The 72,089-nt window shown below is 37.2% G+C and overlaps 2 protein-coding genes across 4 annotated transcripts; both read right to left on the bottom strand.

Moving 5' to 3' along the window:
* Positions 1-35,587: 35,587 nt before the first annotated feature.
* Positions 35,588-41,651, bottom strand: HCF107 (high chlorophyll fluorescent 107). Of its 2 annotated transcripts, none has more exons than XM_086589350.1 (8): positions 41,156-41,651; positions 40,923-41,066; positions 40,281-40,586; positions 40,103-40,162; positions 39,747-39,992; positions 39,073-39,183; positions 38,492-38,668; positions 35,588-36,328 (listed from the first exon to the last, which is right to left on the bottom strand). In XM_086589350.1, exons 1-8 carry the CDS (start codon positions 41,603-41,605, stop codon positions 35,930-35,932), a joined length of 1,893 nt encoding a protein of 630 aa, XP_086445476.1. In that variant the 5' UTR covers positions 41,606-41,651; the 3' UTR covers positions 35,588-35,929. The 2 variants fall into 2 exon arrangements, with proteins under 2 accessions (XP_086445476.1, XP_086445477.1); XM_086589351.1 differs by having other exon boundaries at positions 35,588-36,291; positions 41,156-41,644.
* A 10,995-nt stretch (positions 41,652-52,646) lies between these two features.
* LOC147516886 (uncharacterized) lies at positions 52,647-67,637 on the bottom strand. Of its 2 annotated transcripts, XM_086589349.1 has the most exons (10): positions 67,083-67,637; positions 66,700-66,911; positions 66,373-66,499; positions 66,021-66,065; positions 65,775-65,906; positions 65,557-65,658; positions 65,272-65,474; positions 60,303-62,106; positions 59,829-59,869; positions 52,647-53,323 (listed from the first exon to the last, which is right to left on the bottom strand). In XM_086589349.1, exons 1-10 carry the CDS (start codon positions 67,440-67,442, stop codon positions 53,290-53,292), a joined length of 3,060 nt encoding a protein of 1,019 aa, XP_086445475.1. In that variant the 5' UTR covers positions 67,443-67,637; the 3' UTR covers positions 52,647-53,289. The 2 variants fall into 2 exon arrangements, with proteins under 2 accessions (XP_086445475.1, XP_086445474.1); XM_086589348.1 differs by lacking the exon at positions 59,829-59,869.
* Positions 67,638-72,089: the final 4,452 nt, after the last annotated feature.

Raw genomic sequence — 72,089 nt, 5'->3', positions numbered from 1 at the left:
AGGCATTTGAGAAAGATAACATCAATATCCCTTTCTCAAAGCAATCAAGCAGTTGCCATCATATGCCAAATTCTTGAAGGATGCATGCATGCAACATAAGAGAAGTACTCATGTTCCAAAGCGAGCATTTCTAGTTGGACAAACAACATTTATTATCCATCGACCAAGCTCCAATCAAGCTTAAAGATCCGGGGAAGTCCTACAATATCATGCAAGATAGGAGAAAAATTCACGGGTAATGCTCTCTTTAGACCTTGGTGCTAGTGTTAATCTCTTGCCATATCATGTGCACCAAAGCGTTGGGCTGGAAAACCTAAAGCCTACACAAGTCAAATTGAAGTTAGTGACCGCTCTACCAAGATTCCCGAGGGCATAGTTGAGGATGTTCTTGTTCAAGTAGCTGATTTCTACTATCCAGTGGATTTCATTGTAATAGACACCAAGGAGGCCTTTGATAAAATTCCAATTATTCTAGGTCGACCTTTCCTCGCTACCGCAAAAGCTTTGATAAATTGTCACAACGGTGAAATGAAGATCAACTTTGGTAAGATGTCCATGGACATAAATATCTTTCACCTGTTGCATAAGGATTGTGATAACACCGAAGACAGAGAGGTGTACTTCCTTGATAACATGATACAAGAATCCTTCCCATTGGAAGATACAATTGAGAGTGCTCAATCTACAGAAAACTGTGATGAACCTGAGAACCCCACCACAGAGGCGTTGCTAGCCATGTTCTTAGAATCTCTGCAAAAAATTCAGGATTTAAGTAAGCATAATGGAAAATTGACAGAGAGAGTATCATATCTTGAGAAGATGAACTCTACATTTCAGGATGAACAATAGACTTCTGCCCAGAAAAATCAATTACTAGAGAATCAGCTTAAAGACATTTTGGAAAAACAACAGAATCTAGAAACTGAAATGAGTCTTCTAAAGCAGAAAGTGAACCATATTAATAAGGAGAATTGCACTTGTTGAAGCTTCTTCTACACCATCATTGTCGAACAAGAGAAGTATGTAAACCAGTTCCACCTTGGTTGCTTGGTCGATGAAACATCCATTATCATTACTGTGGTGGTAAAGGACACATCAGATATTATTATCCTGTTAGAAAGAAAGATTTTCATCAATCTTCTACACATAGGAACCACAAGGCCTATCACACAATCGTCAGACCTAAAATAATTCAAGGTAGAGAAGCAACTTCACCAACAATCTTTCCAGCATATCAAGGAGTATTTTTGATGATCCACAAGGTGAGACCTCCTCGTCCTCCAAACATTCGTCAGATTTGGGTGAGAAAATCTGATCTCTTCACTCCAAATTGATAATGCATGATATAAAGTCTTGAGAATCTGACTTTAAAAGACTCACATTACGTCTTGGGGATCTGACGTAAAAAGACCTAAAAATTTGTTTCTTGAACTAATTCTGATATTCGGCATCAATGGTAATATCCTACCTTTTTCTTATCCATTTCATTTACTTCTTTATACATTGAGGTCAATGCATGCATAAGTAGGGGGAGGGTGTACTTGAGAAGTACTTGAGAAATGAATTTCGAAAATTAGTTTTCAAAAACAAAAATATTTTTGTTTCTATATCAGTTGCATGAGAAAAATGAATTTTAATGATGAGTCTGGGATATATATTCTATACTACTTAGTGTTGAGTTTGATAGATAGTTTATATTATTGATTTCATTACCGCTTAGACTATTTATTATGCTCGGACATAGTTCTTGTTGATAGAATTCTTTATTAAGGCACCACCATAAGACTTGATCAGTTTTGTATACTTTTACTAGAAGAGAGATTTAAACCCCTAGTAAACTGGAAGTAGAATATTTAGACTTAGCCCGTGAGACTTGAGCTTTATACCCATTCTTTGGAGAGTTCTTACGAAAAATCCGAGTCTTAGTGACTCAACATCTTTCAGTTCTTTATGTCGTTGTAATATAGTCTCATTATTTTGTTGATTTGGTTAATCACGAAGTGACATCAACTGGGGAGATAGCCATTAGGTCTTGTAGTCTATTCGAAACAGAGTATCATACTGATAAGCCAAGTAGTGAACCCATTCAGCCTTTATCCCACCTAGTAGGACCATCATGTTAAACCCTTTTGCGCCTTTCAATAAGCCATTTTCTTTCATAAAACCCCCTACCCTTTACCCAACTCGGACAAAGGAGTATAGCCAAAATCTTTATCATCCATACCCATATGTTTTAGAATCTGAGGGGCACAAGGAGGAAGAAAGACCACAAAAGGAAGATTACAAGGAAATATCGAGAGATACAATGAAGACCATCATTACGTTTCAAAGTGAAAGAAGCTAGTGTAAAACAAGCATATCCAAGACTAATCAAGGATATACCACTGAGTCTTAAAAAAAAAAAAAAAAAAAAAAAAAAATGAACAAGAATGGATGGAAAAGCTAAGACAAAGGAAGAATTTTCCTCTGCAATATAAAATTTGAAGAAACCTTCCAAAGAAAGAAGCAAAACCCTTAGTTTTTTTCGAAACAACCTTAGAATCCTTTTTACCTTTCCTTCATAAACCAATACCCAAGCCAAGTTACAACCCATGACTTATCACTACAGTACGGTACGAAGTCTAGAATAGGTGAGAGGATGCTAAAGTGAAGGACCCAACACTTCATATGTGATTGACATTCTTTCCATGAGACTACTTTTATTTAGAAGTCTGTTTTTCAAGGTAGTGTGTGGGATGTTCGTATGCATTATTCTTTTCCCCACATACATGAGGTAAAATAGTAGACCATCTTCTGAGAGATTCTTTTCTAAGAGTATGACGGGTGAGAATTGAAAGTCGAGATTATCTACCTATGGTAAATTAGGGATTCTGTTTCTTGGATAGGAGAGTATAGGAGATTGACTAAGTACACACATAAGCCTTGATTGAGAATTTTTGTCAATTTTTACTATCTCTCATCATAATCTATGAGTCTTTGCAGCAATGTAGTTAGCAATGGAGATTATCTATTGGAGTAAGCACTAAGTGGGTAAGAATTTCTCTCTCTCTGAAAATACTATCATTCTTGAACATGCTATTGATTGATTTTGTGGGTATATCACCTGAAAACCCTCACGAGACTATAACTTCGTCCTTTTGGGGAACTTAAAGGTTTAAAGCCTTGTTGCATATGGTAAATGCAATCGCGATGCCTCTTGAAAATGAGTTAGGATTTTATTTTTGTTATTAGGATGTGATTTTGATCACTTATCTATTTTTTATCTTATTTGCTAAGAGAGACTAGCAAAAGGCTAGTTGGGAGTTGTGATAAGTGCTCAAAAAGTGCTATTTAACCCTCGATTATGCCTCTTGTTTAGCCATCTTAGTGGACTAATAGTGTTTATAAGTTGTGTTTTAAGATTCTACATGTGAAAAAGAGAGTTTTGTAGAATATTAGAGAAAATGTGGTAAAACGAAGTAATTCGGAGCATTAAGGATCACATGGGAGGCCCGTGGACAATCATGGAGAAGGCCAAGGAATTGGAGTTGTTAAAGATGCGACTTGGACCTATTTTAAATTCTATTTTGAAGCCCAAGGCCAAAGGATTCGTTGTTTGGACCAAAGCCCGCAAAAGATGATAGAAGGATAGAGCAGAAGAGAGAAAATCGGCTTATGCGTCTGGGACGCATGTATCGAGCGTCCAGACGCATTGATTGCGTCTGGGACGCATAAATCGAGCGTCCAGACGCATTAATTAAGTCTGGGACGCATGAATAATGCGTCCAGACGCATGAATCGACACTGTAGCCAATTCGTTCTCAGTTTTGAAGACGAAGTCGGACTCTGGAAGAAGTCTATTTGTATTAGGAAACAAATGACGGTTTCGAATGCTTCTAGAGCTCATTGTAACCCCTATAAATAGAGGACCTAAGTGCCTCATGTAATTGGCCAATTCACTTATATTCTTGTCTCGAACTTGAGGCAGAGAAAATTAATAATAAAAGATCGGTTTTAACTAGGCGAGTCTTAATAAATTAGTCTTTCTAGTCTTATGTTCTTGACTCTTCTTCTTCTCGTTCTTCGTGTTCTTCCTTCTATATGGAAGGCTAATCTTCTCCTTCAAGGGAGGAGATGAAGCCGGTGCTTAAGGTTTAATGATTCTTCTGGTTTATGGTGTTCTTCAATCAGGTTAGTTCTTTATGTTTTAGTTATTAGTTCCATTGCCCACACCAGGGGATGGAAGTATAGATTAAGGTTTTTATTTATTACAATTGAATATCATGCTAGTTTAGGGTTTTATTTATTGCAATTGAATATTTGCTAGTAACATACTTTTATTTATTGCAATTGAATATAATGCTAGAATAGAGTTTTATTTATTGTAATTGAATATTATACTATTATTCTCTACTTTTCTTCTAATTGTGTAGTGTTTTAGAGTAAGGGAAGTATTCCTTGTGTTTGCCTTAGATGGTGATTCATTGAATAGCTGCCCAAGCTCACATAAAAGGAAAGAAGATACTAGTAATATGAACATAGGAACAACCTTAAGTAGAGTTAATTGTTAACGATGTTTCATCCAAGAGGGCATCGGCACTCGCTCGATTGCCCGATTGTAGTCTACTTGGACAACAACATGAAGCAAAAGGTCATTGAATCAAAAGCATTGGTGGATTTGAATCTCTTGAATCTATCTCTCTCATATTCTCTCCCTATTTCCAATTCTTAGTTTTAGTATAAGTTTAGTTAGTTAGTTTAGTTTAGTTTAGTTTAACATTAGAATCTACAATATCTATAATAATAGTTTTAATCCCTCAAACCCCCTTTCCAATCCTGTCCTTCATATAAACATACACTTAAAAGTGGAACGATACGATACCTACTCATCCTTTACTTATTGAGGGATAATTAGGTTTTGATACGCTTCTTTTTGTTCAACGACCATCATCTATCTACATCATCCATATACCACATCTACACACACAAAAAGAGGTAGTGTCAGTAGACTTTGTTATTTTGGATACAGAAGTTGCATGTGATTCCATTCCTATCATCTTAGGACGTCCGTTCCTCGCCACTGCTAATGCTCTTATTAACTGTAGAGATGGTTCCATGACCATGTCCTTCGGCAATCTTTCGGTCGAGGTGAATGTGTTCAAGTTGATGAAACAACTTCCAGAGCCTGACATTGATGGTGAGGTCAACAGGGTTGACAGCATTCCGCAAGAGTATTTCACAAACTCTTTTCCTGAAGATGAAGTGTACCAATTTCTTTCCTTTAGCGAATCTGAGTTTGAGGACGATGATTATACACAAGAAGTAAATGAGTTACTAGAGTCAGTACCATTATTTGACCCTACAACAGTGATGTCAAGTAACTTGGATGATCATCAATCTGTTTACTGCATGGATGATGACCTTCCTCAAGAATCTTTAATACCCACTCCACCCACCCCTGATTTAAAACCTCTTCCTTCGGAATTAAAATACGTACAGCTTGATGCCGATGGTCGTCACCCAGTTATTATTTCTTCACAATTGACTGACGATCAGGAAGCTCGTTTAATTAATGTCATTCAACAACATCGTTCTGCTATTGGATGGTCCCTCGATGACATTAAAGGCATTGAACCTAATGTGTGCACCCATCGCATACACCTGGAAGAAAATGCTAAGACGTCACGTGAACCGCAGCGTCGCTTAAACCCTACCATGAAAGATGTGGTCCGAGAGGAAGTGTTAAAATTACTAGATGCGGGTATTATTTACCCTATCTCTGATAGTGTTTGGGTGAGTCCTGTACACGTGGTTCCAAAGAAATCTGGCATTATAGTTGTGCGAAATGATAAAGATGAATGCATTTCCGCTCGTATCCCAGTAAAATGGCGAATATGCATTGACTATCGCAAACTTAATGTCGTCACTCATAAGAATCACTTTCCACTTCCATTCATCGATCAGATGCTCGAACGTTTAGCCGGTCATGCCTATTACTATTTTCTTGATGGTTATTCAGGTTATTTTCAAATAGTCATAGACCCTGCTGATCAAGAAAAGACAACGTTCACCTGTCCATTTGGTACATTTGCATATAGACGGATGCCATTCGGCCTTTGCAATGCACATGGTACTTTCCAACGCTACATGCTTCATATTTTCAGTGATATGGTTGAACGGTTTATGGAAGTATTCATGGACGACTTCTCAATATATGGAGATTCTTTTGATAGCTGTCTATCAAATCTTGAAAAGGTCTTTACACGTTGTGAAGAGAAAAACCTTGTTCTTAATTGAGAAAAATGCTATTTCATGGTTACTAAAGGAATAGTTTTAGGACACATCGTTTCAAAGGACAGAATCGAAGTCGACAAAGCTAAGATAGAAAAAATTGCTTCACTTCCTATACCAAAAACAGTTCGAGACATTCGCGCATTCTTAGGACACACAGGTTTCTATAGAAGATTTATTCAAGATTTCTCAAAGGTTGCTAGACCTTTAACCAATCTCCTGCTTAAAGATGCCGCTTTTGATTTCAGTTTCAGTTACAAACAAGCCTTTGAGATATTAAAAACTGCATTAACTACCGCTCCCATAATTCAACCACCTGATTGGTCTAAACTTTTTGAATTAATGTGTGACGCGAGCGACTATGCTATTGGAGCTGTACTAGGGCAACGCCCAGAAGATAAGCCAGTTGTCATTTACTATGCGAGTAAAACCCTTAATGAAGCTCAATGTAACTATACCACCACCGAAAAGAGTTTCGCCGTTGTATATCGTTGGATAAGTTTAGATCCTTACCTAGTGGGTTCTCCAACTATTGTCTTCACGACCATCGCGGCTTCGTTATCTATTAGCGAAAAAAGATGCAAAACAAAGGTTGATCCGATGGATTCTCCTTTTGCAAGAGTTTACTCTCGAAATTAGAGATAAAAAAGGTTGCGAAAATGTGGTTGCAGACCATTTATCAAGACTTGTCAGTGATGTTGATACTGATACCGAACCTATCTATGACTCCTTTCCGGATGAACACTTGTACTCTATTTTTTCATCCCCTTGGTACGCCAAAATAGCAAATTACTTAGTTACTGAGGAAGTCCCTTTATCTTGGTCTCGTAATGACCGGAAAAAGTTTTTATCCACTGTGAAATTCTATTTCTGGGATGATCCCTACCTCTTCAAGTATTGTTCAGACCAACTAATCCGCCGTTGCATTCCCGACTGGGAACACAACGATGTGTTATCCTTCTGCCATGAACAATCTTGTGGTGGTCATTTTAGTGGTAAGAAAACTGCGGCCAAGGTTCTACAATGTGGTTTTTATTGGCCAACACTATTTAGAGATGCACATGAGCATTGCAAAGCATGCAATCGCTGCCAGTAGTTAGGTCGCATTACTCAACGCAATATGATGCCCTTAAATCCCATTCTAATGGTGGAAATCTTTAATGTATGGGGCATCGACTTCATGGGTCCATTTCCAAATTCTCATGGCTTCCTATACATACTTGTAGCAGTTGACTATGTGTCAAAATGGATTGAAGCATTGGCATGTCGTGCTAACGATCATAAAACGGTCGTTTTGTTCGTAAAAGAAAATATTTTCTCTCGATTTGGTATTCCAAAAGCTATAATTAGTGACGAGGGAAAACATTTTTGCAATAAAATTTTTGAATCATTAGTAAAGAAATATGGAGTCACGCACAAAGTGGCAACTCCGTATCATCCTCAAACCAGTGGTCAAGTAGAAGTCTCTAATCGAGAAATCAAATCCATTTTGGAAAAAACTGTCAATCCATCTAGGAAAGACTGGTCTCTACGATTATCTGATGCCTTGTGGGCATACAAAACAGCTTTTAAGACACCTATAGGGATGTCTCCGTATCGCCTCGTTTTTGGAAAACCTTGTCATCTGCCGGTTGAACTTGAGCACCGTGCTCTATGGGCCATCAAAAGCCTCAATTATAACACTAACGTGGCAGGCGAAAAGAGAAAATTACAGTTAAATGAGCTTGAGAAAATTCGGAGTGATGCCTATGATCTCTCAAAATCCTATAAAGCCAACATGAAAAGAGTGCATGACAAGCACTTATTGAGAAAAGAGTTCAAAGTCGGTCAAAAAGTTTTGATGTACAACTCAAGATTACACATTTTTCCAGGAAAATTAAAAACTCGATGGTCTGGTCCTTTCACTGTCTCTGCTGTCACCCCTTATGGGGCTATCTCTGTGAAAAACGTAAATGATGGTAGCGAATTTCAAGTAAATGGCCAGCGCCTTAAACATTATCATGAGTTGCGCTCTCCAGATGTCGAAGAGACTCTTCTCAATGATCCAGTCTACACATACTAATAGATTCGCTGGTGTACTTCTTTCCATGTATTTAAACAGGAAAAGTATGCCATTAGGGTAGTCGGGCCCTCTTCTATTTTCTTTTCTAAAAATCCCTAAAGTGTGTGGTTGCAAGCGCCGGAACCTTAGTCCACAAAACTCTACTTCAGAACTGAGTATAAATGTCTTCTGATAATCGAGCAAACGTGCCTCCTGGAAAACAATGGGTACCAAAAATTTCAAATCCTTCTTTTTCTTTCCTTTTCTATTCTCTTCCTCGCGAACTCCAACTCATTATTTGGTGTAAATCTCACCCATCTCGAATTGGTAATGGTCGTAGTACTTTTGCTCGAAAGCGACGTGCGAAAAGGATGGGGTGGTGTATGAACTGTCAAACTCCTTTCTGTCCAGGTCTTGATCTTCTATCCGAGATGAGCCGGTATAAGGTATATTATTGTCTGACACCAGCTCAACAGGATAAACTTCGTCGTCGTCCCATTATTCCCACAGGTTGGGAATCGTCTTGAGGATCTGACGTTAAAAGACTCACATTCGTCTTGAGGATCTGACGTTAAAAGACTCACATTCGTCTTGAGGATCTGACATTAAAAGACTCACATTCGTCTTGAGGATCTGACGTTAAAAGACTCACATTCGCCTTTGAGGATCGGCGTAAAAAGACTCAACATGTATATACTTCGTTTTTTTTTTATTATTAGCACCCAGCATGGTGCCCAAAGAGAGTCGTGATATGCACCATCGGACATTTCCTAGTTCGTACGGGCAATGGATTCCACCAGGCCAACCCCGATCAGTTTTCTATGTGACTATTTCGGGGAGGTTTGAGGCTATACCATATGTACTAAGGGTAATATTATTATTAGACCATTGCACATTAGTCAGGGATGGTACCGTCCTGAACCCTAGGCCCCCAAAACATAAAGGTTAAGCCACAGTCTGGTTGGATTGGGTTCGCCCAGAGTCGACATGAAAGTTGCCTGAGTTAAGCTGTTGTGATGTGTTGTTTTATTTGGACTTCAGGTGTTGTTGACACGTTCTTCTCGACTTGTACATTTGTATATAAAAGTGTAAATAAATAAAAACCAAAGTTAGTAAAAAAAAAAAAAGTTTGAATGTGATTTTTTCATATTCTAGTGGATGGCATTTTTAATGCCGATCGTTTTGATATCTCATCCGTTCAATTTGGAGTTGAAACTAATCGAATTTCCACGTTTGAAATTTCGGAACATTTGGGACATAAAAGGAATTTCTGATATTCATTTGGGCTTGGGCCAAAATTTTGACCCGACCCACAAATCAAAAATCCGGGAACAAAGCCCATGCGCGAGGCACCCACGCGTCCACCCCTCTCATTTCTTCTTCCACAAAAATCGGATCTTGGTCCCCCCCACACATCACTCGCGCGCGCGACAAGGCAGGTGTGAATTCGACCCGCGCACGTGGGCCAAAGTACACCAAACTCAACCCCCTTCCTCCAGCACCATCTCCTCCACCTCCTCTTGCTATTTGCACCCTCAAAAGATCATCTACACCGCGCTATGGCAGCACGAAGGAGAATCACAGTTGAGCGAAATTTCGCAAATCTCTACAATTCCGGGATGTTTCACCCATTTTTCGATGAGGAAATTGCTAGTAGAGAGTGGGAATATCTATTGCATCGAATTCCAGCTCATTATTCCGAAGAATTGGTGTTGAAATTTTACAACAATGGAGGTTTCCGGGGTGACGAATTTTGGATTACGGTGGATGGGTTGGAACGTGAACTCACGCTGGAGTTGATTTCGAATACCGCACAGATTCCGATAAACTCTAATAGTCCTACCCTGTTATTGTCAGAGTATCTGACCACGAGGGATTTGATGTTTGACATGCTTCTCGAGGGAGAGTACAACACTGGCTCGAACTGCGTGTACCAAAGATTCGCCGGATGTAACCAATTAGCCGTCACTCGATGGGCGCATAACGCCATTGGAACTTCAAAGATGTCGGACGTGAACAAGACTTTCTTGCACTGCTGTGGATCCTACAGAGAGGAAGAACACTTTCGTATGGTCCATTTCTGGGGCCATATTCTTACGACATCGTCAAACAGTCACTCCTCTTCTTTGCGTACTTGTTACTCAACTTATGCTTAACTTAGGGTTCGATCTGCTACTCCTTTCATTGAAACAAGGTCTTTTCGAGAATTTTGAAATTTTTGAGACTTGTGTTTTAGACCACGGGACCCGGTAGCTAGAGATGACATTGAGCATGATAACGCATTACCTCCTCCTCCTTCACCACCCGACTGTTTTAATGAAGATACCATGCACCTAATCAATACTCCTATGGACGCTTGAGGCACATGAATACTAGTATCGCGCAGGATGTTTCTTCGCCAGAAAGAGATGCTTACTTCCCGCATGACTTCCGGAAGAAATGAGAAATCGCCAAGGCCGTTTCGAGAGAATGATGATGCCAACTCGCAGCAATTCCAAGATCAATTGCTTTCTGATCTATAGGCCACATTCCGGACCGGTCGGCTTCGACGGCGTCGTGTCGTGTAAGACGAGAAAACCGGGTTCATCTTACGCTAACCCGAGGATTCCCATGAGTTGTTTATTTCCTTGGTTTAGAAATGACTATGTCATTTATTTCCCTTTATGCATTGCATTTTTATTTTTTAGTGCTAAAATTATTATATATCGGTTGATTTCTCATAATTTTGTATCTCCGCATCGTTGAATGAGAAATTATTTATGTTATGCGAATATAGTACTTTCAAAAATATGAGTTTGCTCCTTGATTCATTGGGCCTACTCTCAAAGCCCAACGGTCAGAACCCAACGGACTGATCCAAACGGTCAGAAATCAAGTTATAAATACAACTCTCCTTTCCCACTTTCACTCATTCCCTTCTCTCATTCTTCACAAATCCTCAATTTCTTGAACATAATGAATCAAATAGACCGATGGGAAAAGGAGCAACACGAATGGGCTATCACATTAATCGTGATAACAGTGTTTATCATTATTCTCTTGTCACTCATGCATAACATGATCCAGAACATCTAGATCTATGTAACCGTTTTTCTTTTTTTCTGATTTTCATTTCGTATATTAGTATGGTGTGTTAAATAATTCTCACACATTTGTACGGGTTACGTATTAAATGGAGAAGTTCCGTATTAAATATTTGTGTATATTAGTTGTCTTTTCCTCTCTAAAATAAAAATAATAAAAAATAAAATAATAATAAAATAATAAAATAATAAATAAAATAATAAATAATAATAAATAATAATAATAATAATAAGTAAATAAATAAACAAACCATAACAAAGAAAGGCCATCCAAAACTCACCAAAATAATTAATGGATACACATGGTGTTCAGAGAAAATCGCGCACGCTACAAGGTACACATAACACTTGTCACACATGCAGCTCGATTATTCTATCCATATTCTATTACTGACTTATGATCATCATTTCTGAAATTACGTGTAAGTCTAACTACCCTGTGAAACTTTCCTTCGTATTTTCTAACATTAAACCATCTCATTAATTGTATTTGGATATCTGACATGACAAAGACTTACTGTGGATCCCCTATGATGTTGTTCATAATCACATGGGTCATTAACTACACTTGGACTCCAGATTGGTATATGATAAGAGCCCAAAACTGTAGTTTTAACCTAGATTAGAAATTAGATTAGTAGATAGTTAATGGTAGATAGTTAACCAAAGCTTCACTCTTTGTTAATGGTAGATAGTTAGACCTAGATTAGAAATTAGATTAGTAGCCTCCATTAATTAGTTTTAGATCTCAGTTTTAGAATTTCATTCCCTGTTTTAGATTAAAACTTTAAATCATTGTTCTTTATTGATTAGATAAATAAAATAGTTATGCTTGTCAATTTCGATTTTTGTCATTTACAATTTATTAGATATAATTTCAATTCTTGTTATCATTCAATTCTTAGTTATTAATTAGATTTCGATTATTGTTTAGTTAAATTTCATAAAGTTAGAATCTTTGTAATATGTTGTATTCAATTTCAATGGGAAATGATGGTTTGATGAATCAAGGCTAAAACCTCCATTAGAGGGGTTGATGAAGCCTTGATGAAAACTTAGTTGTATAGTGTAGAAGCGTTGTAGAGTCTATTCCATTCTAGAAGGTCGATTTAAGCCATGAGAATGGGTGGACGACCTCACATGCTAGTTATAATTGGTAGAAATGCCATGTTAATTAGGGATTAGAACGAACAATTCTTACCGTAAGAACGTAAGAATTGGATTACAACAGTATATTCTATGTGATTAAGTTGGATTCGAGGTGGATTCAATTCCCCTCTAATTCTTTATCTAGATTCAAGAACATTAGTATTTCCATATATTTCGTAGTGACATTCAACATATTGCTTTTCATATTGCATCGTAGTATAATTCCCCTTCGTAAAGCTCTCATTAGACTTAAGACCGACTAATTAGATTAGAAAACATTCCATGCTAGAGAACTAGGAGTGGAACGAATTTGTTACTCCACTCTATTTCGATAGATTTGAGAGTAGAAACTTTGATAAATCATAGGCACATAAGATAGTTGTAGTTTACTTACGTTTTGAGTTCATTGTTCATTTCGTAGGTAGACTATTTCATTTTACATTTTATCAAATGGCGCCGCTGCCATCTTAGTTGCACTTTAGCATTGTTTTCATAGTAGAATTAGTCATTTTTAAGTCCCATTAAACCCACCCACCCTTGTTTGATTCATACTTTGGGTTATCCGTTTCAAATACAGAAAAATTCCGCGACAAAATTACATTGAAAGGCCATCCCGCTTATAAGGAGCGCACTGCTATAGTCTGGACACGAAGCGACCACCCTAAGTTATCGGACCACGCGCGACCAGCTAAGTCATCGAAACAAGGAGCTAATCGCGCTATCTATGGCGCACTTAGCACTAAGCAAAATTTTCCGATTTCTACGGTTTGTTTCAAACTTCGATTTTTAAGTTTTTCGGTGTTCTAACTTGTTATTTACACTGAACACGCCAGAAACAAGACGCTATTCATAAGCTTAAGCAAGGACGCTTATCGGTATTCCTTTCTTCCATACCTCGCATATCCAGTTAGAGGTTCATACTAATATATCAAGATTGTTTGGATTGTTGTCGTGTTTAGACTTAGACTTGCATGAGATTAAGGTCTGGTCGGAGAAAAACACCGAACGTAATTAACCGTCAACGTCAACAAACAAATCTATCGAGTATACCAATCACTACACCTCTAACTACTATCCCACCAACCACACCTGATATAATGGCTGAAGAAAGAGAGACTCCTCTCTCTGACTTTTATAAAGCCTTGAGCGATAGCCCTAAATCTTGCATCGTTCTAGCAGACCCAGTGGGGGATTTTTGAATTCCCCCAAACATATTTAATTTGTTACCCGTTTTTCATGGTTTAGATCATGAAAAACCTTATCAGCACATGCGTAGGATTGAACAAGTCCTTACAACATTCCACCATCCTACGGTTGGTGCGGAACAAATTAAATTGAGGGTATTCCCTTTCACCTTAGCTGATAAGGCGGCGTCTTGGTTAACTCGCCTAAGCGCTTAATTCGTGGACTCGTGGGCCAAACTTGTTCAAATTGTTTATGGAACATTTTACCCACCCCTAAAGACGGATGAAATGCTTTCCAAGATTCACTTCTTTCGGCCGTAATCCTCATGAATCATTTTCGAGGCTTGGAATCGTTTCACCGATCTCCTTATAGAGTGTCCACACCATCACCTAGCAAAAGACACCGTTAGTTAGTGCCTTTTTCAAAGGACTTCTACACCACCATAAAGAAGTCCTAGACATAATGAATGGGGGTAGTTTCCTAAGTAAAGGAGCTTCAGAGGCATATAAATTTTGGAAGATCGGACTAAAGCGTAATAATAATTGGGGGTAGTGGCGATTACTCCGCTCGCTAGTTCTTCTTCAACCGATTAAGGCTACCAATATGTTTGAGGTTAAATCAGATCCTGAGCTTAAAACTCTAATTGAATCCCTCACAAAAAAGGTAGAGGCCATTTCTGTACAACAAAAGTCTATCCCCGTAATGAATGTAAATTCAAATCCATGTAGTTTCTGTTGGAGTCCTGAGCATCCCGACTCCCACTGTCCTATAGCCTATGAACATTCTTGTTCCATTAATAGTGAACCTAACACCCCTTGGAGACAAAACCCCAACTTCGGTTGGAGAAATAACCAACAAGTCACACCTACAGGGTACAATAATCAATATGTTAGGCCAACGCGACGTTATAACCAAGCTCCACCACAACAAGGGCGGGATCGGGGTAATTATAATAATTATAACAACCAAAGCGCAACCTCGACAAAGTCAAGCACAAGGTCAATGTAGTTATAATAATTATAATGCTAATAGAGGTATCGTTTACGGTAAATAATAACTATCACAATCCGCCCATAAATAATCAACGAGATAGTTTCAGTCACACCACCCGTGACTACTACACCCACACAACCGGATCGTCTTGACACCTTCATACAAGTGAGCCAACAACTTTTCCAAACCATGGCTCAATCTAACCAACACATTCTACAATCCGTTAATAATTTAAACCAACAGGTAGCCCAAGAGAAAGCCCAACCAAAAGGCGTGTTTCCAGGCCAAGCGATACCCAACCCTAGAACAAACAAACCACGGCCTTTGAGGGTAAACGGTAATACTAGTATGGAAACTACATCCGTGGAGGTCAGCTAAATGCCATCACCACTCTCCGCTCGAAGAGTGGTTGATAACAAAGTAACTATGCCTATAGTTACCCCATCAATACTCCTACACCGATATCGAACTAGATACGAAATAGAAATGAAGAACCTACCACTGTAGAGGTACCAGTTAAACCACAACCTAAGAAATAAAAAGCTAAGGTTACACATCAAGTCGAGCCATACGCTAAATATAGAGTGAAACCACCGTTCCCTCAAAAATTAGCCATGCTAACCAGGGATACTAACTTTGAGGAGATTAGGAACATTTTCAAAAATCTAACGATAAACCTTCCTTTTCTCGAAGCTATAAAAAAGCTACCTAACCACGCTAAGTTTCTTAAGGAGTTGTGCACTACTAGGCGTAAGACCAACATACCTAAAGACGCCTTTCTAACTAAACAGTTCCCAACTTTATCCGAAAATAATGGAATTGTTAAGTACAAGGACCCTGGTCATCCTACTGTACAATGCACCTTAGGAGATTCTCACACGACGATCACTTACTAGACACGGGGGCTAGTGTTAACTTACTCCCGTTTTATTTGTATAAACAAATAGGTCTAGAGGAGATGCAACCTACTAAAATGACATTGCAATTAGCTGATTAGTCTATTAAGTATCCTAAGGGTGTGGTTGAAAACGTGCTGGTTAAAGTCTAAAATTTTTACTACCCAGCCGACTTTGTTATCCTCGACCGCGAAGTCACTAACAACTCTGTACCTATCATTTTAGGGCGCCCCTTCTTGGCTACGCCAACGCTACTCATAAACTGCCGCGATGGTTCGATGTCTTTGTCCTTTGGCCATCTTTCTGTTGAGGTAAATATTTTCAAAACGAGGACACAAGATATCGATTCATCTACAAATGGCGAGGTTAGCATGATCGAGAGCTTAGCTCAAGATTACTTCAAAACATGTTTCCGAGAAAACAGATTAACAAATTCCTTTCCTTCGAAATTCCGACTTTAACAATGACTCCACGGTAGTAGGCGAAATTGAAGAAGAATTCTCTTGAACTCTTTTGCATTGCTTCTTTACCACTTCACGAGTCCCCTTGCCAACAACCATTCATCCCTTGATGCTATGGACTGAAGATAAATTTTTCAATCTCTATCCCGGTGATCCTTTTGACCCACCTATTGAGGAATGTCTTGCATATATCAAGATTTCGATGATATGGACTTGAGAGCTCTAGCTGAGAATCATTCACCTTCCATCACCAATATTCCCCACCCTCCACTTTTTCAAAGGAACCTCGAGTTTGCACTCGATCCTTTAGTTTCTCGTGTGCTTCATGATTTTTTAAATCCACCTAGTAAACAAATACTTCCCAAGGATAAACCACTTGACACCTTCATTTTCAGACTTGAGACAGTCCCTAACTACACCATGAATGAGTTTTGTGCTAAACCCACATCCTCATTTTTTCCATGCTTTCCCTCTAAAACATATCCCAATCCACCATATTTTCCACAACCATTCACTTTTCCACACTTATTCACTAGGACACCCTCTCGTTCAAAGATGAAACATAAGGTGCATGCTCGGTTATGTTATAGGTCTATCCGACTTCGCTTTCATTCCACTAGGCTGCGTCGTAGGAAATCTTGGTGCTTGATTGTGTTTGGATATATTTTTTGCGATATTTATTTATGGAACGATCCACAACTATTTCGGTTGTTGATATATGATAAACTGCATATTCATACATATATTTAGATAAAGTCTCGAGTATCTGACTATAAACGACTCAATTTTTGTGTTTGGTGCATTTCCTTTCATTTCCATATATTGGTGAATGCACCATTCAGGTAACCGGGCCCTCCCTATGGAGTATGTGGTTGTAAGTACCAGATCCTAAGTCCACGGTTCACATAATTTACGTTTTCCACTCTTGCATGTTTTCTTGGTTTTTGTGTCATATTTCTCTATAGTGTGAATTATGTCTTTACTGCTTATTGTTTTCCTTTATATTAAACCTAATTCATAAAAAGTAAAAAAGTTTAAAGCTATAAAAATAGTAATCTAGCAAGTCTCGAATCGACCTTAAAAGACCCAAGTTTTCGTGACAATACCAACTTTACGAGTATAGGCCAAACAAAAATTTCAAACTTAAAAAGAGTTTTCCAATTTTGTTTGGGGGTGGCTTATTTTGGTATTCATTTCAAATCTTGTTGCCACCCTAAGCCTGTCATGTTTACTCCAGTAGAGTTTGTGTTAGTTAGTACGTAACAGTTTAATTATGCTTCATATTATCATATCATCTTTACAATATTTCACATTCACAGTCTTGCCAATTTTTGCCACGTTTCTATGGTAAATTCTTTCCTTATCTCTTTACACTTTGAGGACAAAGCGTTCGATTGTTTGGGGGTGGGATAAAAACATTTGCAAAAATTAGACACTTTTAGGATGTAAATTATGCACTTTTATTTATAAAATATTAAAAATTAGTCAGTTACATAATTTAATTGTGCTATTGAATTGTTTCATGAACCCCCTTCTCCCAAATTGTTTGGGGGTGGTATAGAAACACGATGTAAATGTTAAGCACATATTAGGTTGTATATTACGTATTATTTGTCTTAAAAAAATAAAAATAAAAAGTTTATGCTATACACTTAGGAATATTGGTATTGTTTCTTTCTCTATGCTCTTAATAATCTAGAAGTCTCAACGTAGCTTTTGCATTAGAATAGTTTTTAGAAACTTAGGTTAATATGTAGGTAATAATCTTTGCATCTATCTATAAATATATTACATGAGTATCTATGATTGTTTGGCAGTAAGTTTCTGAAATCTAGGCTAGAGTACTTATTCTACAAATCCTGTGAGAATATAGCCTAAAGCCTTATATGAGTGAAACATTTGAGAAATGACACAAGGGAGAAGTATATTCCGAATAGAGAAATCACACGTCCACTTGCTTGACCACTATACCATGTCCTAAGAGAGAATTTAGGCCCTTTTTGGATCGATATAGCTAGAAATTCCGACCTAAGTATATTTTCCGCTAGTCGCCCCACTAAGCCTTTTATTAGCCCTTTCATAAACCACAAATCCTTTACCCTGTTACAAAACAAAACAAAATAAATAAATTAAAAAAAAAAAAAAAAAAAAAAAAACCTACCCAATTTAGATAAGTCTGAGAATATAATAAAGAAGAAAGAAGAAGAGAAAAACCTATGTAAACAAAAGTTAGTTAATTGCTTCAGAAAATAAAGAAAAGAAGTTTACATCCAAAGAAAAGAAAAATAAAAATAGAAATAAAATAAAAACTCCAAAAAAATAGAATAAAAGGAGTCAAAAGCCAAAGAAAAAGGAAAAAAAAAATATGGCTAAGGATGGAAACAAAGTGTAGAAGCAAAAGTAAATAACAAGGTTTTCTCTAGTTACATAATATGAAGACTCTATTATCTCAGACTTGTCCCTTTTGAATATCCATTTCCTTCCTTCTTAAATCATCTCCTAATCCCCGCAACACCTAATAAAGACCTCTAACTCAATTAGGAATAGGTTAGTGGGATAGTAAGTGGCAGATGTGTTTGATCAACTTCGGCTTCCTTGTGTGTCATTGAGATTGTAAGGTAAAGTATGCCCACTGCACACTGGAGTAGCAAAACTTGAGTGGAAAAATCAAAGTGATTTTTGTCTTGACTTTTATGTGAGAACCTACTTAAGGACGCTTATTCCAAAGTTTCGAAACGGACTGTTCTTGCATTTCATAGCATTACTCATTGTATATATGTTTATTAAGTAGATGATTGATTATTATGCATATATTAGCTTAGGTTTTAGACTTGATTACTCTATATGCATTGCTAGTGAGAGGTATAGTTAATTTAGAGCATGAATAAGGAAACAATAGTTTTATTTCTTAGTCGTTGTAGTATAGATGAAGTTTGTGAGTACCTTCACTGGAAAACTCTCACGAGGCTATAACTCGTCCATTAGGGAATTCCTAGTGGTTTAAGGCCTTGTTGCATATGGTCAATGCAATCGCGACTCAAATAAACGAGTAGATAGAACTCCATTTTTGGTCACTTATTCTAATTTCTCATCTTTGCTTGAGGACAAGCAAAATGCTGTTTGGGGGTGGTTTGATAAGAGCCCAAAACTGTAGTTTTAACCCCTTAACAATCATACTTTTAAACCAATTATGTGAATAATAAGTAAGAGTTAATACTGATTACGTATTTTTATGCATTTCAGGCTTCAAAGTCCATTATGTGCAGAAATGTGCCGCTTTAGCGAGATAAAGGAGCAAAGGTCGGTTGCTAAGGAGTTCTGTGATTAAAGGCCAATTTTCAAGAAGACAAAGCCTCTGTAAAGCCCGGTCAAAAGATGAAAAGTTAAAGTCCCACGCGGGCAGAAACAGCACACAAGTCAGCAGAACTTCCGAAGGCCGTATCTTTGGACTCAGACCTCGGAATGGGGCCTACCTTATGTTAAAACGACCGGCTCGGAAAGAGCTTTCCAATCGTCTAAGCCTTGATCCAATCAGAGGAGCAGAAATGGACGAAAAGTCTGTTAAAGCCAACTGCAGCTGAAGAGGCCTTTTGGAATTTGAAAAGAATTGGGTTTTGGGCACGATTCTCCCCCAAAACATGGCTCCAAGCCCATGCACGATTTTTGGATCTGAATATATAAAAACCAAAGCTTCACTCTTTGTTAATGGTAGATAGTTAGACCTAGATTAGAAATTAGATTAGTAGCCTCCATTAATTAGTTTTAGATCTCAGTTTTAGAATTTCATTCCCTGTTTTAGATTAAAATTTTAAATCATTGTTCTTTATTGATTAGATAAATAAAATAGTTATGCTTGTCAATTTTGATTTTTGTCATTTACAATTTATTAGATCTAATTTCAATTCTTGTTATCATTCAATTCTTAGTTATTAATTAGATTTCGATTATTGTTTAGTTAAATTTCATAAAGTTAGAATCTTTGTAATATGTTGTATTCAATTTTAATGGGAAATGATGGTTTGATGAATCAAGGCTAAAACCTCCATTAGAGGGGTTGATGAAGCCTTGATGAAAACTTAGTTGTATAGTGTAGAAGCGTTGTAGAGTCTATTCCATTCTAGAAGGTAGGTGTTTAGCCATGAGAATGGGTGGACGACCTCACATGCTAGTTATAATTGGTAGAAATGCCATGTTAATTAGGGATTAGAACGAGCAATTCTTACCGTAAGAATGTAAGAATTGGATTACAACAGTCTATTCTATGTGATTAAGTTGGATTCGAGGTGGATTCAATTCCCCTCTAATTCTTTATCTAGATTCAAGAACATTAGTATTTCCATATATTTCGTAGTGACATTCAACATATTGTTTTTCATATTGCATCGTAGTATAATTCCCCTTCGTAAAGCTCTCATTAGACTTAAGACCGACTAATTAGATTAGAAAACATTCCATGCTAGAGAACTAGGAGTGGAACGAATTTGTTACTCCACTCTATTTCGATAGATTTGAGAGTAGAAACTTTGATAAAATTAGGCACGTAAACTATCGTTTAGTTTTACTTACGTTTAGAGTTTCATCACTTTATTCATTAGTAAAACTATTCAATTTATGTTTATCAGTATAGACTCATAAATTGGCTATAAATCTCTTCTTTTTCAGCCATTCTTATTCAAACAATTTTCACTATCTTTCCCTCAGTAATGGCTCAACCAAGAAAAATAACGGCAGAGAAAGACTACCTGAAAACTTTCGAAGAGGGCCAGTTTTCTCCTTATTTTGACACCGAAATCATACGTCGCGGATGGACGCCTCTTCTATATCATTCAGCAGCTGGTTATTCCCGAGAATTGGTTTTGATGTTCTACCAATTTAGCGGATCTGAAGATGGAAAATTCTACTTCAATGCCTATGGACAACGATTGGAATTGAATAAGGAAATGATCTCCGACATACTTCAAATCCCAATAAATACCCAGGAGTCCCTTTTTCAAGAGTCATCATTTGATTCCGCAAAAACTTTACTACGAGCTACCGTATCTCATGGCGACGTCGAAAATACACATCACATTGTTCTTCAACGCTCTTTGAAACAGAATCAACGTGTTGTGCTCCACTGGTTGGGACATAATGTGGTAGGTACATCACACCAATCAGAAGTCACAAAGCTTCAACTTCACCTACTTTGGATTTTGCAAACTCAAAGAGATGACTTTTGTCTAATCCAACACCTCTGGAACGTAATCACCAAGAAAACAAGAAGGTCAGCACCCCTACCCACTTTAGTAACGCAGATTATGATGCGTTGGGGTTATCCAATAAATTCTCCAGAGACACCCCTTCAAAGAGCATATATAAAAGTACTCCAAACAGACTACTCCGTTGGTTTTTGGACCCCGGATACTTTGATAGATGAGCAGAACAACCCAAGCTCAAATTCTGACCATTTATTTGATGAAAATGTCATGCTAAACATTATTAATCCCATGGAAGGCATTAAACTTCTTCATCAGGGTTTGAGGGAACTACACGCTCGTCAGAATATCATCATCACAACTCTTCAGGATTTCCAAGATCGTCAAGCAATACATGATGTTGAACAGGAGGAGATCTTGGAAAATCATTCTCAATCCTTGCAAAATCACGCTCTCCTAATGGAAAATCAAATCAGTACTCTCACCCAAAAGGGGACATTCAGATGCAGCTCGGCCAACAAATAGAAGACCTAAACAGTCTGGTGCAAAATATGCATCTCCAAGATCAATATAAGAATCCATGATATTACTAAGTCAATAAGTATATAATCATATATGTTATTACGTTTTTCCGTCATACTATGTATTTTGTCTTATCTTTTTGTCTTCTTTTGTATGAAATGCTTAGTAGGATTGTCATCATTTCCGTTGTGACTAATATAATTTTAACATGTGCTACAGGAGGGTCTATTTTCTTACATACTCATTTTTCCATCCAGTTGCCGGTATCATTACCCATTTCTTTACTTCATCCACCATGGCATCTTCATCAAACATTGCATCTTCATCATCCATGGTACCTCCCAAACTCATTCCTGAGCAATCCTTTCAGTCTATGATGGATTCCAATGCCTATGGCCATCTCTTCCATGATTACATCACAAACATTGGGTGGTCTTCCCTAATTCTTCAACCTGACCAAACTTATTCTCCGAGTTTGGCTGCATACTTTTATGCTAATATGGAAGACACACCAAAGATTCAACCATGCACATGGTTTCTACTTAGACGGGTTCACAATCCGAGTTGGTGACACACCTCATATCTTTTCTGAACAACAACTTGCCCTAACTTTGGACCTTCCATACCACGAACCTGCTGCATCTTGGCATTACATCTATCATAATTCTTACCGTTCCTTTCAGTGGCAAGCGTTTCGCGACTCTTATGGTGATGGTCTTGAGATCAAACGAGAAGGAGATGGCCATGTGCCATGGCGCAACATCACCATTCCATTAGCAAGCATGACCATGAACATGGGGACTGCAATGTTATTTGTACTCCTGAACATTATGGGAGATTGGCATTTTTCTACTGCCAATGAGGCTGCTTGCGTCGTATTCAGTGCACTAGCTCAGGGTCATGCATTATTTAACATTTTAGGTGTGTTATCTCCAACCTGAAACGAGCTCACACTTTTCAGGATCAGTATATACTTTTACCAGTCACCGCATGCCGGATCATGAAGACACATTTCCCACAGTTTGCAGTTACTTTTCATGGCTGGGTCAAGGTGGATTCCATGTGCCCAGCAAACAGAATCATTCGCTCATTGAGGTTTCGTCAATGGAAGTGTCCCGCTCGATACCTGAGGCATGTTCGATGTTACCCAATGGACGAAAAGATGAAGACCAATTTGAGGGAATCCGGAGACAAAGAATGGGCCGAAATTTGGCAGACTATTATCTATTGGCGCGATGCTAAGGAAATGCATTTCCTTAAAGAGGACGCCAGACCTTCACATCCTGCTGGATGGTAAACTTGAATTTGCCATTGTACATATATCTAGCTAAACCTTATGTTTGGTGTGCTATTGTTTTTCATGTTTCGTATGCTATTGTTTTTTATTTTGTGTGTTATGTTTAGTGTGCTATTAAACATTTTCTTGTTCTTTCTGAATAATATATTATGTTCTCCAACATTTCTGTTCCAGCAATCTAGTCCTAATTTTGCTCACGGTTCTCAGGTACTTTCTCTCTTTAATTATTGATACTTCGAGGACTAAGTATCATTCTGTTTGGGGGTGCTTTAAACCTGTAGAAAAAAAATTAGGCATCTTGTAGCTTGTATATAGTTTTATTTTCATATTAATAATTGTACTTAGTGAAAAGTCTTGTTTCCTTTTCAATGATGAAAATTGTCTAGAAATCTCACATTAGTATCCGAATTAGGATTTATTTTTAAGAAACTTTAGATAATAATGTTATGCAATAGTTTATAAATCTTTTCAGAATATTCATGTAATTGAGTATCATCGATTGTACATAGCAAGAAGTTTCGGAACCAACGGTTAGTTACTTAAACTATAAATCCTGTGAGAATCTAACCAAAAACCTTGACATGAGTGATTTGTGTGTGATGACACAGAGGAGTAGTTTTTCCGATTAGAGAAATCACGTGTCTACTTACTTGATCACCACCCGAACCCTAGACGAGAATTTAGGCCTTCTTTGGATCGACATAACTAAAAATTCTTACCTGTTACAAATTTTATCGCTAGTCACTCCACTGAACCGTTCATCAAACCTTTCACTTTCACCAAAAATTCCTTACCCATTTATTAAACCAAATAAAAGAACCTACCTAAGTGATGAGTATGAGAAATAGGATGAATGTGGAAAGAATAAAGAGAAAGACTTGTCCCAAATAAAAGTCAGGTTACTTGCTTCAGAAAGAAAAATAGAATCATGTTTTTAAGCCAAAAAAAAAAGATATAATAATAAAAATCCATTAGAAGCTTAAGAACAAGGTTATAAAACTCAGTTAGAAGAAGGAAAGAAAACAAGGATTCCTCTAGTGTAAATATATGAAGACCCTATTCTCTCATACTTGTAAATTTTGATTATCCATTTCCATTTTCTTGTACACTATCCACCTAAGCCCCACAATACCTAATAAAGACCTCTAGCTCAATTAGGAGTAGGGTGGTGTGATAATAAGTAGTAGATGTGATTGATCGACATCGGCTCCTCTGACTGTCATTGAGATGTGAGGAAACGTGTGCCCACTGCACACTGGAGTTAACAAAACCTGAGTGGTAAAATTTTGAGTGGAATTGTGTTTCGACACATACCTGTGAGAACCCATTTAGGTACGCTCTCCAAGGGATCCAGAAACAACCCTGCTAGTATATTTCAATGAAAAGTTCACTGCATGAATAATCATATGTAGATGTTTTAATTATTGAATACATATTAACTTGAGTTTCAAAGAAATCAATCCTCGTTCCCTGCTAAGGAGATGTATGGATATCTGAGATTAATTTAGGAAACGAAGTTTACATCACCGAAGTCGCGTTGTAGTATAAATGAAGTTTGTGAGTATCTTTTCGAAAACTCTCACGAGGTTATAACTTCGTCCACTAGGGAATTCCTAGTGGTTTAAGGCCTTGTTGCATATGGTCAATGCAACCGCACTCTCAAGTAAACGAGAATTAGTTTAGGACTACACATTTTTGGCCACTTATCTATTTTAGTGTCTCTTCTTTGCTTGAGGGACAAGCAAAGTCTTTTGGGGTAGTGTGATAAGCACCCAAAAGTGTATTATGAAACCCCATTGAGACATATAAATTTGGTTAATTATATGTTTAATAATCATGAAATAAATATGTTTTCATACTTTTGCGGTATTTGCAAGAAACATGGAAATATTGGTTAAACCTGCGATAAAGCCGCGAACGGCGTATATATGAATTCTTCCAAATCCGCACAAAAAGCATCAAACTTCCAAAGCTCCTACCTCTCAAACCCGGGACTCGAATCGACAAGAGAGCTGCTTTCATAACAATCATGATGAACTCTACGTATATAGCGGGAAGTTGTAAACCGCCCAAAATATCGGACCGCCAATCGATCGCACATGGACCTACTATCTTGGGGCCACAAGATTGGATGAGTCATCAATCATGGAGCATGTCAAGACAAAAATAACAAATTATTGGTGCAAAGTTGACACCTTGCATGTAATAAATTAGATTAGGTGTTAATAGTGAAAAAAATGCAAGGTGTCACTTTGTTTTAATGTGGTGGATAAAAATGAATTAATGTGGTTTGATGATTCACGTGGGAGGAAATGAGATTTCTCTCAAATGGAGAAGAAATTAGACAAGGGTAGGGGACACTCCATTTACTCCCTTGACTTATTTTCCTTACATGGCATTATTTTAGTTCCTTAGTGAAAAAAAATCATAAGTTTTAGTTTTTAGTTTTGGTAAGAAGCTTGTAATAGTTTTAATGGAGGAAACATTTGTTTTCTTCTAGAAAATAAAAAGAAGTGAGTTTGATTGTTTATCTTCTTCCTCTTTCTCTCTCTTTTTGTTTTTCTAGTTGTAATATCCTTGTCCCAAGGATCATGAGCTAACTTCCCTTTTGGGGAGTTAATCCAAATCATGTGAGGGAAAAACAATTGTTGTTGGTTTGGTAGGTTGTTAGGAAGAACAACTAGCTCTACATCCTATCCCAAAATGATAGTTAGTATAGTGTATAGTTAGGAATCAAAGCAATGAGCTTAGAGATAAGTCATTGCTTGGTTCCACTTGTTAGCATGTATGAGCTCTTAAGTGAGCCATGCATACTAGGGATCAAGTTTTTTTTCCATTAGGGGCTTGTCTATGAGTCTAGGAAGAATCAATAAATCTTTTCAAATCAACAACTAAATGTTAGTTTCACATGAGGAGGATTAGCTCTCCACTTTTCTTTCTTTAGTAATTTGTCTTTTGTATTAAATGCATGATTTCAAACTTTAATGTTTTTCTTAATGTTGTGTAGGAAAGAAACCTAGCATTAGTAATATAACCTTACTCATTAGTTCCCTAAGAGTAACAAACAATTTGTAGTTGTCCTAGACTTTAGGTTGGTTCGAATCCTTACTTTAGCTCTACGAAAATGAAAATCGTGAGTAAGGAACTTTGAGTTGCTTTTGTACCAAATTAGAGATTCTAATCTCTAACGTAAGGAAAAGCTAATATCACTTCACAATGTTTGCAACAACTTTAGGTTTGCAGTAACACAAATGCAATGGTTTTTAAATTAGACTGCACACTATAACTTGAAATTAATAAAGAAAACTTACTTTATGTATTCACAACTAAGTCAATTTCAGTCTCCTCTCTTTCTATTCTTGATAGTATTATTTTCATAGTTCCATATTTTTCTACTTAACAGTGAAATTTTAATTTGATATATAGTGTTCATATGCCTAAGTGTGTAACCTCTTGATAGTGTACATGCAGAGATTTTGTTCCCAAGAAGCTCAATATTGATCATGGATTCAACCAATTCAAATTATACATGTTTTGGTGATCAGAAAATAGATTCTAAAATTTTAAAATGCGTGCCAAATTTTATCATCTAAATAGACCCTTAATCAATTCCAGTATCCAAGTTTGCTTCTTGATCCATTTTTCTTATCTGTGCAGGTCAAATAATAGATAACCTAGAAGTTTGCCGTCAAGGATGTGAATTCGAGCCAGCTACATGTTTGCCATTGTTTACACATAAGGTGATACATGCGCTACATGTACAGGAAATTATACTATGATATTGGCACATCAATTATAATTTTCTCTTTTTCAAGTTAGGAAGAGGAACAACCAATTCAGGGTTGTAATTGAAAGATGGAAGCAGTATGATGGGCATGGATTTTGAATTTTCATCTTTTGTAACCAAGTAGAGCCAGATCCACATTGCTTTAGTACATCACGAATTTTGGAGCATGTTTAAAAAAACTGCTGTACAATATTGAATGTAAATATTCAATTAAAGCCTGTTTAATTTTTGTTTTAAAAGCAACATCGGTTTTAGTTTTTGTTGGATTAGTTGTGCTATGATAAACTGAGAAGAACAAAGAATACAAACTCAATTGGTATCCTTACATGGTCTAAGAAATTACTGTTTGAATATCTGATGAGCACTATACCATGAACCCATCTTGCTATCCTGGTAACAATGCTTCGAGCTAATTGCAACTGATAGACTTTGGTAGCCAGACCTACCAAATGGTTAAATTTATCGGGCTGAGTTCATGTTGCCACATTTGTTTCACTGTTTTGGATGAGTTATTGTGCGCTGGCTATCCTCATTTTCAGTATTTTCTTCTTTTTTGCTTCATTGACTCGGATAAAAGTTGATGATTTCTAACCAATGAATTTTTCTTTGTTTTCTTACTCTTCTTTTATTATTCATCTGAATTATGTATTATCACTATTACACTGACACTCGCTCCTTTTGCGTGTGTAGATGAGATATGTGGATGATGTAGATAGATGATGTAGATGGATGATGGTCGTTTAACAAAATAGAAGCGTATCAAAACCTAATTATCCCTCAATAAGTAAAGGATGAGTAGGGTATCGTTCCACTTTTAAGTATATGTTATATGAAAGACAGGACTGGAAATGGGGTTTGAGGGATTAAAAACTATGATTGTAGAGATTTTAGATTCTAATGCTAAACTAAACTAAATTAACTAAACTATTGAGAATTTATAAGAGAGGGAATTCAAGATATTAGAATCCACCAATACTTTTGATCTATGACTTTATGCTTCATGGTTGTTCTTACAAGTAGACTACAATTAGGCAATCGAGCGAGTGCCGATGCCCTCTTGGACGAAACATCGTTAATAATTAACTCTACTTAAGATTGTTCCTATGTTTATACTATTAATATCTTCTTTCCTTTTATGTAAGCTCGGGCAGCCATTCAATGTATTACCGAGAGAAACATCAAGGAGTACTTCCTAATAGAGCGGCCATTCAATGAATCACCACTTAAGGCAAACACAAAGAATACTTTCCCTAGGCAGCCACTCCCTGAGCTACCACTCTTTCTAAGGCAATACAAAGAATACTTCCCTAACTCTAAAGAACTATACTACTAGAAGTAAAGTAAAGAACACTAGCATGATATTAATATTGCAAAACATAAACCATTCTATACTTCCATCCCCTAGTGTGGGCAATGGAACTAATAACTAAAAACATAAAGAACTAACCTGATTGAAGAACACCATGAACCAGAAGAATCATTAAACCTTAAGAATCGGCTTCATCTCCTCCCTTGAAGGAGAAGATTAGCCTTCCATATAGAAGGAAGAACACAAAGAACGAGAAGAAAAAGAGTCGAAGAACATAAGACTAGAAAGACTAATTTATTAAGACTCGACTAGTTAAAACCGAATATTTTATTATTAATCTCTCTCTGCCTCAAGTTCTGGATACAAGAATATAAGTGAATTGGCCAATTACATGAGGCACTTAGGTCCTCTATTTATAGGGGTTATAATGAGTTCTAGAAGCATTCCAAACCGCCATTTATTTCCTAATACAAATCAACTTCTTTCAGAGTCCAACTTCGTCTCCAAAACTGAGAAAGAAGTGGCTACAGTGTCGTTTCATGCGTCTGGATGCATGATCCTTGCGTCTCAGACGCGAGCATTGCATCTGGACGCACGATCCATGCGTCCCAGACGCGGAAGTCTATTTTCCCTCTTTTGCTCTATCCTTCTATCCTTTTTTGCGGGCTTTGGTCCAAGCAACGAATCCTTTGGCCTTGGGCTTCCAAATAGGCTTTAAAATAGGTCCAAGTCGCATCTTTAATAGCTTCAATTCCTTGGCTTTCTCTATGATTGTCCACGGGCATCCCATGTGATCTTTAATGCTCTGAATTGCTCCGTTTTACCCTTTTTTCTCTAATATTCCACAAAACTCTCTATTTCACTTGTAGAATCATAAAACATAACTTACAAACACTATTAGTCCACTAAGATGGCTAAACAAGAAGCATAATCGAGGGTTAAATTGCACTTTTTGAGCACTTATCATACACCCTGACCTAATGACTTGAACATAGACATAGATTAGCTATCCTTTCTTTTAATAGAAATATATTATTAAATCTTAGTGGGATATGATTCTTGGTCTACCAATGACTTATTTCTTTGCTAGAATTAGGGAAGTTTTTACTTTTTAACTAGGCATCATTTATTAACTTCATTTCAAATGTAGCTATCTTCTTTAGCATAGAAATTTTTAGTAATGAGCAGTAAAAATTTCATGACTCAATTGACACTTTTCTATTGTTTTTAAGTTAGGCATCTTTGAGATTATCAATGTTTCAGTGTGGTTGCATTTTCAGGTCAAAATAAATGAGAAAGACTGGCAAGAAGTTATCATAAGTTCAACTTATCTACCAATTTTTGGTTGGTGACAGAGGTAAGTTACTCTTTGATTAAGTATACTGGCTATAATAGGTACAATCTATTTAAGGTAGAAGAACAAAGTGAATATGTGTTTGGTAATTTGCTCGCAGTATGTCAAGATTATTTTTCAATATTTCCATTTGATATATACAGAGATTTCTTAGTTGAATATCACTGTGTAATTAACTTATGAGAAGTTGACTAAAATTTAAGGTGGACATGTCATTGTATGTAAACAACTATAAAAGTGTTTGGGGTAAAATTACTATTGAAAGTTGTTTTTTTTTTAAAAAAAAAAAATCGTATTGTTGCCACAATTTGTATTACGTTTGTATTGCAAGCTGAAGAGGATATGTTCTGTGACCTCCCGAAAAAGCCTGATCAAAAGATACAGTTTCGATGGGTAGAACCTGAGAATCCAGATTTTGAAGTAGCGAAGAGACTTGGGTTTATAACCAAGAAGCATCAAGCTGAATCTTCATTCTTGCTTAAGGTAAACTTAGAATTCCTCTTTCCAGTTGACAACTTTATCTGAAACTGACTTTGGAGTAAAACTCTTATTCTATTTTCAACATTGACTCTATATTGCAGTATAGGGAGACTATACAATGTCTAGTGACCTATGAAATAGTGTGTCGTCTAATTCAGTTAGTGTTATAAAAAATACCTATGACAATCTGTTTTTCTTATGATTCACTATAAGGTGAAGTTGTGGAGCATTCTAGCTACTCACTGTTTCTAGACTATACAGGTTACTGAAACATTGGTCCAGAGCAATATTGTGAGATCATACGTGCCCGGCAACTTGAAAAGCATAGAAGTACCCGTTTTTGTAGTGGATAATTATCCATTGAGTTGTATTCAAATGTTCATTTATGTGTCTTCGAATCTTAATGACAGCTTGCCTACTATTGCCCAATTCCAACTCAAAGAGAGCAATACATGCATTTTTCTAAAGGAGAAACATTAATTCCAATACCTATTTGTTTTGCTTATAAATGGGTTCCTTAATGCATGTTAATATGTTATTCTATGATTGATCTTGATGTGTTGGAGCTTAGCATAGTGTCATAATGTGGTCTCTAAGAGTAGTTCACAGTGACACAGTATGACACAATATTAAGATTCAAACATTAAGTGATGTAGGCTTCACATCACCTACTAGCAATGCCTGGCAGTGTGTACCACTTCTCTATGATTTTGCAAAAGTTGCATTTGATAAAAGCATGAGATCCTCATATACGTTAATTTGGTTAACTATTTTGGGATGAATGTGAAGCGTAAGCATTCAAAGGGGGCTTACCATTGTTTCAGTATATTATTTATTCAAGCAGAGATTGGACTGTCAAGGTAGCAGGCCCGACCATAGGTCGGGCTTAATAGCTAGTGGTTTCTAACACATGAATTCAATTCTATTGTCTAATTTGGAATTTCTATATAGGATTAGCTCCTGAAATTCTGCGAAATATTAAAATTCTATGAAATTAGGGTTCCTAATTACATTATGGATCCCAATTTAATCAAACAAGACCCATGGTGGTATATAGTGGGATTTCTACATACGATTAGCTTCCGAAATTCCGTGAAATATTGGAATTCTATGAAATTTAAGGTACCTAATTACATTATGGATCATATGTATATAAATCAAGGCCCAAGAAGTCTTATATTTTGTCCCAAGACTTCTATAAAATCGATTTAGGCATGTAAATTCATATGTGCACGTACATTGTGCTAAAATTAAATATACCACCCTCAAACAATGTGAGAGAGGGGGGTTCATGAAATAATTCAATAAAATACCTAAACATGCTGATACACAAATAAAAAGTACATGCTAAGGAGTTAAAATATGTGATTAATTATACATTAAATGTAACGTTACGTGCATAGATGAGAAATCACATAAACAAATACTAACTACTTAACGAAAAATGCAATGAGCATAAAAATAAACTAGGGTACTAAAAATAAACTAAGTACGTAAATTAACTAGTTATTACAAAACAAAATAAATGGAAACCAAATGCACCACAATAAGAGCAAGAAGGGGTCTATCCATGAGAAGTAGAAGGTCCAAAACCATCATTAGGACGACGACGACGCTCACGCCTACAGTCAGCAGAAGAAGACGAACCTCCAGGTTGGGGCAAATGTCTCAAGACCTCGGCCTGAAACTCTGCTTGCGCATCCCAGAGATGTTGGTGATCCAAATCCATGTTCTCCATATAGTTGAGCAAGTCACTCTGTTTGTCATTTAGGAGCTGGACGTTCTGCTCTAAGGACCGCTGGTGATGCTGAATGGAACCTTGACGCTTATTAATCGATTTATAGAGCTCATGTAGGGTTCTCTGGTTATCATAAAGCGTACGCATCTTGCTATGGAGTAATGAAAAACGTGCAAAGTCCAAAGGAGCACGATTCATAGCATTCTCAGCAAAACATACAGGATATACGTCTTCTTCCTCCTGGTCTACCTCAGCAGCCTTCTCCTCAGGCAATGTCCAGTTCCTTTGGACACACTCACTATACGCCTTTACATTCAAGTGAGGCTTAACATGAGTCCTATTTGACTCTTGCACACAACCCCAAAATAACATGATCTTAGTAACTAAAACATGTAGGGGCGCAATAAATGTACCGACAACCATAAGCTCCTCAAGCATAAAATCAATGAGGCAAAAATCATACCTCCTTTTCTGCAGAATCCAAAGGACGTGTAGGAAAGACATGTTGATGTCACTGGGCTTAGAAGAACCACATACGTTTTTGCCCAACCGATGTGTCACAGCCAGCTGGTTCCTCCGTAGTGACTGTTGTCGCGCACAGTGGGAACGCTCGTTGTAACGGCCCTCGAGCAGTGTATCCCTCATCAACGGAAAGATTCCTTCATACTGAGATCCTTGTAAGATCAAGGTGACCTGTTTCGCTGCTATCACATCCCTTTGAACTCCGTTCAAATTCACAAACAACCTCCCTACCGAAGTTTTCACCTTAAACAAATAAAATTTCAAAACCAAATCCTCATGGTAGTACTCATCAGTAGAGTACCACATCTATCCCACCCTCTAGCACGCATCTCTGTACCATAGAATGGTTGGAAGTGCTCTGCGATAAACGCAAATTCCGGCATGATTTTTGCTGGCCGAGCCATCATGAGGCTGAAAAGGGAATACGAGTAGCGAAGTAAAACGGGGAGGATGAGGAGAAGGTGAGGCAGAAAACTGGAACTGTTTTGATAGCGTTGAAGGGGCTGGCGCGCTCTGGGTTTGCCTTGGTAGGGGGCAGGTCGCACTCAAGGTGATTTAGATCTTAGTTTGTTTGGTGAGGTGGAGAGGAAAGAGAGGGGTGGGCCGTGAGGTGAAGAGGAATGGTCGGTGGGGTGTGCGTATGTGGGCTTTGTGAATTATCAATTTTTAGCCCAAGCTCAAATCGCTCCTGAAAGACTCGTCATGTCCTGCTGCCTTGTGAAACTTAAAACTAAGATTTCTGATTCGTTAGCGACCCGATTTTTGCAAATGAGTTATAAAAATGAACAGTATGAAGAATGCTATCTAAAGAACTAGAAAACACTCAAATCTAACCGTGGATGACACATGAGATGATAGAAGAACGCCTCGAAATGCGTATATGACATAAGTTATGTGTAGTGGGCAAAAAAAATCTAGAAACTAGATTGTGTCAACACGAATCTATACGACTTAATTGGCAGCATAAACAAAGCTAGGAAGTTGAGTGAACAAAGTGCAATGATTACCCACCCCCAAAAAATTTGGAATAGGATGAAACAATTTTGTGGTAAAAATGTGGTCTTTTAAAGTCAGATTTCCTGGACTTTCTAATTTATCTAATTTTTATGGGTTTTATATTTTATAATTTTTATGAATTTGGATTTATGAAAATAAAATAACAAAACAACTAAAAATGTAACTCACTCCATAGAGAAACACTACTCAAAATGACAAGAAAAAGTGTAAGATTGGAATATGTGAATTACATGAAACGTGGACTAAGGATCTGACACTTACAACCACACACTCCAAAAGGAGGGTCCAGTTACCTTAATGGCCCACTCTCAGAATATGGAATTTGGATAGGAAGTACACCAATCATAGAGTGTCAGTCCTCGTGGAAAGGAGGGTCCGGTTACCTTAATGGCGCACTGTAGAAGGGTTTTTTCTACAGTTGGCGACCATAACTCGTGGAAATATTTTAAGTGTTGGCCATTTATTTGGAAGGTACTATTATCCTTGGGATTTACCAAGGTGATTGCCCCGTGAGGGGTGACATCAGTAACCAAAAAAGGACCTGACCAACGTGTTTTTAATTTCCCAGGGAAAATATGCAAACATGAGTTGTAGAGCAACAACACCTTTTGGTCAATATCAAACTCTTTACGCAAAATATGTTTATCATGAATACATTCATGTTAGCTTTATAATCCTTCGCAAGATCATAAGAATCACTACGAAGTTCATCAAGCTTATTTAATTACAATTTGTGCTTGACACCAGCATCGTCAATGTTGAAATTGAGACTCTTGATAGCCCACAGGGCACGGTATTGTACTCCAACTCAACAGGCAAATGACAAAGTTTTCCAAAAACCAAGTGGTAGGATGACATGACAATAAGTGTCATAAAGGCCGTTCGATAAGCCCATAAGGCATCTGTTAGGTGTCTAGACTAGTCTTTCCTATCAGGATTAACTGTCATTTCTAAAATCTTTTTGATTTCTCTATTAGACACCTTGACTTGGCCACTAGTTTGCGGATGATACGAAGTAGCCACCTTATGAGTAACTCCATATTTCTTTACCAAAGCTTCAACAACTCTGTTACAAAAATGCTTTCCCCCATCACTGATGATGGCCTTAGGGATGCCGAAATGAGAGAAAATATATTCTTTCATGAAAAACACTACAGTCTTATGGTATTTTTTACGACAAGGCATGGCTTCAATCTATTTAGAAACGTAGTCGACAACTACGAGGATATAAACAAAACCATGCGAGACGGGAAACAGACCAATGAAATCAATACCCCAGACATTAAAAATCTCCACTACGAGAATGAGATTTAGGAACATCATATTACGTTGAGTGATAAGCCCAAGTTGTTGACAACGAATACAGCTTTGCACTGTGCATGAGCATCTTGAAAAAGGGTAGGCCAATAAAAACCACACTAAAGAACTTTGGCGGCAGTTTTCTTTCCACTAAAATGAACCCCACATGATTGTTCATGGCAGAAGGATAAGACTTCCTTGTGCTCCCACTGGAGAATACAACGATGAATTATCTGATCTACACAATACTTAAAAAGGTAGGGTTCATCCAGTAGTACAACTTAGCTTTGGCCAAAAATCTTTTGCGTTCAATCTTGGACCATGTATCAGGAATGATCTCGGACACTAAAAAATTAACAATGTCTGCATACCATGGTGCAGAAAAAATCAAATAAAGGTACTCATCCGGAAAAGAGTCGAATAACGATTCGGAATCACTGTCATCCTCATTAGTCAACCTAAATAAATTATCTGTAACTACATTTTCAACCCCTTTCTTATCCTTAATTTCTAAAGTAAACTCTCGCAAGAGAAGAATCCAACGGATCAATCTCTGTTTAGCATCCTTCTTCGCGAAAAGGTTCCTAAGCGTTACATGGTCTGTATAGACGATGGTCGTGGAACCAACCAATTGGGGGTATCTCAAATAGTTTTTAGAGGGGTGTTTTGGTCAGTGTCACTGACGGAAAAGTTAGTTGGGGGTATCTCAAATGATTTACAAAACAGGGGGTATCTAAAAAAAACTTATCAAACAGAGGAGGTATCTCAAATTAACCCAAAAAAAACAACAAAAACAAAAACTATGTATCGTTTCCATATATAAATATTCAGTAATAAAACAAAAAACAAAAACAAAACAAAACAAAAAACAAATAAACAAAAACAACAAAAAACCCTAGCTTCATCAAAAAAAAAAAAAAAGACCCAAAACAACCTATTTTTCCCATATGACAAATTCAGTAACAAAAAACACACATAACAAAAAATAATGATAACAACAAAAACAAAGAACTACCTATTTTTCCATATAGAAAAAATTCGGTAACGGATCTCATATATCCTGAACAACTTATTTACAAGCTCTATTCTCTTTATGAATTATGATACATTTATTGTTTCTGGAACTCAAAGCTACTCTTGCCCCAACATCATTTGTACTGCAAGTGTAAAGATACATCTAAGTAAATGTGCCACTTGCCTTGCCAACCTTTCAAATGGAAGGAACAGACTTGTATTGCAGTCTTAGTAGTACTATTACTGAAATGTAGATGTACGTTGAAAGTGAACAGATTAGAGCCACAACATGTCCTCCAAATGAGAACCGATTATGCTCATGGATTGTACATTGTTGTGGGACTTCTCTTGGGTCTCCATACACTTTTAGAGGATTTAGGCTTATTGGCAACCAATGGTTGAAATGTATCCATTTGGACTTCCAGATTTGATGTATCAAGAGACAACTTTTCTTTGGCAAAAGCATCTAAATCAAAGTTGCTTGAAGTGGGAGGAGGTTTTTCTTCAACGTTCTCACCATTAATAAGACTCGATGAAGTACCTTCCGACTCTTCTCTATTACTGTTGCTAATAGTTCTCATGAATCTCAGATCATCTTGTCCCTTAAAGTACGAGTTCTGTTCGAAGTTCAAGAGTTTCTTTATGCTGTCCAGCGCAGGATCAAAGACGTCTAGGAACCCTGTAACCCATGAATTATCATCGACGACTTCAGTTCGCTGTGCAAATAACAAGGAAAGTTATATGTAGTTTCATATATAAAAGGCTATGGGACAAGCTTAGAGGCATAATATGTGCTCTAATAAAGTCAAAGTACCAACGGATAGGTGTACAAAATAGGTATACAAATGACAAACACCAACATAAGAATAAAGAAATCAGAAACAAGCTTCAACACTCTTTAGTAATATAGTATTGAATCAGCCACAACCTTCAATTCATAGGAAGTTGAATGACCAAAGATGAACTTTTACCATCTGGCTCATGAATGTCTACACATAATCACTTAAAAAATAAAAAATAAAAATAAAAAAATGCAATAGAGAAAGTATTGCCTCACACCGTTTTTGTATTCCTCAAACAGGTTGGCGTGACTTGCATAACCATAATATCATAAAACTATGTACAGTTCTTAGTTGGGAACCAGACCACATGATGTCGGGCATATCCTGGGATCATATACTTTCTTCTATATAGTCAGAACTTACGATGGTATTACTAATACCTCACTCAAGATAAAGCTTATAAAGCACTGTCGAGCACCGCCATAAGTAATAAACAAAGTCCAGATGAACAACAAATACGTCGGGCACCAACACAAGACAAGTACCTTTCTACATAGCTACACAAGACAAACTACGTTCTATATACATAATCCCATTGTTTGGCTTCTGATTCCATACTTTTCCGTAACATGAATATTAAGAGTATACTCAAGTCTCAACTAAGTTGGTACTTGGTAGCATAGGAATCAAATAGCTTTACAAAGGACCCTAATGAAAAAGGAAGAAAAATCTGATCATCTTGCCTAATTAGTGCCCAAGACATGTGACAAGTGCATTGGCATGTATCCCTACTATTTTATAAAAAGTTAAAAACTAAATTAAATACTCTTGCTCAATAGCGTAGTGCAGTCCTAGTTTCCTAGTAAAGTTACAACTATCAATTCTCTAGTTTCTGATTTATACTATATTTCCAACTAATACTGTTCTTCACATTTCTACTGCCATAAATGACAAAGTTGTTCATTCACATCTCATTCAGAGCACACCTACGCTGATTGTTGCATGACTTCTGGTGCATTGATTTGTCTGAGGCAATCAATTGATGGAACCCAATGCAACTCCTAAACATTCTGCGGCACTTGGCTGATCGGTATTTAAGGCTCATTTGGTGGGTAGAGATATACAGATTAGTAGTGATCAGAACAGCGAACACTACAAATAGCAATCAGTAAACCCAAAACTGGCAAGCTTAGAACCAATTGTAGGTTCTATTTTCACGAAACTAAGAAATAAGCGATCACACCACTAAACAAATTTGAGAGAGACAAAAGATCAACTACAAAATCCAGAGTTTCTGATTCCCCAAGCCCTCCCACATGGGCCACTAGCCACTAGGTCATACAGCATTACAACTATGGTGTAACAGGTGAGACATTTAAACACGGTGATGTGGTATCTTCACTGGTGCTATGTTATGTACGTGACTACATGGTAGTAATTGTAAAAAGAATGGATGTAGTTCATTTCGTAGTTCTTAGTCATGTTCTATTGGTTTCCTATTTTCTAGTCATTAGCGGTTAGTTATTGTAGTGTTGCTAAGTGTTATATAACGGTTTGTAATCAACACTCAAGGTAGAGAATGGAATTGTTATTTTGAAACAGAGTTTGTTGCTGTAGAGATCAAAGGATCCTCAATAAGCCTTACTTTCTTTTATACTTTTATTTGTTTCACGATACAATCATACAAGATTGTATCATGCTACATATGCTCGTCTATACGTGCTTCACAAACAAACCATAGAGAAAACAACAGAAGTGACTGACAACAGTAGAAGAGTTAAAAAGTTAAAACCGATCAACTCAAGCTTAAAATTGCAAAACATATAAGTTAAGAACAAAGTTATTAATCAATGTGAAACACTAAATCACATCACAAAGTGTGGCTTAAAGAGCATGTGTAGGGCGCAACCACTAATTAAGATGTAATAAGTACATAAAGATTTTAAACATGGAAAAATTTTAGTGTTGAAAACTCGATCAAACCTTTGTATATATTTGATGCAATAACTTTAGAAAAATTAGCTTATTAGTTTTATAAAATACAGAGCCTTTGTCAAGAAGTAAAGAACAATAGTGTCAGCGACGGCCATTACGTACCTGCTGGAAATAAAGATCCCGAATTTCCTCAGCACGTACAGAATTTCCTTGCTCTTCTTCCAATGCTGCCCATGTCATCCATGTTATATAGCTTTGAGAGTTTATATTCAGTGAGGATCTGAACAATCTCCTTGCTGCTGAGAGATTACCAATCCGCTGTTCTAAAACACCCCAAGCCTGCAAATCATGAACTTCTCCTAATATCAACTGCCCCTTCTTCCCATTGCCTCATTGCAAAAATTTGAATAAGAAATTTTCACAAGCATATTCCCTGAGTTGTATGCAGCATGTGAATGCACATTGGTAGATTAACAGTAAGCTTAAGACCGTTGTATTTTCACATGTACAGATGTACCTATTACAAATTCAAATTATGTATTCAAGCATACAGGATACACGACCCTTCGGACTTCTTTACGTTTTTGTTTCTCTATAAATATACATTACAATTATAAAAGCAACAATATGTAACAGGAAGAAAATAAAAATTGCAATGTCCAAATATTTCCTTTTTCTTTTCTAATTTTCAATCTTCTAAGATTGAACACAATTAAGAAGCCATCAAATCAAATGATCCATACCTGAAGACAACGAGCAGCACTTTCACTTGTTGAGTCAATTTGCAATGCTCTTTGGTAGAACTGCCTTGCCGTGGCAATATTCCCTTCTTTCCACTCCATCCATCCCCAAGCCTGAATTAACATTAAAAGATAATCACTATAAAACCCCAGTAAATATAGAACACTCTCATATATAGAGCAAACTAAAGGATGAGGAATTTTACATACGTGAGACTGTGAGAGTATCTGCCTAACTACATGTCAATAAAGTTTTGTAAGAAAGACGTGGAAACTTGGGTAGACAACTAATCCCTCTAAACCAGTAAAAGCGGTGGGTGTATTCTCATCCTTTGTACCTTGTAGATTTCAAAGTTGGTGCTTTTGTTCAGAAGTGGATACACGTCCCACTTTCCTCTGTTTCCTCTATGAAAAACATCTCACCTCCTAAATAGCATGTAGCCCAATCTTATTGTAAGGTAACACAAGGACCAAAATGTTGTGAGGGCTCTCCACAAGCACGTTTTAGTAAAGAGTAACGAGGACCATTACTAGGTAAGCAAAATCTAATATTGTTTGCATTACTGGAGTTCACTGGTCTCTCTCATAAAGGACGACCTTATACTAAAACAAGATACTGACTCATCAAAAAGCAAATGTGTGAAAGTAAGTTTATGTAATATGTGGAAAATACTCACAATCCAAACAGGTTGATGTCTTGGATCCAATTCAGATGCTCTTCTGAATATCACTCGAGCAAGATTTGCAGTTGATTCTTTGTATTCCAATAAAGCAAGAGACTGGAGAAGAACAGGGTCCCTAGGATTAAGTGCGTGGCCTATCTTTAAGAGTTTCCTTCCTTTGTCAATATAACCCAGATTGGCCTCAAAAACACCCCATACGTGCCAAGCAAACCTGTTCTTTGGACTAGCCTGGACCGCTTTCTGTACATGTACAGGTGCCACTTTGAGCTCAAACTTAATAAGAATACTGCATCATCAGCGTACTACAACTCCTGGCCAATGCAAGATAGACCAAGAAATTCATATGTTACCTCAAACAGCTCCCTAGCAGCGTAACTGTTCTCTTGCTGCATCTCTAGTTGTGCCCACGCCTGTACACGAGCGAAGGGTATGGAATATCAAGACGAACTGCAACTGTAATCCTGCTACTAAGACAAAATTGCAAACCTACTCTAAGAAAGCTTACACATAACAGGCTCTAAGACTTACAAGCCAACTTGCACAGCTTTTAGGATTGCACTTGGTGGCTTGTTTGAACAAGTACCGAGCCTGCTCAATTCGATTTGCTTTAGCTTCAAGTAATGCAAGCGTCTGATATACATATTCATTTCCACCACAATATTTGAGACCTTTACTAAGCAGATTCCTAGCTTTTTTGACATTTCCCTGTTTTAGTTCCAGAACTGCCCACCCATGCCAGGCTGCAATGTGTTTCTTATCAGCAACTGTAGCAGCATCAAATAACTCTCTTGCCCTTCTTATATTTCCCATCCTTTTTTCCAAAACGGCCCAACACTGCTCAAGTATACAACGTAACAAACAATTAAAGGCTAACATAAATGTGGAGGATGTCATGTTTACTCAAACATCATCTTCGGGGAACAACTTTATAATCCAAAAACAAGAGAACGGTATAATCCAACTTGCCTCGGGTAATATACAGCTACAAAGATCAAATGTGATAACCATAACTGCCACAGACGCAATCTCAATTGAAAAAAAAATAAATACAATACTCGAATGGCTTGGGGTTTCACGACAAAATGAAATCTATATCTCATATGTACACAAATAAATCAACACTAACAGCAATAATGCAAAACCTTGTTCAAATTTCAATTATCACCCAACCTGCCATATGTATGGATTTTCTCCTTGAGTTGCCTGACAACCTCTTTCATAAACCGCTCTAGCATCAGCAGCTTTTGATTGCCTGCTCAAAATTTTACCTAAAGCAACATATCCACGCCCATCTTCCGGCCACACCGTTATACACTACAAATATTATCAAGAAAATAACTTCAAAACTAGAAAAAGTTTAAGACTAGGAAATTTATAAACTTATACTTTCATCTCTAGATCACCTTCTGAAGAATTTCACTTGCTTCATTGAACCGAAAATTCCTTGTAAGAACTTTAGCTCTATGCAAAGCCAGCTCCAAATTAATACCAAGTGGCTTCTCCTTAGAACTCAACTCAACTCTTTCTTGAGGCTCAAAAATAGGCATCTTCTTTGCAAACTTGGAAAGACTAGCATCTATAACTGACTCATTATCTTCTTCACTCTCACCATCATTTTCCATCATCGGCCTACGTACCGTAAGCAACCCATCACTTGATAAGACTTGTTTATCTTCTTCTGATTCTTCTAGAGCTGGAACGGAGTTTTGGCGCAATGAGTAAGGAGTGGTTTTGAGAGTGCAGGGAGTGAAGTGGAGGGTTTTGAGTAAGATGGGGAAGTGGAACTTGGAGTTTTGGGATGGTGAAAAAAGTGGGATGTAAGATTTTGAGAGCTGCATTTTGAGTGCTTTCATGTTCACTCACTCACTCGAAAGATTGTTAACAGATAAAACGGTATCTGCCATGTGGACGATTGTTAGGCGGGCTTTTCAGATAGTCAAAGTACGGATGTTTGTTATTACTCTTCTACCCTTGTCCACATTCTCATCCCTGACTATATATGCACATTGCCCATACTTACCACTATCTTGTTTATTGCCTTTCTTTACGTGTAAAAATTGGCTTGGTTTGTTATTATGGACAAGTCGCTTGTAAGAACACGATGTTATGGGCAATTCATTCAGCTGGTGAATTTTGACAAGTGAAATTGTCTGTGGTTTCCACTCAAACCCCGATCCATGCCAGACCTACGCAGCTTGGCCATGTGGACTGTCCCAAAGCTCTCAGCTCCAATCTGTTTTCAAACACAGTTGTCACAAGTAGCAGTACGCCAGTACCTCAAGGTGGCCTCAGATAAAAGTGATTTACCTGCATGCTTCAACGAGGTTCCATTTCTTTTGCTCCGCATTGTTGAAGAGTTATGGGGCATGGTGGACGATTTCGAAAACAGTCTTTTAGACTTATGTCCCCACCAGGTTATTGAATTAGACTTCCGTCCCCAGTTCTTTGCATATTAAACTTACGTCCCCAATTTCACAGCTGACTCGACTGATTCTATTTTATGCATGTGTAAAGACACATTTACCTCTGAGCAGGCAAAATGACAAATATGCCCATTGACTCTATCAAGACCAAAGCCTTGCAAATTGACATGTGGCATCATCCCTCTCATTTAATCCAACGAACCAAAATATTTTCCCTAAATGACACCCAATACCCTTGCTAACTTGAATTGACCAAACTACCCTCAATCATTTTCCCTCATTTACCACGTGTCAGCATCATGTGAAGTGAAATCAACGGTTCATAATTTGGTTCAATAAGTTGGTTCATGTAGAATCAGACCGTTAGATTTTAACATTGGGCTCTTCCCTCTATAAGTAAGAGAAGTTTCTCTTAAATGAAAATGGATGCAATTGACTCGTCCAAAGCACAAATGGGAGGTTGTGGTGAACTTGTTTCGTCCAAAGCACAAATGGAGAAGGTATTTTCTCGACTTTGTACCTTAATTCAGGTAATTCAGGTGGCAATGGAAAACTAATTAAAATAGGAAAACTAATTGTTGAAATTTCAGGCTCGTGCTTGCTTCTCATGTGGAAAGCTTGATCATTGGTATGATAGATGCCCTTGGATTGGCTCTCCTTGCAAGAGATACAATACAGGTCGTTTTGTGAAAACTTCACAACAACCTCATTCATGTGGTCAAAAGTTTTTAAGTTGCCCAAAATGCCAAAGTTTTCAATGGATGAAGGATGCTCTGAAGGAGTCAATGCCCGAGCAAAAGCCTAGTCAATTGTCTTCTCAAGTTGGGGGGAGCTCGTCTGTAGGGAGTTCTAAATGGGAAGTCCAAAGTTTGTGTTCAAATTGAAGTGGATAATTTTTGTGAAGGATTTGAAGCACATACAAGTGACTGTGAAAAGGAAAGGGGTGGCTTGAAATGTTTGTATTTGGTTTAGTTTAATCATCAGTAGTGTAGTTTGAAGTTTGAAGTTGAAGTTGTAACTAATTGTTGTAACTTTCATGTTTGAAGTTGTAAGTTTCATGTTTGAAGTCTAATTAAAAGAGTTGCAATACTGTTGTTGTTGTTGTTGTTCAAAACACTCTAAACAAAGAACACTTGAATCATTGAAGCAACATAGAACAGAGACTCTAACATTCAAACTACTTCAAACTAACACAAACATCAAACTTGGACACATAAAACAGACAATACACTAGACCATGACACATTACACATTAGGTCCTCTTGTTCTTGTTCTTCTTGTTGCTCATGCACACTCCAGCTGCTGCTAATGCCAATACAATTTTTTTAGCTTCACGTGCTGGTGTATAACACCCCGTGTTTTATTCTTTTATTTTCCTAATAATAATAATAATAATAATAATAATAATAATAATAATAGGTTAAACTGAATATAGATAACTATCAGATACGGATAAAAGCCCGTAGGTAAATGGATAAGTGTTGTCCTTGTTTTTTGGGAGTTTTCTCACGTAGAGTTTTTGGGAAAAAAACACAGCGAGAGTTTTAGAAAAAAAAAATAGGAGTTTTACTGAAGGAAGGAAAGGAAGTTTTTCCTAGTAGCTGGTTGATAGTCAGAGCGCGCTAAAGGTGAGTAGTTTAGCTTTTCTATTATTTTACGTCTATACAGAGATAATTGTATGGTCTAAGATTTCCGCTCTTGTTTCCTTCTCATTCCCGGTTGTTATTCTGCGTATTGTCGTAGGGTTAAAAACTGGGAGTATTGTTAAAACCTGTTGTATATTGGTTGTTGTTCTTAATTACCAAGTTTTATTTGAACCGTTGGAACTGAGCTCGTTAATGGCGGCGAGCCACAACCAGCAGTTGTTCAGTGTTTGTAGTTTTTAACACTGTTGATACATTAGATCTTGTTTGGGGTCGTTGGTTGATGTCAGGCTTTCGAAGCTCTGTCAAAGTTTTCGACAGGCGCTAATGGCGTCGCCAAAACGAAACAGAGAAAACGCCCCCATGGTTTGCTTGGAACTTGTTGTTGGGACGGTTAGGATGTTGTTGTTTGGGCGAGGTGGTTAACACTTGAAGGTGCTGCGGGAGCTTGGAGAAATCGTTAATGGCGTTACTGCCATTACCGTATTACCGGGTTTTGAGATTTGTAGTTATTTTCGTGTTTTGAACCGCTTTTAGGATTGAGTGTTGGGGTATTGGTTGAGTGATGAGGGCTGTCGAGTGGAGCTTGAAACAAGCTTTAATGGAGGTCGAAACCTTAGATCTAGTTTGAAGAAGAGTATTGAATCACTGATATTAGAGTTATTGTCTTTATTAAAGTTGTATGGTTTGTGCATATGAGTCAAACCGATATGAGGGAGAAGGGATTAGTGGTGGCCGGCGTTTTGGTGGCTGGTGGTGGAGGATCAGTTGGAGAAGATGAACTGTGGTCGGTCTGGGCCTTGGGCCTTAGGTGAGTTTGGGCCGATCCAAATCTTTTAAGTTGGGCCGGTTCTATTTTTAGATGGGGCCAGTTCTAATTTTTAGTGGCTGGGCCGAAATTTCAAGGTTTGGTTGGGCCCGGATTGTGTTTAGTTTGGGCCGGTTTAAATTAAAGTTTGGGCCCGTTTCATTTGTTTGCTTGGACCAGTTTTATTTTGTTTTGATTAGGCCAGTTTCAGTTAAATTTTCGGGCCGAACTCAGTTGTGTTTTGGGCCAGTTTCTGATATTGCTTGGGGCCAGTCCATAGGACTTAATATAGATCCCAATTGGGTATAATAAATAAGTTGGTTTGAGACTTTCGGGTTCTAAGGTTTGGGCTTGGCCAGTTGGGTCCGAACCATTACCTTGGTCATGAGCCCATGAGTCATGCACATTGACCTTAGCCATGAACCATGGCTATGACCCTGAACCTGTCGAATATGGAAATGACAGTTTGACTTTGACCATGATATGTTGACTTTGACGTTGATATGGCGTATTTTAGACACGTGACAAGATTTATATTTTAAGAGACATAGCCATAAAGACCTTTGACTTGGCTATGATTAATTCTATTGGGATAGGTGTTTGACTTTAGGCTAAGACCTGTATATATATACGTGTGCACGTGTATTACCTATTATGTGATATTTCAATCTTTTATGATATGCAACGTTATGACACTTAGACATCCATGAAATTAATAACGCATAAACCAAAAATACATGAATCAAGATACTCTTCCGTTCTCTGAAATAATATATGAAATAAGGTTCAATAATACGTAAACAAATTTACCGCACTCTTTTAGAACTCTCCACGCCTCAAGTTTTGGATTTGAGTTTTATGACTGATGATGTCATATATTAGGTGGGCATTTATTGAATGTGCCATAAATGGCCCGTTAGCGTTATATAGGGGTATTCATTGAATGTGCCATGAATGACCCGGGTATTCATTGAATGTGCCATGAATGACCAGATTGTTTGGACTGCCCTAGAGAGGAACTAAGGTATTCGCCTTGCGGGTTAGTGGTATTAATTTGATTATGTGAGTGTTTGGGTTTTCTTTTGAATACCTAATATAATATCTACATATGTTATATAGAAGTTCTAACTTTCTTTTGCAGGAGGGTAGGACTTAATAACATTTTTGTGCAAGAACGCGGTCCTACCCTTATACAGCAGTGGATATCGGTAAGTTTTAAATTCAAGTATTTAGAGATTAAAACGAGTTATTAAAACGAGTTAAGATAATGGAAGTTTTGCTTGGGAAGAACTATGCCGGTTGAGATGACGGAACTACCTGTCTTCCAAGCTGAGAATGATTAGGTTATGATAGAGTTAAAGTGTTAGTTGGATAAGAAAAGTTTTGAAATGGTTTTATGTGGTTAATCTACTCATACCAGCAAATTCCATTTTGCTGACCCATGTTTGCTTTGTTTTGGCAACGTGGGTGTGTTCTTGGGAACACAGGTGGAAGGCAGTGGAACCACGGCGTGTGATTTGGATTCTCGCCTGGAGCAGTCTGGGAGTTTAGTTTATTAGGTCTGATCTTTTGGAAGTATGTAATAACGTAGTTTTCTTTTCATATGACATGAGAATCCGATGTTGAAGACATGTTATTCTTAGAGTGGTTTGATATTTTATTGGGATGGAAGAAAGTCTTTTAATAAAGTGATGGTTGAGGAATTTTGGAGATTTTTGTTGTTAAGATTCTTTATGATGTGGGTTTTAGGTTTTGACACGTGTTGTATCCACCCCGTCATAGCCTGGGTTTTTAGACAATTGAATATAGTGATGTTTGAGATATTTATATTTCAAATATTCATTTATTTTAATTGTTTAGAAAATCAGGCTGTGACATGGTGATTGTGATTGACCAAGTTGTGATGGTCCTGGAAGTGGAGTGTGTAATCTTACTGATTTCCTGGGTGAAGGAGAGGTTGATGCTGCTTGTGGTGGTGGTGGAGGGACTTGTTGTGGTTGTGGTGGTTGTGGTTGTGGTGGTGGTGGTGGAGGGACTGCTGCTGGTTGTGGTGCTGGTGGAGGGACTGGTGTTGGTTGTGGTTTAGCTTTTGGAGCAAATTTCATACCGAATCCTTTTGCTGGTGGAGGATATAGTGATGCTGCTTCTTCTGCTGGACATTGCCCAATGGTATCAGTCAACTCTAAATAACACATATTGCTGCATACCTTGCAGACCTTGAAAGTCATTTGGCCCTCATTTTCCATCAACTCTAAAAATAGCTGCTTATCTTTCTTTTCTTTTAACAATTCTTTGATATGCTCAAAAGAATCATCAACTTTCTTTTTATCAAGCTAAATTTTTGCTATTCTTCCTACAACCATGACTTCCAACTCTTGAAACTTGAGATGAGAATAGAGTTGAGAGATGAGAATAGAGTTAAGAGATGAGAAAAGATTGATGTGAGATGTGTTGGGGGGTGTAGTCTGATTTTATAGAAAGCGAATAGGGTGTTTGGATGATTCAGGAGGCATTGACTGAAATGAATCTGCCAATACAAGCCAGCCTAGTAAAATGAATCTGTCACCCTGTGCATAGTCTAAAAACTGCAAGTAAATATCTCACACTTGAATCACCAAAACTGCAGACATTTTCTGATTTTCTGCCACCCTATGCATAGTCTAAAAACAGCACATAAACTGCAAGTAAATATCTCATACTTGAATCACCAAAACTACAAACATTTTCTTAATCAAATTTAACATAATATTTAATGCAATTTAAATAGAAAATACGCCATATAAATACTGCAAAAGAAATAGAACATTCTATATACACATTGCAAAAGAAATAGTCCAACTCTATACACATATATTCCAACTGTATTCCAAAAGAAACCTTTCCAAATTAAACCAGTTGTACATGAATGTCAAAAGCAAATTTTTTGGTGCTTTGGAAGGAGCTGTAACATATATTCATCCAAGTATCTTTTTACTGGCTTCACAAGTGTTGGTGCTTTGACAGACAGGAGTTGTAACACTTGCTTGTGCTTTATTTCTTGTTGTTCTCTTCACAACTGTTGGTGCTTTGAAAGGAGCTGTAACACTTGCAAAAGTTGCTCCTGCTCCCTTCACAACTTGTCTTGTAGCAACTAGCACACTTGCACTATTCTTTTTTCCCTCTCCTTGCTTTCTAATCAAGTCACCCATAGTATGTCTGTGCTCTGGTGCTTTGAATAATGTTGGTCCATAGTTAGTTTTGGCTCTTTTTAGGGTGTTCATGTCTCACTAGTGCCACTCTTACTGGTCCTGATATGGACTCACTTGGAGGAGCATTGCTTGGTGGTTCTGCTATGGACTCACTTGGAGGAGCATCACTTCCACTTTGCAAGCCACTCTGTTTTTTTGCCTTCCTAATGCCACCTTGTGTCTTTCTTACAATCTTTCTGCCAAGGTTTACAAAGTATAAACTAAGTAGTAAAAACATTTTAGTATAAACAAAGTAGCTGAACAAATCTTAATAAACTTAACTTACTTTGCCCTATCCATGCAAGTGGACTCTCCTGTGACAGTTCTAGACCTTGTCTAAGGTTTAGGTTTCAATCTTGGTGCTTTATTCTTTGCATTGCTTGCTATTTCTGATGCAGAAAGACCCTTACATGACCTTGCATTATGCCATTCTCCTTTACATTTGCTACAAGTCATTTTCCTCTTTTTTTGCACATGACCATTCTCATTTTCATCCTCAGCACACAGTCTCGGCTTTTTAGGCCTTCCAATACCCCTCACCAAAGGAGGTGGTTTGACAAGTTTGGTTGAATCCTAAGAAAATTTAAGATTAATAGAAGATTAGTTACTATAATTTAGTGTAAATAACATAAGCATATTAAACCAAACAAATATATAAACATTAACAGGTTTAGGCTAGTCTTTGACATCTTTCATGGGTTTCACATTACTCATGTAAGCTAGGTTATACTCTGAGACCCAGAAGTAAGAGCTGCAGTACTCAACCCACTCAACTTTTCTTGGTAAAAGCACTCTCACAGCATGAACACACACAATTCCAGTCATCTGCCATACCCTACATTCACAAATGTGGTCCACAATATTAACCCTCCACCTATCACCATAGTAATTCTTCACAACAAAAAGATCATCATTTGAACCTTCAAAGATGTAGGATGGACATATTTATATCATCTTGGCTATGTGCTTATTCACTCTAGGGACCAATCTATTTTGATCCCATCCTTTACAAGCATGTTTCCTCTTGTACCTCAAACTCATTAACAGAAGGTGATATTGGTCTAGTAAACTGACAATTGGAAGGTTTCTGAGCTCTAAGATCTAACTATTAAAAGACTCTGAGAAATTGCTGCATACCTGTTTAGCTTTAAGTTCCTCAAAAAAGTGAGATCTAGCCCATGTTTCATATCCCTCTTTTTGCAGCCACTTCCATGCATCAATGTTTTCTTTCTTTATCACTTCCATCCACCTTTCAAAGTCTTCTATTTTATATGCATTTGATGCAGCCCAGGCAAGTTGTTCCATATAGTCACCCTTGAAAAGCTTTTTGAAGCTCTTATACATGTGCCTGAACCAAAATCTATGTTGTGCTCTAGGGAATAGAGCCTTAACAACTTGAATCAAACCCTTTTGCCTATCAGAAATAAAGGTAACATGCCAAGGGTGCAATTCTAGCTTTTCAGCCATGATACTCAAAAATTCACACCATGATTGCTTACACTTAAATCTACAAATCTATATAGCCAAAGGAAATAAACCATTATTTCCATCTAAAGCAACCATGCTAAGCACCTGCCCTCCATATTTTCCTTTAAGAAAACAACCATCCAACCCCACTAATGGCCTACAACCAACTGTAAAACCCTGAATACAAGCATCAAATGCAATACAGACTCCTTCAAACTGAAGTGTGTTAGCATCTCTTGAGACTTTTGCAATTGTAGAAAGACCATTACTCTCATGAATCTACAAACAACCATCAAACATGCAATCAATTTGATAGTTGAAATCACACAAAAAGATATGTAAACTATGAAAACAATTCAAAAGTGTATACCATGTTACATATCACTGGGATCATATTGTAGCTTTCCCCATAATCCCCATAAATTTGTTGCAGACACTTGAATCTTGCATTCCAAGTTGTCCAATAACTTATATTGACATGAAAAAACCTCATGACTTATCCCTTTATGAAAACAGGAGTCATGGTTTTGAAATGAACCTTGGACAAAACAATATAAAAGTTACTACATTAGTACTATTTAAACTCTTATAGTGATACTATCAAAAAAAAAAAAAAAAAAAAACTCTTATAGTGAACTCCAAACACTTATAATGAACTGACCTTCATTTGATCTTCAATTTTTCTAACAACCCAATTTGCATTGGCCATTCTGTTGAACATATCACAATCAGCCTTACAAGTATGTATTGCCTTCAGTGTATTCAGTCTCATTGTGAATCCATAATCTTGTCTCCTGAAATAAGCTACCCATGGACATTGTACATTCTTTTTGTCTTCCCCCAAACATTTTAATCTAATTATTAATAGGTCATTCTTCACTAAGTCACCAGAAAACCAATTTGCTACACAAAAATCAATTATATCTTGTCTTAACACATCAATGTTTGGCCACTTCATTCCTACCTCCCAAGCTGTTGGTTTGCTCACAGACTGTTCACTTCCCTCATCTCCATCTTCTATATTATCAGTGACTGCAATGAAGTCAACAAAGTCCACTCTTTCTGCAATTACATGGTCCTCCTCATCCTCGGAAGAATGTGTACTCCTATACCCCTCATCATCCTCAATATCATCTATGAGTCTTTGTGCTGGTGGTTGTGGTGGAAGTGAAAACTGTGTTAGTGGAGCTGACTTGTTTGGTGATGTGGACTTTGAAATGTGTGGAGGAGATGCATTGGCTATAAGTGGTGCTGGAGGTAAAGTCTCAGGATTAGGACATGTTGCTGAAATGATAGATGCTATTGGTGGTGGATTTGAAATATCAACTGGAGCTGAACTATTAGGTGTTATTGGTGGTAAATCATCATTCCAGTCTTCCTCTTCCTCATAATCATCCAGTGTACCAAAACACTTATTTGTATAAAAATCATCAGTATTTTTTATGATTGAATTCTTCTTCTTCTTATTTTATTCTTCTTCTTCACATTCTTCCTAGGCTTTGGAGTTGAAACTTGTGGAGTTGGTACAATCATAGTTTCCACCAACTCAATAAGTTCCCCTTTAAATTCAACAAATACATGACTCCACCCACTTATATTTTCCTCCATGTTAGCCCACATTTGCATCAAATCACTATCATTCTTAACATATACCTTCTCACCATTACAAAAGTACAATACTTCAAACACTGCACTAATATCAAACAAATAGTTTTTCTTCAGATCATCTACAAAGTCCATATAATTTATCATATCCCCGTCCACATTCCTCATCTTCTCCATAACACCACCTCTATAATTATCATGGGCAAATAGTGAACCATCAGGTGCCTCTTGAAATGCCCCATGATAATGGAGCATTAAGTTTCTCTTAGCCAAACAATCTCTTTCCATCTGTGTTTGATATAGATTAATTACAGTTAAGTTAGAACAAAACAAACAAAATGCTAAAGTTGCTCCTGGAATACAAAATGCTAAATATTTTACATTTCTTACTTAACATACTTGAAACCACCTAAAAACATGTTCAAACATTAAAAGTTTGAAATTTAAGTAACTTACCTTGAGCTCAAATTTGGATCACGTGTAAGTAACTACCACCAAGCTATCTACTTGAGCTTAAAGGTATCTTCTTTGCGTTTTTCTTTTGTTAGATAGTGTAGTGTTTGTTTGCTAAACCAAAATGTAGAACATTTTGGCTACCACCAAGCTAGATAGTGTAGTGAAGAAGATAGCAAATTTGAGTGATTTTTTTGTTAAGAAAATGTGCTCTTACAGAGCTAATGAGACGTGTTCTGCATAAACCATTTTGAACCGTTGATTTCACTTCACAGGATGCTGACACGTGGCAAATGAGGGAAAATGATTGAGAATAGTTTGGTCAATTCAAGTTAGCAAGGGTATTGGGTGTCATTTAGAAAAAATATTTTGGTTCGTTGGATTAAATGAGAGGGATGATGCCATGTATCAATTTGCAAGGTTTTGGTCTTGATAGAGTCAATGGGCATATTCGTCATTTTGCCTGCTCAGGGGTAAATGTGTCTTTACACATGTACAAAACGGAATCAGTTGAGTCAGCTTTGAAATTGGGGAAGTAAGTCTAATATGCAAAGAACTGGGGACGAAAGTCTAATTCAATAACTAGTGGGGACGTAAGTCTAAAAACTGCTTCGAAAATAGGGTGTCAAATAAATCAACATTTTTTATCTGGGAAGCATAAATTAGTGTTGGCGGACCATCTTGCTACTGCAACAGGAAATTCCAGTTCAGAGGCAATACACAACTGTACATAACCTGGATACTCCAACTGACTATAAAGTCAAAGTCAAAGTCAAAAGCAAACATCCCTACTTGTCACCACCGAGTATCATAACATTGTGTGTGTGTGGGGGAGAGGATGTTTGTTGCATAAATTCCTAGAATCAGAATTAGGCAATGGAAAAATACCAGACCTGCTACATGAAGCTCGAATATGCACAGCACTGGAAAATAATTTCGCAATAGAAGGTCGATAAATTGAATGCCCCCATCCCAAGAAAACAATGGACAAAATCCTTGCCATCAATCCACAAGTGAAATTGAAGAAAACAAATTCTGAACGAAAATCTCTATCTTGAAACTCTGTTCCTCCCACAACAAACCAAGTAACTGTTCAATCTCCAAATAGCAGAACTATGTCCTTCAGTCTGTTCTGCAATGCAGGTCTATCCACACCCCAACTTTCATATAGAGCCAATGTCGAGCAACCATAAGACATAGTACAGGTACAATTTATCCCGGGGGAGAGAGCACAGTACCCAAGAATAATAATTTTAAGCAACTCAACAGCCAATCAAATATAATTTTATTGCGTAAAATAATATGTAAAATTTGTTCTGCCGAAGACTTAAAATGGACTTTAAAAAATACACTGGAGCCGAATGCCTTCCAGTGAAGTCTAACTTCCAACCCAACGTCTCTTACGGGTTGGCCTCTGTAGCTCAGATTCAGTTAATTTGACTTCAGTATCAGGTCGTGGCTTGGTGTTCTTGTCAGGCTCCTTCAAAGCAATGGGTTCCTTGAAGCGCTCACTTCGCTTCTTCATCTTTGCTAGTGTCTCCAGAATACGACGACTGTCATACTCCCCAACACTCTTACTTTCACTCACAGCAACACGTGAAGGCAGTTCCTTCTCACTGCTGGCACAACTTTGAGTTATTTTCTCTGAATGCCTATTTATTCCTGGGTGACTCCCTCCTTGCTGACCCTCGTCAAGTGAAAAAGTTTCACGGAGCTGAGTATTAGGATACTTGTCAAAAGGACACTTCTGCCTTAATTTATCCATCTTTGAGACAATGCTATGACAATATTTAGTTTTAAGTTGGGAAATGTGAGTAGGTGTAAACTTCCCTGAGCACAATTTGTTGGGATGCTCGGAAGGTTTGTGCACCTTGTCAATTGATCCATCGGCCGCTTTCCTACCATTAAACCTTACAATTCCAGCTTTGGAACCTCTTCCAGATCCCTGCAGAATTGATTTTTCATAAGAAATTAATCGAATAAAGGACTGAATGAGTTAATGAAACCCAGTTACTCATGGTCAATAGCAGAATGTAAGCTTTAATATAAACAAGCGAGGAATCAGTCAAAAGCATATAGAAGTTGTCACAGTTAATGCGCTTTCCAAATTCAGAGTCTAATCATGAGTTCTAATATGAAGAAAATCATGGGAAACCTACTATATAGTGACCCAAACAAGTCTAGCCTGCACTACAGATACATCCCAGAGAGACAATGAATGTATATCTAATTTATTCCATGATGAAAGTTCCAAATTCAAAATAACTTGCAGAAGTTGAAAAGGAGCATGATATATCGCTATAAGAACAAGTCAAAGTATTGCAATTTCCTAAATAAACCGTAAAAGCAAAAACAACCAACCATGTCTGGCCACACAAAAGTATCCATGAAACCGACTAAAGGAGAATAAAACTTCATTAATCATATGTACTCCAGTGCTTACACAATGATACAACCACATTAAATAAATGTTTCATCTTCTCTCATGTTGTGCTACTAGAATGATTTTATATCCTTGACACTAATATCTGTATCATCTCTTCTCATGGTCACATGTGAATCTTTCACCTACAGGCAAGCTCTTTCTGAAGTCTTGTCCCATGTCATATGCAGAATTTATAGCTGGAATGGAATTGATAATATTCGGTGACAGGCATTTCACCTTCAAGCAAGTTGTTTGAAACATCCAGGCTACAATTTGGGTGTGGGTTCTTGTGTTCCTACAGTAAGAGCCTTCAATTCGAATACTACCTGTTAGATAGGATAAATACTTTACATAGATGTGATGATGACTGTAGTACTGTGTATGGGGTAGTGTGAGCTTCTTTTTCACACTGTCTTAAATGAAATTCTTGGTCTAACGACAAGAAAACGTCCCCCCTAATGACTCACCACATGCTAACACGTCACTATTGTTACCACTTAGCCACCCACAGGCCCCACTACTTGGCCTCATACCTGGGTGTGAGGTTTCCTCAAAAGGCATCAAAACCAGAGGTAGAAAACTACAGTTTATCCAGGTCCACAACGATTTTTACCTGAGACGGGACTACCCCATCCTCCACCCAAGGGACATCACAACACGACCACCTTAGGAGTGAACCATCTTCGGCTCAGATACCATATTTGTAATTCCCCACTGTATACTACCACAACAATCTGACTCAAACTCTCTAGATTGCCACCCAAAGGCCAAAGCCCACCACATCGCCTCTACCATGGGTGTGGGGTTTCCACAAGAATTATCTACGGCAAGTGGTAGATAATTCCAGTTTATCCAAGACAACTTTTTATCTCATCCGCTCCCAATAGATATCACAATCCCGCCACCTTAGGAGCAATTCGTCTTCGGCTCTCGTGCCAAATTTGAAAGGACCACTACATACTACCACGTCAACAAGTCTCCACCTAGCCACCCAAAGGCCCAAGCCGACCACTTGTCCTCATCCATGGGTGTTCGATTTTCTCAAACAGCATCGACACAATTCCATGGTAGATAATTACAATCTATCCAAAATCCAACAGGGTTTCCTATCCAATGTGAGAAGAAACACCAATGGCGTATCACACCCCCTTGCTCTTACCCTAGCCCTCAACAACCACCACTACCAAAAAGAAAACCACCTTCCTCAAACACATCATAACATAATCAAAGCTTTTGATCTACTAAATCTCCAACACTTAACAATAAATAAATGTACAAAACCTTCCTTTTAAGTTTTATCTAACAAATTTCCAGAATTCCTACATAGACGGTCAATCGAATATCCCACCCAATGCTTTCCACGCTCTATGTCCTACAATCAACTCTTAGATTTCTCACAAGCAATCTTCCTCAGACACTCTCTGACCCAAGTCCCAACTTCTCCATATTCAAGGAAAGCCAAGTTCGTGAAATAAACAATCAAATTCTTGTTTTAAGATATAACCATACAAGTATAAAGCACGTCTATACTTGAGATATTGTGCTTCCAGTAACCTGGAAAACAAGCAATCGCTAACCATAAGTCCGTAAGTACAAAATATAAAAAGGTCATAAAAGAATAAATAAGTACCATTCTCAGGTAAACACACTGTAAAGCAATGCCCGTGTCACGAATAAGATAAGTCAAGAAATATTTGAGAAACAAACAAACTTACAAACCAAAGCTGAAAAACCAGCCCATTATAAATTCAACAGTGCCCAGAAGGCCAGAATACGACTCTTAACCCTTACTCCACAAATAGAGATCTGACTCTAGAGCGTCAAAACTGGTATGGCGATATCTCTGCATTAATCCATAAAGAGAACTTTGGAAATGTGAGATAAACTGACGAAACTTCTCGGTGGAAGTTTCAACAAGATGACTTATCAGAAAAAAAACATCCACTAAATTCATATACACTAAATAATCACTCCTACAAACCCTCCAAAACTCATTTTTTAATTCTTAAGTCTCAAACACACAACAAACTGCGCTTCTGAATTCCAACCCCAAATTTATAATCAAGGATTTCTCGAGGACCAAGAATCCAACACATAAAACAAAACTAGAATCTTACTTTTTAAGAAAAAACACACGCCTTAAAGTACAGTAACTAGTAACTACTAAGTTACCAAAGAAAAACTGGAACCAAAACAATTTGCTTGAGCTTGGACATTTGAGTCACTGAGCACTTGTAATGTGTTATCCTCCCCAAGAGAGGGAGAAAATCAACCACGAATTGGGAAGTACAGGAACCAATGTGGTTATCCTCAAACAGATGTGATTCATCACTAATGTCAGCGAAAAAGGAAAAACTGCCATGCATGACGGAAGAGACCTATTTTTCCATGCAGAAATTATTTCTCCAAAACCAACTAGAAAATGGTCCGCATCAGAATGTAAGATGTGGACCTTTACATCCGTCAGCTGCATCATTGTTAATCTTTGGAGATGCCTTATTCGCACTGTCTGCATAAGCTGCCTTTCGAAAATCATTAGTATCTTCCTAGATATTAAGAAAGCCAGTTACTACTTGTCTAGTTTCACCATGGACTCAACCAATTCTTCTATAAGATGGGAAAGAAATTTTTAAAAAGAAACGAAGACTTGAAATATTAGTATGTGTAACTACATCTTTGTCCAACATCAAACATGTGGAAAAAAAACAGCAGTTCTGATTCTTCATTTAGATTTCACTGTTTAACTGCAACATTAGCAAATTCTTGACCAAAATTTTCCAACATTTTTTTTATATCAGAAAAATCATCTATAAGCTTGGTTGAGATTTATAATCCCACATCAGCTACTCCACTCATTGCCAATTGGTTTTGAGTTGGATGCCCAAATTTGGTTTGAGTATTATTTTTAGTTTCCATTAGCCTGTAAATAAGCAACAAACTCCACCTTTTTGTGGACTACAATGCTACGTATCATTGTCAGACTCCCCTTCCAAGAAGGAATTCCCAAGAACCATGATGAAATTCTACGTAAGGAACTGTTCCCAAAACACCCCGTACTATGAGACAACAGAGCACCACATAGACCAATAACAAGGAAACATATTCAGCTTATGATTGGCAAACTCACCATAAGACATACAAAGGCAGCAAATCGCGATCAACTGGTTCCTGATGTGTAGGTTATCAATGCTCCCAATGCACTCTAGAGCTGTTCACCAAAGGAAAGAAGCAATTTTCTTAAGGGACCTTAAACCCTCAAACCATTGACCAGGGGTAACACTCTTAGGTATTCGAGAAAAGAGAATGATCGAGCAACTGGAGGAGAATATCCCACTCTTGCTAATGAACCATATATGGATAGCATCTGATTTCTCCATAAGAGCACAAGGCTAACAATATGGACAGAGATCCCAAGTTCCAAGCAAGTTTATCATAATCCATCCCCATGAATTTGAAAACAGCATACAATCTAAGCAACGGGTGGAGATGTGGAGTAATAGTCTAAACGAGCCAGACATTCCCCAGAAAAATATACTATTACCAAAATCCAAATTATATCTGTTGCGTGCAGAAAAACTCCAGATCCTTGTGCACTGCTTGTATACGCCTAATGTGTTCCCAAAACAAAAACGCTACCAATCTCCTCTATATCCACCTTTATCTCACATCCAAACCTCTAGACTCACCTTACTAGAAAATCTAAACTGTATGTGACGTCCTCTGAATGCCCAGGGTGTCCCACAATCTTGGACAAACAATCCCTATTTAAACGACAAGATGATAATGGTAATTGACACCAAATTATTTACCAGGGATTAAAAATCGAGACACGTAACAAACGGGCAGACTCGATAGCACACTCCTAAGCAACACCAGTCAACCACCTTTGGAAAATAGCTGATAGTTCCAGCCTACCAGCTTACCAACCCATCAGTTGCCAAGTAGGTGACTGGCTTAAGCATACATGCTTATGAGGTTCAGTAATGAGCTAGGTATTAGCAAAGAATTCAATTTAAGACTTCCGTAACAAGTTACAATCCTAAAACTACAAGGTAGTTATTAGTTGACAATGTTGAGCTTATTAGTCCCACATTGGGGATTCAAAGACTTGTATAACAGTATATACGTTCTTGGGTTCCACTCATTGCCAATTGGTTTTGAATTGGATGCTCCACAGTTGAGCAAACAAAGCAATCAGAGACTTCTTCAAAACTTCAAACCCTTACACTGCAATGCGGCCTTGCTTTGATTCCTCGTGTTGCTGAATACCAGCACATCTTTAGTTACCAAGGAAATTAGTGTCCCCAGGAATAATAGAAATTACCCAGAAATGTCAGATCACTTGAACATACAACGCTAGGTTACTATTTGCATTTGAGTAATACAATCAAACAATCTTACATGTGATGCATTAAAGACTTCTCCAGTCCTCGTTTTCAATTCAAAGGTACTAATGACAAATAGCTAATCAGCTAATATTTATCCTTTATCAGTATCTAATTATAAATTTATCTAGTTCTACATAACTTATCTAAAGAACACTAGTATGCAGTGTAGATCTATGTAATAGAGATCAAATACAAGATGTCAGAGGTAGGACAAATTGACATCATATAACAATTCATTTTGTGATTGAAACAATGTCAAGCTGAATGCATCGTGGTTTACCACCAACAAATTAAATGTGACTATCACACCAAAACAAAAAACAAACAAACATGAAAGTTTTCCACTTTGAACTAGAGGACAAAGCCTTTGAATGACCTAACAACAGGACAAATTTACTGTGTACCAATAGCATAGACTAGGTATTATGTTCTACAAAAATACTGGTGCATACATCCTTCCAAAAGGAACTACAGCATCAAAAAGAGCTACAGCATTAAGTAATTAAGAACTACAGCATCAAGTAATTTCAAAAAAGAACAAAATTATATAAGTCTTTCAACAAATTAATACCAATATAAGATATAGCACTACCGTATATATACATACATCTTCCAATAAATTAATACCACTACAAGATATAGAATCACTGCTCCATATAAAGATACATATATTCACACAGATCATGGCCTTTAGAAAAAATATAAACACACACCAATACTACTATTCTATCAAAATATAAAATTCATACTTATATAGTAATAAGAAGGATACAAATGAACAGAGTCAAACCTCTTCAAGCAGTCTAATTGAACAAGAAGAGATGTTAGAAATTACTTGGCAGTCGTGACCTAGAGGTCTCGTCAACTCCTTGGAGAAACAAGCTTTAAGGAGAATGACAATGTATTCCAACAAGATATGAAAATGTTCTCAATAAGAAACAAAATGTTCTGTTTGCTGAGGCATGCCTCCAACAACAGCTTTACATACTAGCTAGTTCCCTAGTCCAGCCTGTTTATATTTATACACTTCGCTACACATCATAGCCACAAAAGGTAAACTAATAACGTGTAAAGCTTACTACAACATGTCACGGTTGGAGTTTCTTATTTTCTGGATAATCAGTACTTCTGTTTCCTAGTCCTTAAACCCGTTTCCTGGTGAAGGTGGAACTCAAACCCTAGACCTTGGGCCCAACCTCCCAAGGATTGACCAGAAGATCACAGGACACCTTCAAAGATTACAAAATTTGTTTATCATTGCTGATACACATTGGTAGGAGTGATGCCCATGAAATATAAACAACATAGCTAAAAAAGTTTGATTCTGAAGTAAGTTTTTGATGACAAGAAAACATAAGAAATATCGTATCTTATTACTATCGGTTAGAGAGGTTGGTCCATGTAACCAACCCTCTCTCTCTCTCTTACAACATGGAGAACACATGGGACTCTAATATGTGCAGGCATTTGATTTGTGGAGCCCACAAGTTGAGATTGACTAGGCAATTAAAGTTTTCAGGCAGGCCCAGGTACCTACTAGTGCCTAATATAGATACAAAAACTTGAAACCTTTATCAGGAGAGAGACAATAGGACCATGAGACTATCTTCCGCAAATAATTGAAAGTACATACTTACAAATTCGATAAAGGTGAACCAAAAGAGTCACTACTCCTAACCTGCATAAAGGTCATGAAGTAGCAATATGTATTAAAGAAAAGGATGATGGCAAGTCATTATTCACAAAAGGGTGATGGCCAGTTATCTTTTATAATAACCTGAGTGAATTCCATTTTAGAAAAGTACAAGAAAATAAGTTTCATTGATGTTCAAGAAAGATTTTTAATGATTCAGTTAATTGAATCGGTATTCCCAGCTCTTTAACCAACACGGCTATAACTGACAAAAGAGCACTGATCTCTTTTGTAAACGGAAAGGCTAATAAGTAAGGGGAAGGGGCGGGGTAATACCCTGTATAATAGATACTAAAAAAGGTATGTGATGTAACAGCTTTGATAACAACAATGCTAACTCAATTAGTAAAAGAGAAGTGGTACTCATACATAAAATCGCAGTGATACAAGACGGTAAACTTGGTTTCACCAACTTTACCTTTCCTTCCCAACCAACAAAACGCGTGCCAATTGATTTCCTGTGCCTCGGGGCAGCTAGTTTATCTTTGTCAACTAAATCCAACCTGGAAATAATGCTGCTCTTATCTACAGAATCTCTAGTCTCTCCTCTCCTCACACTCTTTTTGTCTTTCATCAGCAAATTTTCATCAAAAACCAGTTCGGAATGTGTTAAGTCATATCTTTCAATGTGAACAACCTTTCTTGAACCCCGCTCATAGGAAAGGGATGCTTCCTCTGCATACATTCTACCTTGAATCCGATGTTTAGAACTTAATCTATCCTCAGGCCAATCCAACGCTTTAAATTGACAAGTTTCTCTGCTACCCTCATTATGAAAGTAATCATCAGGATAAATAACTCTATCAGTATTATCACAATCTCTAAACATATGATCAAACCGACCACTGTTTCCATGTTTCACATGCTGTATTCGTCTCCAGAGATCAACACCTCCATCTGATCTCCTTGAATCATACATAGCAGGTCTTGGTGAAGCCGTATCATGCCATCCTCTCTCATAAGTAACATATAATTCTCTCTGCGGAGGAGAAATAGATTCGTCATCAGGGTGAATCCGGTATTCGTCATCATGTACCACATCTCTAGACAAATTAGCTAAGACATCCGGACACAGACGGCCACCATCTCTATATCTTCTATCAGGGATTCTGTATGATACATGTTTGTCATAGTTCTCGCTTAAGTATTCCCTTTCTCTATTATGATATGATACAGGTCTCAAACAGTTTTCTTGAATATACTCCTCTCTATATCTACGATTAAGAACAAAATCAGTATCTTCTGCTCCCCTCCTGAAACACTTTTCATCAACTATTTTCCTCCGCCAATGACACCGTTCCGTGTTAATATGAAAGGAACGATCAGGTGTCAACCGGGAAGAATCATTGACAGTGACACCATTCAAACCCCAATCAGAATTCCCTCTTTCTTGAAGGTGGTCTCTGTTTCTTGCTTCATTATCTCTAAAAGTCGAGGTTTTTTTGAGAACATATTCTCGTTCATCTGAATGCCTTCTGAGTGGTACATCCATTTCGTTTCTAACTTTTGTATGACCTTTCCCACCATAATGTTCAGGATATGCATCTCTGATCGGCCTTCCCACAAACCTTTCACTGTGATGGCCATGTGGTATTTCAATTTCTCGATAAAGTGGAGAATCATCTCCATCAAAGTAATCATTTTCAGACCGCCTTTCCCTCCGATGAATTCCTTTTACCAAACGATTCTCATCATGTGTGACCTTCCTATTGAACCTTGAAGCTGGCTCATCATCATCCACGTGATTTGTAGTTTCAGCCACACGTCTTACTCTACTGTGGGACTCCTGCTCCGCTCGAACACGCCGTCGATTTCCTGAATCTTCTATGTTTTCTCCATGTTCAGTTCTACAGTCAGTATGTCCAGAACCCTTTGAATGATTCCATCCTGAAGTGACTATTGCACGTAACCCACTGATAGAGTTTGATGATTGCTTTCTTGCATGCTTGTGAATTTTCTCCTTAGACACACCCGTCCCAATGCTGGACACTCTAATATAGCTATCAGAATAGGACAAACTGGAAGCATGCTGAATCCGATCGACGAGTGGTGATTCTGCTTCCAATGTATATGGGTCTGTTTTGTAAGGATTTTTCTGAATTTCTTCTCTTTCTTTATGAAGGTGGCACCCGTTAACATTAGGGTTGCCCTCAATTCCTTGACCATCAGGATCCGTAACTACTTCATTCCATCCAGTTCTTGGTTGCGAGCACCTACGCACACTGCACAAAACATATACAGACTGTCAGTAACTTCCAATAAAACTTTGAACCTCTGCTAAAATTTATTTTAGATATTAAAAATAATTGACCTCATAATATTGTCCTAGGAGCATGAAGCTGAAACACAAGATGGTTACTCATGTAAAAACATCAACCTACCCTCAGGAATAGAATGAATAATGTACAGACACATGCATTGCACGCACACACCCTGACATTTAAGATTATGAGTTTGTGCGTGTCTATAGTTCTCACTTTTTCCTTCTAGCAGAGACAAAGAAATAAATTGAAATAAATAGCAGAAGGAGACAGCAGCAAATACTCAACCTTAACATATATGGTGGAAAGTGGAATCCTAGATAACTTAGGTCACTAACCAAAGTACAATTATATCACGAAATGTCACAAAAAAAACAAATTGGGAAAGAGCAAGAATATATCCACTAATCCAGATTACGTAATCTAACTAACAGTCAACATACCAAAAAATGTCGTGAAGTTGCCTCATATATTACGGAATTCTTGGTAAAATATCTGGTTCCAAGTTGTATAAAACCCAGACATTAAATTCCCTAAATTGGAAAAAAGTTTCCCTTAATTGAGCTCAAAGTTTGAAGATTGACATAAGTCCCCCAAACTTGGGTACATAAAATGAGTCAACTAAGATATGTTTTTCAGAATCGATAAAAAAAAAACACGCAATTGAGAGTTCTTAGGTGATATGTAGACAAAATGTACAACAGAATTTATTGCAAACAGTGCAACATAATCTAGGACAATGCCAATGCAATGGGTGAAACATGAATGATACATACGGAACTCTCAAGGGTCGACATCTTGCAAGCACAACGATTGGCATCTTGTACCATGTCACAAACTATAATAATACAAGACCATTACCAACGGCGGCGCCAAATATGATCCTTTCCTAAATTGGCACCAGCTATACAAACAGAACTAATGGAGTAACATTCTTCTCTACAATTGATTATCAATAAAAATGAGACAAGCTGATATGCGGTGCCAAATCTGGTATTAAGTCTGGCACCACATATCAACTTTGTGCGTATATATACTACAGAGGCACAGAAGCCTGTGCAAATTTGTAAAGAGCGTGTTTAAAGGAACTTCAACTTATCATTACTAATTTGTTTCTAAGTACTAATATCATATTCAGAGCTAACAGCTGAGGTGCTACCAGCGGAGATCAAAGAGGGATGGAGAACTTTAGAAACTTAAGAAGAAGGTTCTTGGGGCAGTTAATCGAAAGGACAGCAAGGGGTCCTCAGATACAAATAGTTTGGAGGAGAGAGAGGAGGAAGACATCGTGGGTACGCAAGTGGAGGCACGGGTGGAAGCAGCTGGAAAAGAATCCTTGTGCGAGAAACCGATGAATTCCAAAGAGGGGAAGGATAAGGTAATTTAGTTCGGTGAGAGATAGGGTTTGCATGTGAGCACAAGCAAGAAGAAGAAGGTCTTAGCCTTGTTGTGTCCTTTCTCTTGGAGAATCTGGTGTTCCTTTTTGTTCGAGTCCAGTGTATCTAGGGTGTGCCCTGATTCGGTGTAGAAGGTCTTAGCCTCATGGAATTTGAGGGTCCATTCTCGAAAGGGATGCCGTCTTTGGAGCATGCTTCCTTTCGCCATCCTATGGGGTATTTAGTTGGAGAGGAATAATAGACATTTTGAAGCTATTATGATGTCTGTGGGGAAGGTGGTTTTGGCCATCAAAGCGCATTTGTTATTCTGGTTGAAAGTGCACGAAGAGTTTCGAGACATCCCTTTCAAGGCTTTCGTGTGCAGATGGGAGTCCATTATGAGCTGTTGATAGGATTTTTCTATGTTTTTTTCTTCTCAGTTTTTTGTAGCTTGTACTATAGGATATCTCATCCTTTTTCTTTTCGATATATATATTACATATATATATACACACACACACACTATACTTTACCGATAAAAAAAAACAAGCAAGAAGAAGACGAGGAAGCTAATAAAAGATCGTCATGTAGAAGAGACAAAGAGGAAAAGGAACCCACAGAAAACAGTAGGTATTGCGACAATTAATCGATTATGATGAGGGTGAGAATAAAGATGATCATCTCACCTTCAGTAGCTCATAGGAAGAGGTGGCGGTTGGGTCAGACAGTGGTCGACATTATACTTTACCGATCAAAAAAAAACAAGCAAGAAGAAGATGACGAAGCTAATAAAAGATCGTCATGTAGAAGAGCCGAAGAGGAAAAGGAACCCACAGAAAACAGTAGGTATTGCGACAATTAATCGATTATGATGAGGATGAGAATAAAGATGATCATCTCACTTTCAGTAGCTCATAGGAAGAGGTGGTGGTTGGGTCAGACAGTGGTCGGTGAAGCTATGTATATAGGGATAGTTTAAGATTTTGCTTTTTTGTTGTCTTCTATTTCAGGTTTTTGCTGTTTGGATTTCATACTTCTTTCTTTTCTTCCTTTTTGATTTTCCTTTGTTTTGGGTGTCTAGGGCCAGTTCTACTGTTGAACTGTTTGGCATGGGTATTGATGTAACTACCGGTTAGTGGTTACTAATATCAATATAATTGCTTCTTACAGAACAAAAATAAGATACCATAATCAGCAATGTTGTCAATGGTAAAGATGATGAAAATAGTAACAAACAATGATGAAGTAATAATAACAAGAATAATAATATTATGATAACAGCAGCAAAAGAAGAACGGATGAAATGTGAATAACATATGTAGTAAGAGAGCATCAAAAACAAATATTTGAAACGATGAAAGAAGTGGAAAGCTTGAAGCTTGATCCACATTAAAACCTTCTTTAAGTGGCTGACAACTATGAGGTGTCCATAGAAATATTATACAGTGTACAATAGACACTGACATTATTAATGACAATTTCATAACTGGCAATCTTTGTAGTGATACACTCATATCACCTACACTATCATTAATACTTTCTTTTACTTCACTATTCTATCATCAACTAATTGAGAAATTAAGTTTTTCGTGGTAGAAGTCCAATCAAACTATAAAAACAGCTTGTTTGCAAAGAAGTACATGGAATTATATTTGCAGGGAAACCAAAATAAAATGCATAAATGCAGTCTCCACGGCACAAAATGTAATGGAAATAAACACTAAAAAAAGGCATAAATAGTGATATAGACCTCAGGGAGCATATGCCAACATCTTTGACAAAATCAGCATCTGACTGGCTTCTGCCCGCATCTGTGCTTTCTGCAGAATATGCAGGCTGGGGGAAATCCATACTAGAAACTCCATTTCCAGATGCATTCAACTTCGAGTTACAAGAATTGAGCTCTTCGCTGTCTGAACTAAAAGAGCATTCTCTGTCCTCCTGTACAGGAATCTGCATCCAGCAATGACATCAGTTACATAATCAAGACGAACTTCGATGCAAGCTTGCTCAGAGTTTTAAACCGGAAACGTGCCTCTATCACCACATCAGTGTCCTGATTTCTTGGGCGCCTTATATCCATGGATGGTCGCCGTTCACCAATGCTGTCTTCAACCCGTATTGCCCTGCCTATTGGCTGAACGGATAAAAAAGAGAAGATGACTTCACTTTTAGAAATTGATCATTTAAATAAGAACAGTACCGAAAAGAAACCAATTGGAAATAAAAAAGTCGGGTTCTTGATGAACGTACTATTTCCAACGACCTTTCTCCACCAACGACATTGTTTAAGACAGGAGATACTTCTCCCTCTTGTCCAGTTTGAGCTGATTCACCCAAACTTTCTGGAGCCAAAGTCTGACGCCAAAATCCAGCTCCATACACCTATTTGGAATCAGAATTCAAAACCTAATGGTTTTTACTCTTTCTGGAAATATCTACACAGGAATGCCGTCTAAAATGACGTGAAACTGTTCGAATCACATGTAGATGACAAACCTGATTGGTCATAGTCAGCACATTACTTTGCTGCCGAAATTGTTCCTGACAAGTAAAATTGAAAAAATTACCCAATCAAAAAAAAATTGAAAAAAATTACTAAGAGGAAAACAAAATATCTACAAGGTAGACTCCAAAGCTAGCAATAGACATATAGAAGTATCACTAAGAAAGAGTACATGTTGTTTCGGTAGTATAATTGGGCCTAATACCCACTTGAGTGGAGACATGCTATTGACAGACCATCCTAAGCACCTCCTGCTATGTAACTGATGCATGCATAAACTACTAAGATTGCAAAAGTAGATTCACACTAACAGAAAGAAATAAAAAAACTTTAAAGACGAAATACCAGGTTGTTGCAATAGTGCTTCCAACTTTCCTCGTCCAAGCCAAAATTAAAGAAATCTGTGGCATCTACTCCAGGATACTTCCAGGGCTTCTGATCAAAAGCATCGATATTTACATCTAATATAGTCCTACAAGAGATATGAAGATACGTTAAGATCGTCACAGAAATTTAAGGAAATAATAAAATTCGGAAAAAGAAAACAGATGTGTATAATTAAAAACAAATGCAGCACAATAATCAAAACAAAAATAAGAACATATATGAACACAATAAATGTATGAAACATATACAACACATAGCAAATAACTAAAAACCAACATAATTTACCTATGCCGAGGAAGAGAGAAGTCGCATCCAGATTGACCTGAAACCAGAAAGCCTGTACTACCAGAGGAAGAGACGGTCCCAGATGTTGATCCCAAATGTTGATTACAGCCATTTGCATTCGAATCACATCTAGTCAATGATGACAGGGCCGAAACAGCAGACCCATTTCCATTGCCCTTTAATGAAAATGCAGCCCCATGCGGTCGAATATACTAAACAAGAGAACCTCTATTAGAAAGCCTTACAAGCAACAAAAACAGTTTTCAATTATAAGTCACAACAAAAAACAGACCCATCAACAGCAATAGTAACACAGTTACCACGATCCCATGCATTATAAACTAAAATGTCAAAAGAACGTTTTTTAATATATTTTGTTTTACCTTGTACTGTGAATACTTAGAATAATAACTCCCTTTCACACCATTTCCTTTTTCAACCTTCTCTACTCCACTAACAATCTGGGCTTCATCAGTCTCCCCACCAATGACTACTAACCCATCATCTTCATCCTCATTACAACGCGCTTTCCCTTTCCCTTTACAATCCTCTTCATTTAATACTATATGTATATCATCCTCACTCTCCTCCTCACTCCCACTCTCACAATCTACCATCACTTCTTCTTCATCTACTTCCATTTTATTATTTAATTCTTCTTTGTTATCATTCTCAATGGCTAAACTAACTTGACACTCCACGTCAGCATATAATTCACCAAAATCATCCTCCATTTCTTCCATTTTTTGGAACGAAAGTTTAAATTTTTATGTAAAATGTTTCGATACTAAACACGTAATTGTCTCTTCATTAATTGTTACGGTATTGAAGAAAAAAAGGTGGTTTTGGTTTTTCTTTTTTTTATTTTCTTTTTTTCTGTTACGAGATAAACCCTGAGACAACACTAAAACCCTAACCAGTTAGGGTTATCATTTACCGGTATTGTGCAATGACGGATTTGTCCTTGGAAGTGATGAGAATGTTTGTACTGTTTAGGGACTAAAGACGTCATTCATTCTTCCATTCGTTGAGTGGTCAGGCTTGCTCGGTTAAGGGTGAATTTGAGCCAAGCGCTCGGGCTCAGCTCGTTTAAGCTCGAGTTCAAATTAAAGCTTGTGTAACAAATGAGCTTGATGAAACTCGGCTCGAACTCGCTCGTTTAACTATATAAGCCGAGCTCGAGCTCAATTTAAAGCTCGTGTAATAAATGAGACGAGCTAGCTTGAGCATAGTAAAGCTCGACTCGTTACCCTAACGCTCATTGTTGCTATATCTACATAGTCAAACTACGGTGCATGGGTATAGTACTCAAGTTGGCCATCTCTTGTTTGGTACACTTTTTCAATTTTGGGTATTGGTCACCGATGTTAGATTGCCCGCACATATAACATGAAGCTTTAAGCAGGTGTCGATTAGCAAAGTCGGTAAAACCTTTGGGTGATGATATCAGAGGTCTGGGGCTCGAATCCCGCCAGCATCAAAGAGTTACTGATCTCATTTAAAACAAGCTTACCAATCCAAATATATATATATATATGAAGCTTTAAGAAGAAAAACATGTTAATTGAGAAAAAGAAGATAAAAATGTTGATGCTACTTGCACTTTCTGTGGTAATTGTATTGAATCTGATTTTTATCTTTTCTTTGGATGTGAATGGATTAAAATAGTCTAGTTTGGATCTATTGCTATTGTTAGATGGGATCTACTAAACATTACCTCTTACAGAAAAGCTATCGACATTTTTATGGAATGGTATGCTAGTATTGATGAGGAAGCAAAGCACAAAAGTATATATATTGATGTAATATGCTCTATGATATTTGGCTTCATAGAAACAAATCAAGTCAGAATTGAAAGAAAGAATCCCTCATGGCAATCCATTTGGATTGATGTAGAACGTAGCTAGAATAATACTCTGCAGGCTTATGTAGAGAAACAAGAGCAACAACAATGTGAAGTAATTCTTGATCAAGATACTTCAAATCACTTCATTGGATCTAAAATTACATTTGATGCAACTTTTCACAGGTTGACAAATAGTGGAGCTGTTGGAGCTTGTAGCAGAGACATAAGGTAGAATCTAAGTTGTTGCAGTGTCAAGGTTTAGAGCATCAACTGCAGAGCAAATTGAATATTTGGCTGTAGAGTTGGCTCTTAAACTTGCACAAAGACTGACGTTACAGGAAATACAAATCCTAAGAGATAACATTTTTACAGCGAAACGAGACTAGTTAGAATTACATTTTTGGCCACTTATCTGATTTAATTTCTCATTTTTGCTTGAGGACAAACAAAATATTGTTTGGGGGTGGTGTAATAAGTACCCAAAATTGTAGTTTATACCTATTAATAGTATTCTACTTAGGTCAATTATGTTATTAATAATGTGAGTTTATGACTACTTACTTACTTTTATGTATTTCAAGTTTTAGAGTTCAGTAAGTGTTGAAATGATGTCAATTGTGCGTGAAAATAAACTAAATTGATTGCTAGGTTGAAACCATGGAGAAATACCAAGATTTATGAAGAAAAAATTCTAAAAAAGCCGAAGTCAAAGAAGTCAAGCGAAAGTCAACCTTAATGGAAAACTGCTGAAAAGTTAACAAAACTTTAAACGGACATATCTTTGGACTTAGAGCTGTGATTGAGGCCCATTTTATATCAAAATAACCGGCTCAGAGATAGTTTTTTAGCCGTCTAGGCCTCGACCAATTTTGAGTAGTATAAGTCAATGAAAATGGTGCAACAGTAAAATGTTATAGATTTGGACCTTGATTATTGGACCCTAGTTAAATATTTTTGCCCATGAGTATGTAGAGAGATAAAATTTCAACCACAATATGTAAAACCCTACTTGTTATCTATTAAAAAAAAAGTGGTTAAATATCCAATGTATTGTCCAACTTTAGTTTAGTTTTTAGGGTTAGAATTAGGGTTAGCCACCATTATCATCTTCTTCCTTCACCATTAATAAAGTTTCCACCTTTATTCTTCTATATAGCATAATGTTTTATTTTAATTATGTTTTTGTGGTTATTCCAATGACATTAGGCTAATCCTCCCATTAGATAGACTGATTATAAAGCCTAATAAGGAATAGATTGTTAAAATATAATTATTCATTGTGTATGTTTTAATAGGTTTAGTTTCTTATGCATGTTTAGAGATAAAGTGTATATTGAATTAAACCAAGGATTATTATGATTAGAACATAGATGTTTAGTTGTAATTATCTTACATGCTAGTAATAATGACTCAGTGAAGGGTGGAATTTGAGCCAAGCGTTCGTGCTCAGCTCGTTTAAGCTCTTAAGCTCGGTTCTCGTTTAACTATATGAGCCAAACTTGAGCTCAAATTCAAATTAAAGCTCTTGTAACAAATGAGTTTGATGAAGCTCGGCTCGTTTAGCATCTTTATAGTGTAAAATAACCGAGCTATTCGGGCTCGGCTCGAACTCGCTCATTTAACTATATGAGCCAAGCTCGAGCTCAATTTAAGGCTCGTGTAATAAAGCTTGGTTTGTTTAGCCCTAATTCCACCCTTATGTTTAATGTTGCTATATCTATGGAGTACGAACTGCGGTGTGTGCGTATAGTACTCAAGTTGGCCCTCTCTTGTTTGGTACACTTTTTCATTTTTGTGCATTGGTCACCGATATTAGATCACCCACACATATAACATGAAACTTTAAGAAGAAAAACATGTTAATTGAGAATAAGAAGATAAAATGTTGATGTTAGATGGTGATTTTACTTGTGCTTTCTGTGGTAAATGCATCGAGTCTGCTTTTCATCTTTTCTTTGGATGTGAATGGATTAAAATATTTTGGTTTGGATCTATTGCTGCTGTTAGATGGGATCTGCTGAACATTACCTCTTACAGAAAAGCTATTGACATTTTTATGGAATGGTATGCTAGTGTTGATGAGGAAGCAAAGCACATAAGTATATACTGTTGTAATATGCTCTATGATATTTGCCTTCATATAAACAAAGTTAGAATTGAAAGAAAGAATCCCTCACGACAATCCATCTGGATTGTTGCAGAACGTAGCTGGAATAATAGTCTGCAGGCTTATGCAGAGAAATAGGAGCAACAACAATGTGAAGTAATTCTTGATCAAGATACTTCAAATCACTTCATTGGATCTAAAATTACATTTGATGCAACTTTTCACAGGTTGACAAATAGTGGAGCTACTGGAGCTTGTAGCAGTGACACAAAATGTAGAATCCAAGCTGTTGTAGTGTCAAGGTTTAGAGCATCAAGTGCAGAGCAAGCCGAATATTTGGCTGTAGAGTTGGCTCTTAAACTTATACAAATATTGATGTTACAGGAAGTACAAATCCTAAATGTTATGACATTCATTGTTGACTGCAAGCCACCGGCATAATGGAGTTATATTCCAATACTAGACTCCATAAAAAAAAAAAAACTACTCTTTTATGTTTTTACTTTTTGATTGTAAGTGGATCAGTCAAATATTTAATGGGGAGGCTCATAAATGTAGGCCTTCCCCACCCCCTTTTGAGGATGTAATTGTCTACACCTTTTGAGTAATGAAAATATAAAATTATAAAATAAAATAAAAATGTTGATTGGGGAGGAGATTGATTAGGAGAAAAATTGGGAAGATAGGTTCATGATTTGGAGCTCAAGAGAATTACAAAAAAAGTTGGGATAGTCAACAAAATTTTGCACAGTCAAGAAATAGTGGATGTCGAGAGCCATTTGTTTTTTTTTTTCGCCCTTTACTCAAGAGACCTCCTAATGTTAGATAGATATTTACAATGTCCTTGTTGATCGGGTTAGGTTCTATTTTCCATAAATTTTTCAAAAAATGAAATAAAAGCCTTTAACTGAGCTACAAGTCTACAACAATATCAATTTATTCGTGTTTCTTTACATTGCAAACTTTTTGAAATAGAATTAACATCTACTTAACAAAATAGGGCGGTCTTGATAGCCAACGGCTAAGATTCAATTTAAGGGGGTATAAACCAAGGGTCGAGACGAGTGCCACGATGATAGCCCATGAGTTGGATTAGAAATTAATTAGTTTCTTAATTGTGAAATTAAACAAAAAAAACCCTTTGTTTTCTCTAGAAATGATTAATTGCAAACTTTAAACACAATTAAATTTTTATGTGTACCGATTTAACCACTATGACAGCCCATGAGTTGGATTAAAAATTAATTAGATTCTTAGTTGTAAAATTAAACAAAAAAACTCTTTGTTTCCTCTAGAAATGACTAATTGCAAACTTTAAACACAATTAAATTTTTATGTGTGTCGATTTAAATTTCTTTTATACGTCCAAACACTAGACTGGTAAAATCTTATCGAAGGACCAGGGCATGCACTTACGTTAACCCCTTCTTTATTTGT

The sequence above is a fragment of the Coptis chinensis genome, chromosome 2 (assembly GCF_015680905.1).
Source record: "Coptis chinensis isolate HL-2020 chromosome 2, ASM1568090v1, whole genome shotgun sequence".
NCBI classification, from domain to species: domain Eukaryota; kingdom Viridiplantae; phylum Streptophyta; class Magnoliopsida; order Ranunculales; family Ranunculaceae; genus Coptis; species Coptis chinensis.
The sequence above is the reverse complement of the archived record's forward strand: the minus strand, read 5'-3'. Positions and strand labels throughout refer to the sequence as shown.

Bases quoted from the DNA above. Each gene is read 5' to 3' on its own strand.
- LOC147516886 (XM_086589348.1), bottom strand. From the start codon at position 67,442: ATGGAAGAAATGGAGGATGATTTTGGTGAATTATATGCTGACGTGGAG. The intron at 66,912-67,082 runs GTAAAACAAAAT...TCTCTTGTTTAG, and splicing joins CTAAGTATTCACAGTACAAG to TATATTCGACCGCATGGGGC. The intron at 66,500-66,699 runs GTAAATTATGTT...TATCTCTTGTAG, and splicing joins TTCTCTCTTCCTCGGCATAG to GACTATATTAGATGTAAATA.
- HCF107 (XM_086589350.1), bottom strand. From the start codon at position 41,605: ATGAAAGCACTCAAAATGCAGCTCTCAAAATCTTACATCCCACTTTTT. The intron at 40,163-40,280 runs GTAAGTCTTAGA...GCTCGTGTACAG, and splicing joins AAAGCTGTGCAAGTTGGCTT to GCGTGGGCACAACTAGAGAT. The intron at 39,993-40,102 runs GTAACATATGAA...GTACATGTACAG, and splicing joins CTGCTAGGGAGCTGTTTGAG to AAAGCGGTCCAGGCTAGTCC.